This window comes from Syngnathus acus, chromosome 1, assembly GCF_901709675.1.
Source record: "Syngnathus acus chromosome 1, fSynAcu1.2, whole genome shotgun sequence".
Classification (NCBI taxonomy): domain Eukaryota; kingdom Metazoa; phylum Chordata; class Actinopteri; order Syngnathiformes; family Syngnathidae; genus Syngnathus; species Syngnathus acus.
In genome coordinates, this window is record NC_051087.1 from 16,653,971 (window position 1) to 16,726,059 (window position 72,089).

General features: G+C 45.2%; 5 long non-coding RNA genes across 5 annotated transcripts; 2 read left to right on the forward strand and 3 right to left on the reverse strand.

The window, feature by feature from the left end:
- Positions 1 to 3,016: 3,016 nt before the first annotated feature.
- LOC119125147 lies at positions 3,017 to 20,500 on the reverse strand. The gene is made up of 3 exons (XR_005098444.1): positions 19,816 to 20,500; positions 17,404 to 17,407; positions 3,017 to 3,027 (listed from the first exon to the last, which is right to left on the reverse strand). It is a non-coding gene; the product is annotated as an uncharacterized LOC119125147 (long non-coding RNA).
- LOC119125017 lies at positions 4,591 to 12,007 on the reverse strand. Its single transcript, XR_005098407.1, has 4 exons — positions 11,553 to 12,007; positions 7,631 to 7,637; positions 6,959 to 6,963; positions 4,591 to 4,603 (listed from the first exon to the last, which is right to left on the reverse strand). It is a non-coding gene; the product is annotated as an uncharacterized LOC119125017 (long non-coding RNA).
- A 5,000-nt stretch (positions 20,501 to 25,500) lies between the features above and the next one.
- Positions 25,501 to 42,325, reverse strand: LOC119124969. Its single transcript, XR_005098382.1, has 3 exons — positions 42,241 to 42,325; positions 41,931 to 41,932; positions 25,501 to 25,513 (listed from the first exon to the last, which is right to left on the reverse strand). It is a non-coding gene; the product is annotated as an uncharacterized LOC119124969 (long non-coding RNA).
- On the forward strand, positions 41,643 to 42,393 carry LOC119125213. The gene is made up of 2 exons (XR_005098450.1): positions 41,643 to 41,706; positions 42,165 to 42,393. It is a non-coding gene; the product is annotated as an uncharacterized LOC119125213 (long non-coding RNA).
- A 10,378-nt stretch (positions 42,394 to 52,771) lies between these two features.
- LOC119124902 lies at positions 52,772 to 54,651 on the forward strand. Its single transcript, XR_005098357.1, has 2 exons — positions 52,772 to 52,903; positions 54,543 to 54,651. It is a non-coding gene; the product is annotated as an uncharacterized LOC119124902 (long non-coding RNA).
- The last annotated feature ends 17,438 nt before the right edge of the window (positions 54,652 to 72,089 follow it).

Consider the following 72,089-nt stretch of genomic DNA (forward strand, 5'->3'; position numbering starts at 1 on the left):
ACGGCGTCTTTAGCCACGCGGCTTTTGGAAGTGAACACTTTGGTTTAGAAGACAGCGCTCGAACACAGGGGCAGAATCAAAGTTCAGTGGTGTTGATTGCGATGATACGTCTCTGAAGATATCACCTAAGTAAGTAACACTTGGGAGATGGGGGCTGCTACTGCCTTTTAATCTTGTGTGTCCGTATCATTTGCAGTGAAACACCTGCTGTAGGATACAAATGTGCAGGTCAATAGTCACATGTAAGGCACAAAATATTGATGCAGCATGCCACTGCATTTAAATTGGTTTTTTTGGCGGGATCGATATCGGGTATTTTTGGGCAGGAAATACTTGGTATCGGATCGAATCCAAAATCATTGGTATCGCCCATCCCTAGTTCACATCTGCCTGAGTGACTCATATTTGGTTATTTTGTCATTTGAAAAATAAAGACAATTGTGACAATGAAATTTGTTTTATAACAGTGTGTATTTGCATAACATTTTTGTAGTTAGAAAATGTCTGAAAAAACTATTGGCCCCCGGGCCCCTTCACTTTATCAAATCTGGCCCTCCTTGCAAAAAGTTTGGACACCCCTGCTCTAAAACTCCATTACCCAGCACACAATAGTGTTCAGTCTTCATGCTCTTTACTGTTGCTATGCCGGTGCTGTTAAGTAATCATGCAAACTGAGTAATCACGCCTCGTCTGATTATTATAGAATAAGGAAGACAACACACCAATCGTAATAAAAATTCACATGCAAAATAGTAAAAGGTTTCTCAACGGGCCTAGGAAGCTTATCGTAAGTCAGCCTCATTACTGGCCTGCACAATTTTGTCTGTCTAGTTTGTTTAGGTGTTTTATTACTACAATGCTTCTACAATCTTCATCACGAGATATAGGGCAATGCTCTGATTCTGCACCAGGCTGGGTTTCTCTTATAGCAGGGGGCTCTGTCTCCGGCGGACTGTCACTGGCTCCCAATTGGACTTCACTTTGCCCATGACTTATGGAAAGGGTCTTTTCTCTTCAGGTCCAAGCTTCTTCCAGGTAAGCATCCTATGGTTTGTAGTGGGTCCACTCACACTCCATCTCAGAAGACTCAGGGGATGATTTAAATTCTTGTTGGGGTGAGAGATCAGAATGTCTGGACTTTCTCTTAATCGGTGCTCGTGTTTTAGGTCTGGCTGGTTCTTCACCGTCATCATATAACATTGGATTCCGCACAAGCTCTCCTATGGGCAAGAGATGATCTTGGTGCAGTGTTTTCAATTTGCTCTTCCGGCTTTCAGGTCTCAGCTTGTAGACCGGGAGGTTTGGCATTTTCTCTGTGACCACGTAGGGGCTGTCATATCAGCAATTCTGAAGCTTATGTTTCCCAGTGAAAGCTAGGTTCTTTAGCAACACTCAGTCACCAGATTCTAGATTTTGGTCATAGGCTTTCTTATTGCGTATATGTGACTTGTTCAAGGCTTCTTCAGCCAATTGACAATTTTTCTGTTGATCTTGCTTTAGTTTCGTGACGTACAATGAGTGCACAACATGTTTGCTCCACTGTTTTTTCTTTTCTTGGGTCAATGTGCCAAGCATGGATAATAATGTCCAGTTAAACAGTTCTGGCTGTGGATCTACGTGCAGGTGATAGGGTCGTATGGGACTTCCTTATACCCATCATGTGAAGCAGTTCAGTCTCGTCCTTCGTCGGAATCGATTCTGGTGGGCATTCCATAATGTACAAAGTACTTCTCAATTAGGATCTTGGCGACTGTAAGAGCCTTTTGGTTCATGGTTGGAAATGCCTGTGCAGATCTTATGAAATCAGTCAGTTATTACCAACACATCAATAAATCATTTCGGAATCTGGTTCCATTGACAAAATGTCAATGCATACAGGGTCCATGGGCCGTTGATAACCAGTTGATGCAAGGGAGCAGCCTTGATTGCAGGGGCTTTCCTCAAGGCATCCACACCATTTTTGACATGCTGCTAAACAATGACAACCATTTTAGACCAGTAGAAGCGGCTTCTCAACAAGTCAGTCGTTCTTTCTGTTCCCAAGTGACCATGGTCATTGTGAAGAGACTTTAATACTACAGGTCTGAAGTCAGCTGGCAGCACCAGTTTCTGACTCTGTTTTCCTGACTGAGTCTGGCTAACGAGGTGTAGTAGGCCTCCTTTCATGACCAACTATCCCATAGTATGTCTTTTCATTGCTGAGCTCCCAGGATTACACTCCGTATCCTCAGGCAACTTTCCCTGTTTCGGTCCTAAAAGTGGATCTCGGGCCTGAGCCAAGATTAACTCCTGCGTGGTCATTTGGCCAAGTGTGTCCATTTTCACACTTGTAGAGAAGGCATATATGTCAGGCACACACTCGTGAGAAGCTTCAAGTTGTTCTGCATACCTTGGGGATGATTGTGCACCTCCCTTTCTGCAAATGGACTTGACACCAGCCTAAGCTATACTTTCCCAGACTTCAGCCTCTTTTCTTGGCTTCATTCTCGACAGCAAATCAGAATCAACGTTGTTCTTACCAGGTCGGTATGATATCAAAATAGTTTACAATTTTGAGTCCGACAGCTAACAATATCCATGAGCATTTAGGGTTGTTGTCAGTGCGAACTGTGAAACATGCTCCATGTAATCCAGATAATCATGGAACTTTTCCACGATAGCCCATTTCCGCAACAAGAATTCGAACTGATGGATGGGTTAATTCTTTTCTGAAGGGTTAAGTTTTCAGCTGGCAAAGGCTACTGGCCTTAGCCCTTCAGAGTCCACCTGGTACAGTACGGCGCCAAGTCCTGCAAGACTGGCATCCACATGCAGCGCGTAGGGTTTGCTGGTGTCAGTGAAAGCCAAAACTGGAGCGTTGGCGAGACAGTGTTTGTTTTCGAATGCATCCATGATCCCACCGTCATCCGAATGGACAAAACCATCACTGTTCCACTTTATATAGACCACAACTGAATGAATAAAACGGGGGAATTTATAAACGTGATATCTAGTAAGCATTTTTTGACTGAACCACAGCCCTGCTTTCTTGCTTCCCTGCACTTGGGTCGTCCTTTCCCACGACACCTGACAACAACGACTTGACGACAGCCTGATGATTCGTGGTTTTGTCAAGTCTCAGTGAACACAACACAGTTCTAAATTTTAAATTTAAATTCTAAAGTTTACTAATTTTTTAAATACAAACATAAAAGAAAAGTTGCAATTGTATTGCAGTCTAAAAGTTCAGAAATAAGGCACATGGTCATCAGTGTGCAAGATGTTAAGATTACAGCAGCGAGTTAAGGGAATCCAGTAGTGCATACCTCTCAGGGTGTAATTAAACAGTCGCATGGCATGGGGTATAAAGGATTACTGCAGCGTGTATTTTCTTTATTAGTTTTACACCGTTGGTTGGTCTCACCACACCTGGTTGGGTTTTCTCCAGGTACTTTGGTTTACTCCCACATTCCAAAAAGATTATAACAGGGGTGTCCATCGTACGGCTCGTGGGCCTGAACCGGCCCCTCAGGGCGTTCAGTCCAGCCCAGGGGATCTGCATCAATGAAAAAAAAAAAATTCAATTTCGAATCTGGAGTTCCTTTATTGTCTGCTGGGGCAGTGTGTTTTAGACAAGAAAATATGAAGCAATACTGCGCGTCGGAACTAACAGAAGATGTAGTAGTAACAGCATCAAGCTTCTGAGTCTGTAAGCGGCATTTGGTTTCACTTTAGCCGTCTTTTCTGTTTGCCTCGACACCATCATCAGTGAAATGTCCTTGTCAAAAAAGACTAAAATGGGCACATAATGTCCAGTTTTTCAAGAAAAATGGACCTCATCGTATATATGTTCCCAGATGTGAATGGGAAACCTGTGTGCCATATGTGCCATCAGCAAGTTTCGGTGCTTAAGGGATACAATATTCGGCGTCATTATGAAACTCAGTATGGTGGAAATACAACAGATTGCTCGGAAAAAAGGACATTTTAGTAGGTCTGAGGAAACAATGATCTATTTTCACCTGGAGCCAAAAGATGCTGCGGTGAAAGCCAGCTACCTACGTGCTAGCCAAATAGCATTCGCATCAACTTGCAGTAAGGGTGAGTGCGTCAAAACATGCATGCTGAAGGCTGCCAAAATTGTGTGTCCTGATAAGCGACAAACTTTTGCCAACATAAGCTTGACAAGAAATACCATGGCAGCCCAGGATTTCGGAACTATCGGCAGATTTTGACAATCAACTGAAACACAAAGTGGAGTAATTTCTGGCATTTTCAGTTAGAATTGATGAGAGTACCGATATTACGGACATGGCTCAACTGGTCATATTCATTTGTGGAGTAGACGAGACTGAATGTCACAGAGGAGTTTCTCGACTTGGTGCCTATGACCGACACCACAAGTGAGGACATTCTGTCGTTGGAGCACTGGACAGTCGGGATGGACTGGTCGCGTACTGTGAGTGAAACATTACTTCTTAATTTGTTTTGTGTTTGATGCTTTTTAACTTGGTGATGTTGTACATATAGTGTGATCAGTTTTTATGCATAATACACTTAAATAAATGTTAAACTTAGTGTAAGTGTTGTTTAAATTGCTCATACTTTTCCTAAAAATGCCGAGCTTCTTTATAACATATTTCGTCAAAGGGAAATTCATTTGAAGAAAAATGTGGATTTATTGTTAGTTCTATGTAATTTTGCAATGAGTGTTTTGGTCTGGCCCCTTGCAATCAAATTCTGCTGTCGTGGGCCCCGGACCGAAATTAGTTTGACACCCCTCAATTATACTGAAAGTATATAGCAGCTGTCATTAATTTATTTATTTAATCAACTTCCTATCCATTTCTTTGACCTTTCGTCATTCATGTTTAAAACTGCTGTTAAATGACACATATTCACAAATCACATATGCACTATGAACTATAGTAGTATTACCTGAGTTAGGGTGCTTGCTACCATGGCTACTGTTATTATTTTGCCTTGATGTTGCTATTATTTGTTTACTAAGGATTTATTACCTTTATTTGTTTATTAAGTTATTATTACCACCTTTGTAACTACACTGATTTTAATCCAACTTCAAATGGTAAGCTAATTGATTGATTATATATTTTTTTATAAAACTTTCTTTAATTTTAACTTGAAGTCTGAGGGAGACACTTTATAAGCTCGTCAGTTTCTCGTCTTCCTTGCGCATGACTATTTTCTTTGAATTGTTTTTTTCTTCATGTGACATTTGTGTTATTTTGTGTGTGTTAAATAAATAAATAAATAAATAAATAAATAAATAAATAAATAAATAGTATACGTATAGTTATGTTTCCATGTTTCAAGTTACGTTTGCAGTACAGTAACCATCGCTACTTCGCGCTTCACCTATCGCGGCCTCGCTCTATCGCGGATTTTTTTTTTTAAAGAAATAGATTCGGTGCATCGCGAATCGTTTATTATTTTTTTTAGTCTGCCACACACACGCGCACACACACGCACGCACACACACACACACACATGCATATGCACACATTCACAGAATCATATGCAATGAAGCACACAACCCAGGCAACAAGACAGGCAAGTGCACCCCTACACCATCAGCGACTCCCCGATGGTCGTGGCTTTTTGCGGCATCACTTGTCTGCCCGTATGACACTAATGGCCAATGGGAACATGTTGATCTGTGCCCTTGCAGTGGATTGGCTTAGCAGTTCTAACAAACATCTCGAAACACAGCGGGTCAGGCAAACGAGAATCAGGTGCCGTGCGTGCGTGACAAAACAGACAAAAACTGTGAGGAGTGACGTTTAGCAGCTCTGTATTGGCGACTCGCGCCTCAGAGGTCTAGCACGGGGGGCGCGTGATGCCATAGGAGACGTGACATAGCCATGCACAAAGGAAAAACGCACCATCGTGCAGTAACATTCGGGACAACGGCAGTGAGCTAGTGTTGGCTCGTGAGTCAACGATTCGTTCAAAAAGAACGAATATTTTCAGTGAACGAGAGTGAACGAATCACTTCCTAAAGTGAACACCTGCCGCTGACTATCTGTGCTGTGGTTGAGAGAGTGAGCAGCACCAGGTTCCTGGGGGTGCACATCAGTGAGGATCGCTCCTGGTCCACCAACACCGCATCACTGGCGAAGAAGGCCCAGCGCCGCCTGTACTTCCTGCGGAAACTCAGGCGAGCGAGTGCTCCTCCGGCCGTCATGACTACATTTTACCGTGGCACCATTGAGAGCGTCCTCTCCAGTTGTATTGCTGTTTGGGGTGGTAGCTGCACTGAATACAACATGAAGGCCCTGCAGCGCATAGTGAACACGGCTGGTAAGATTATTGGTGCTTCACTCCCCTCCTTGAAGGACATTTACACCTCCCATCTCACCCGCAAGGCGACCACGATTGTGAGTGATGTGAGTCACCCCGCTCACTCTTTGTTCGATCTTCTGCCCTCTGGGAAGAGGTACAGGAGCCTGCGCTCCCGCACCACCAGACTCACCAACAGCTTCATACTCCAGGCTGTTAGGATCCTGAACTCTCTCCCCCCTTCTGCGTAGCGTCCTGTACTTTTGCGCTATATTCTGACTGTCTGCTGTATGCACACTTGCTCCGTTTTGCTCCTCTTATTTATTGTGTTATTTGTTTATTTATTATTTATTCATCACTCTTATTATTCATTGTTTGTGCCTTCTTGTTTTTATTTTGTGTTGTTTACTTGTATGTATATCGTGTACTATGTCTTGTCACCGTGGGATAGTGGGAACGTAATTTCGATTTCTTTGTGTGTCTTGGCATGTGAAGAGATTGACGATAGATAGATAGATAGATAGATAGATAGATAGATAGATAGATAGATAGATAGATAGATAGATAGATAGATAGATAGATAGATAGATAGATAGATGCCATCTCCTCCGTTCTTCACCTGAGCCTGGCTCACCTGGAGGAGAGGAACACCCACGTGCGGTTGCTGTTCCTGGACTTCAGCTCAGCGTTTAACACCATCATTCCACAACATCTGGTGGAAAAACTGGAACACCTGGGCTTCAGCACCCCCCTTCGAAACTGGCTGCTAGACTTCCTCACCAACAGACCTCAGTCAGTCCGGGTCGGACAGAACACCTCAGATGTCATCACCCTCAGCACAGGCTCCCCTCAGGGCTGCGTCCTGAGCCCCCTGCTGTTCACCCTGATGACACACGACTGCTGTTGGGAAAAATATACTTTTTATCATTGGATTCTATGTATCTACTTATGTGTGCAAGATTTTCCACAGTATGTGACAGTTTGGCCTCGTGATAATGACTTGGGAGCATCTGGCTGTCTAAGGAACTCATGTCTGGAGTCATGAGTCGCACTATACAATAAGCCCCATAGTTAGCTATCCATGAACAGATCATGAGGTTGTCATGGGATGGCTGAAGCAGACAAACGTCTTATTTAAGTAGAAGTCATGAGAACGCCACAGAAGTATCCATCCCATGACCACTAAGACTCCGTTTTTGTTAAGCTAAAGTCATGAGATGACCATCTGCTTCTGTCCGTAATAGTATCGCTGTGGTCATGAGATGTAATTGTGGAATGTCCTTCCTGTCTAAAGAAGCTATGCATTTATGTACACTTGCCCCATTGTTTGTTCCTCAATAAAAGGCACGACCAAACTGAGGGAAGGCGCGGATCTCAGCCACACTCGCTGTGTGTCTGGGGTTGCGCCCTTCTGCAGAAGTCGCTTGCCATCGAAGACATATCCCGCCTCTGTGAGATTCTGTTCAGATAAATGTTGTGGACCCAACATTTTTGGGGGCTCGTCCGGGATTCCTGGAAATCTGCTCGCTGATCCGAGGAGTGTTGAGGACGCCGAATCCGTGCACGGCAGAGGTCCCAGGACCCTGAAGGAAAGCCCTGGGGAGCGATGTTCATCCACCAGGCCGGCGAAGTCCAGTTCAGCACCTCTCGGCGGCGACGATTGACGGAATCTTCAAGAGAAATCTTTCAGAGATTCGGTGAGACCTCTTCGTTGGCTGCGTGGTTGGGGTATTTTAGTCCCCGGAAAAAAGGGTACCCGGGTAAGGGCGGCGGAGTCCTTGTGAATTCCAAGAAATAGGAATTCGGTCTACAGATGGAACTTGTAGACATAAATACACCTCGTTGTGTTAAGAAAATTCCGCGGTGTGAATGTGTGTGTGAATGGTAGCACGTATGTGCTGCATGTAATATAGTGGGAAGAAATAACGAATTTCTGTGGAAGCACAGGCATGAATTCCTCACCAGGAAACTGGTCGGAGCAGGAATTACCACAGAAAGTCGTTATCCCACTAAAGAAACATTCCAGCTTTAGAAATCCCTAGGATTTGACAGTTGGACTAAATTCATTAAAATGGGGGGCCGTCAAAGTGTTACTGACAATGTATAAGGAGATGAGAAGTATATATGTTAAATAAGTTACCAAACTTGAGGCAAGTGTCATTAAGAGCGATGAGGTCGCAAGTATGTTTGTCAGACAATGAAGCCACACTGTTAAGCAGAGGAGCCTGAGGCAAAAAGCTCTTTCTGCTCCTATGCAAAACATGCATCTAAATTTAAAAGACCTGAAACCTTCCCCATATAATAGCAAAATATGTCATGGTCAGTCAATTAGAACTCCTGTACAAACAAGAAGCATGACGAAGGCTGTTAAATTTCCCCAAAGTATAAACGATGCTGATGTATGCGAATGATACAGGTGTCAAACCTTATTGAAAGATAAGGCCACTAATATGAAAAAATGAAAATAAAAATAGTAAAACCAAAACATCAAATAGACGAAGACGTTTGCGCAGCGCTGTTCGTTGATGCTGTTTGTGTACTGTGTCTTTATTGTGGGCCCTTGTCTTGTCCTTGTGTTGTCTGTGTGTTTATGTGTGTCTATGTGTTAAAATTATGAAATTGGCTAAAATAGTGTGCAAGGAAATTTACTAGACTGCGGTCTATTCGATTTGCACCACGACACAAAAAGGCAAAATGATTTTGAAACTAGAAAATGCAATTTCTGGAGAAATTGCGTGTGAAGGCGTAAAAGATTAATAAATACTTAGAGGATGCAACAGAATGATGTTGGAGCAGAATTGAATCAGTTGGAAAAATGTAGAAATTAGAGGTGAAAAAAAAAAAAATGAATTTTGTGAAATTTTGCAGAAAATTTAATCAATCTTTTATTGGCCAAGTTTGAGCATGCCATACAAAGGATTAATAAGTTAACGTGAAAACATAATTTTTTTTAATTTAGCGATTTCGGGAATGTTGAAAACTTTCCCCGGTGTGATTTGAATGGGCTGAATGATGTGAATTTCAAACTGGGACAATGTAAATGTGAATTTTTGGAATATGTCAAAATTGGAATGAGTGGGTTGTTTTATCAAGAACCTTGAGATGGGACAAATTCAAATGAGGAATGTGAATTGAAAATAATGTATGACTGTGTGAACAGCTTGAAGAGAGCTTGAGGAGAGTGAGACCAGTGTATAATGGAGGCTGTGTGTGTGTGTGTGTGTGTGTGTGTGTGTGTGTGTGTGTGTGTGTGTGTGTGTGTGTGTGTGTGTGTGTGTGTGCGTGTGTGTGTGTGTGAGAGAGAGAGATGCAAATGAGCAGGAATGAATAACTGACAAGATACAGGTTGAATGGTTGACGTTGTTGGAGACTGCTATGGGAAAATTAGCAGAACAACTTTGAAGAAAGAGTGATCTTGAGCAAATTTAATGCTAAGAAAAGAAAATAGGGCTTATTTCACAGTGGTTGACTGATTATCATGAATTGAATGGCTGGTTTTACGGTTTCATCTAAAAGTCAAGTTTTGGTCTACATTGATGATAATTGCTTTTGAAACAAAGGAAGCGTGGGGATGAGATTCCTTTCTCCTCATGCAGCATTTAGGCCAGAGAGGAAATGAAGTCAAGTGTTATTGACCACGTCAGTAACAAAACTGTTTTGCCAAAATGACTTCTTAAGGCAACCCCAATTGTGTCACTTATGTGACAACAGGGGGGGGATGAGTTATTAGTTACCTTCGGTTTAGATTCTTTCGTTACCTTCGGTTTAGATTCTTAAGTGAAATTAAAAAAAAAAAAAAAAAAGCATGTCCTGTTTGTGTGAAACATGATCCACACGGGAACCTAAAAGAAACTCTATATGAAAATCACCCCCACTTCAGAAGGGTTAACACCTGTTGAAAACAAAGTGGAAAATGTGTTAAGTTATATGTGCTGCTGCAATGGCAGTAGAATCGTCAGCAGATGTGAACTTGTTCCATCCCACAGACCTGTTTGTACCCACATGCTGTTGATGTGTTGTTACTTCAAAGTAAAATGAACATGCTGTCTCCAGCCAGACATTTGTCTTATACAGCTCTGTTATTGTCACAAATCATTGCACTGACCAGAGCGTGTACTCTAGCAGATGGACAAGACCTAATTGTATACACAGACAGCCAGTATGCATTTTCAACAGTTTTTTACTTTGCAAAACAATGGGAAAGGCGTGGAATGATAACTTCAACAGGAAAGCAAATAACACATGCACAACTTCTAATCCAGCTCCTCCAGGCAGTAATGTTGCCCACAAAGCTTGCAATTTGCAAATGGGAGGCACACACACGGAGGAAAGATTTTGTATCAATAGGCAATGCCTTAGCAGATAAAACAGCAAAGGAAGCTGCTATAGGCAAATACGGAACCTCAGACCTATTTCTGAGATTGCTGTCAGAAAAGGAAGAACTAATAAATATACAGATCTTGCATGATATGCAACATTTAGCCCCTAAACAAGAACAGAAAATGTGGATTGCTAAAGGTGCACATCTGACAGACAAAGACATATACGTTGTAAATAATAAGCTTGTTCTCCCTAAATCCCTTTTTAGAGCAGCTGCAATTTCGACACAAGGGAGTACTCATGTGTCGACAGGGGGGATGCAGGAGCTAATATCACAACACTTTACAACGTATGGTTTCAATTTGTACTCAAAACTTTTTTGTAGGACGTGTGAAGTCTGTATAAAAAATAATCCACAAGGGAATGTAAGACCAAAAAGAGGAAAATTCCCAGAACCAACATATCCGTTCCAAATGTTGCATATGGACTTCATAGAACTAAACAGGTGCGGACTGTACAAATACTGATTAGTCCTAATCGATGCCCTTTCAAGGTGGACAGAAATAATCCCAGCAAAGAATGCAGATGCTATAAATAGCAAAGGCTATCTGCAAGACCATCATTCCCAGTTATGGCATCCCAGAGACCATTTACAGTGACAACGGACCACATTTTGTCAATTCGGTCATTAACCAAATGCATGGCAGAAACGGGAAGACCATGGCCCGAATGTCTAGATTTGGTAAAACTCTATATGAGGATTATGCCCTGTGGCAAGGGTTTAACCCCTTCTGAGATCATTCATGGCAGAGCATACAGGCTCCCTCTGATCTCACATGATCAAGACAAAGACACAGAAGAGCTAACTCTAGCTGACTACATGATCAAAACCATGCAAACGAAAAATGTGTCAAATGCAAGTTTACTGCCCTCCACTCCTTTATCTCCACAGGATGGCTCAGCAAAACCAGGTGACTGGGTCTTCATCAAAGTAATCAAACGAAAGACGTGGTCTTCACCCCGGTGGGAGGGACCATTCCAAGTCCTACTCGCCACACCCACAGCTGTGCAGAAAGACCCAGCTGGATACATCTCAGCCACTGTAAGCTGCAGAGAGTGCTTGGCTCCTAGGCCCCGGTCAGGGCGAAGTATCCGGCTGCAAAGGGGGTGCCAATTATAGTTTGGCATCAGTCTCAAACCGGTGAAGAACTAAGAACCCTGACCATTTAGCTCCCTAGGGGTTCAGGTGGCTCTGTGGAACTGAACGGAAAATGGCACTCAGAGGAGTGCTTGTCTGTGCTGTGGCTGTAGCATGCTTGCCAATGACATGGAGTGTCCAGGGTCCCCAAGGGGAAAGTGGAACTTCCGCTCGAATCAAGAGAATGACGACCGAACTGTTGACAAAGTATATTCAAGATTCAAGATTCAAGAGTTTTTATTCGCCATGTTTGAGCGTGCCAAACAAGGAATTTGACTTCGGTAAAAACACACCCTCTGTTCAACATATAGGTGACTAACAACACTCAGGACATGTGCATAATGGCAAAAACAGTGTAGACAAATTCAAAAGGTGTGAAGAGCAGGATGTTATTGCACAGTAATGCCTCTGAGACTCTATGAGTGGTGTGAGTTCATCAGAGCAACAGCCCGGGGGAAGAAGCTGTCTCGGTGTCTGCTGGTTTTGGCGTACCGAGCTCTATAACGCCGTCCGGAGGGGAGTAGTTCAAACAGACTGCAACCTGGGTGAGAAGGGTCTGTAGAGATGTTCCTTGCACGTTTCCTGGTCCTGGACAGGTACAAGTCTTGGATAGATGGGAGGTTGATTCCAATGATCTTTTCTGCAGTCCTGATTGTCCGTTGCAGTCTGTGCTTGTCTTGTTTGGAGGCTGATCCAAACCAGACAGTGATGGAGGTGCAGAGGACAGACTGGATGATGGCAGTGTAGAAAGTCTTCAGAAGCTCTCGCGGCAGGTTGAACTTCTTGAGCTGTCTCAGGAAGTACAGCCTCTGCTGGGCCTTCTTCCGGACAGAGTCTATGTGGCCGGTCCATTTCAGGTCCCGAGAGATTGTGGTTCCCAGGAACTTGAAGGTGTCTGTGGAGAGAATAGTATTACTGCGGATAGTGAGGGGTAAAAGTGGTGAAGGGTCTCGCCTGAAATCCACTGTCATCTCCACGGTCTTGAGCGGGTTCAGCTCCAGATGGTTTTGGTTGCACCAGTGGACCAGCCGCTCCACCTCCTGTCTGTACGCAGTCTCATCACCGTCCTGGATCAGTCCGATGAGAGTGGTGTCGTCTGCATACTTCAGGAGCTTCACAGGGGAGTCATCTGAGGAGAAATCATTGGTGTAGAGAGAGAAGAACAGTGGGGAGAGGACGCACCCCTGAGGGGCTCCAGTATTGGTGGTCCGGGTGTCAGATGTGATGCCCCCCAGCCTCACACGCTGTCTCCTGTTGGTCAGGAAGCTGGTGATCCACTGACAGGTGGGGGCAGGCACCGCAAGCTGGATGAGCTTCTGTTGGAGGATGTCAGGAGCGATGGTGTTGAACGCCGAGCTGAAGTCCACGAACAGGATCCTGGCGTACGTTCCTGGGGTGTCCAGGTGGTGCAGGATGTAGTGCAGTCCCATGTTGACCGCATCATCCACTGACCTGTTTGCCCGGTAGGCAAACTGGAGGGGGTCAAGCAGGGGGCCCGTGACCTCCTTCAGGTGGTTCAGCACTAACCTCTCGAAAGATTTCATGACCACAGATGTCAGTGCGACGGGTCTATAGTCATTCAAACCTGTGATGGCGGGCTTCTTGGCCACTGGAACGATGGTGGAGCTCTTGAAGCACGAGGGCACCTCACACAGCTCCAGAGAACGGTTGAAGATCCGTGCAAAGGTGGGCGCCAGCTGTTCAGCGCAGACTTTCAAGCAGGAAGGTGACACGCCGTCTGGGCCCGGTGCCTTCCTGGTCTTTTGTCTCCGGAACATCCGGCGCACTTCCTCCTCGCGGACCTGGAGTGCGGGTGCGGCCTCTGCAAGAGAGAGAGTGGGTGACAACGATGATAGAGGTGTGGACAGAGCAGTTGTGGGGAGAGGTGAGTATGTAGATTGTGCTGCAGGAAGTCCCGTTGTGTGGGAGGACCGATCAAACCTGCAGTAGAACTTATTCAGCTGGTTAGCAAGCCTTGGGCTCTCCACAGGACGGGGGGTTCGTTTCTTGTAGCCCGTGATGCTCTGCAGACCTTTCCACACTGTTGAGGGATCAGGATTGGCAGAGAGGTGTCTCTTCAGGTTCTCCCCGTAACACCTCTTGGCTTTCCTGACCTCTCGGTTCAGTGTGTTTCTGGTCTGCCTGAACAGGTCGCGGTCGCCGCTCCTGTAGGCCTCCTCCTTGACTTTGCGCAGCCTCCTGAGGTTCGGTGTAAACCAAGGATTGTCGTTGTTGTACGTGCAGAAGGTCTTAGTCTGCACACACAGATCCTCACAAAAACTGATGTATGATGTGACAGTGTCAGTGAGTTCATGCAAGTCTGAAGTTGCAGCTTCGAAAGCTCCCCAATCGGTGCAGTCAAAGCAGGCTTGGAGGTCCTGCCTTGACTCCACTGTCCACTTCCTCACAGTCCTCACCACAGGCTTAGAAGTTTTTAGTTTCTGCCTGTAGGCCGGGATCAGATGAACTAGACAGTGGTCCGAGAGTCCTAAAGCTGCACGAGCCGCAGAGTGGTATGCATCCTTGATCACGGTGTAGCAGTGGTCCAGAGTCTGTGCCCCTCTGGTGGGACACGTTACGTGCTGTCTGTATCTGGGGAGTTCGTGTGCGAGGTTCGCCCTGTTAAGATCACCCAGAACAATGATTAGTGAGTTTGGTAGAAGTTTCTCCATGTCTGTTACCTGGTCAGCCAGCATCTGCGTGGCTTCACTCGCACGTGCGTGTGGTGGGATGTAAACAGCCGCCATGACGATCGAGGAGAACTCCCGTTGAAGATATATAATAACAGCATCAACTACAAGCCAACAAAAACAAAATTAAAACATCAATGTCGGCATAAAGTGTGTCGGCTGGCAATGGCTTGGCGGCAATGCTGTCTGTCACTCACTCGTGAATCTTCGCGAAAGACCAATCAGCAGCGCCAGCGAGCGATAGATGGAGGAGGGACTTTACGAGTCAGTGACGTATATCCCGTTCATGAACGAGTCAGTGACGCAATTTCCCGTTCACGACCGGGTGAGAGACTGTTGCCAACGGATCAGTGTGTAAGTGTTGTATTATAGAAAGAAATGTGTTAATTACCCGAGCCAATTAAGTCAAAGTCAAAGTCAAAGTCAGCTTTATTGTCAATCCCTTCATATGTCAAGACACACAAAGAAACCGAAATTCCGTTTCCTCCATCCCACGGTGACGAGACATACAAGTAGGCGACACAAAACAAAAACAAGAAGGCACAAACCATAAATAATAAATAAAATAAAATGAGCGATGAATAAAAACAGACCAATAACCCATTGAATATGAGGGGCAAAACCGAGCCAGTGAGCATACAGCAAGAACAGGACGCTACGCTGAAAGGGGGAGCGAGTTCAGGATCCTAACAGCCTGGAGTACGAAGCTGGAAAGTCTGGTGGTGCGGGAGCGCAGGCTCCTGTACCGCCTCCCAGAGGGCAGAAGTTCAAACAAAGAGTGAGCGGGGTGACTCACATCACTCACAATCTTGGTCGCCTTATTATTATATATAATAATTTGGTGGGGTTGTGTGGTTGTATTGTTTGATGTGTATGGGTTGTTTCCCCTGGATGTAAAAAAAAAAACCAAAAAAAACCGTATGAGTGTGTGTGTGAGTGGGGGGGGGGGGGGGGGGGGTAGGATTGGGGGGGATTCATTGAACGATTCGTTTGAACGAATCTTTTGGGTGAACTGATTCTAAAGATTCAGTTCACCTAAAAGAACTGGAATGCACATCAACAGCGGCCGGCAATGAGCACTAAGCGGAGGGCGTGCCTCTGAGCAATGTGTGGAAGCCCTCGCGCTGGGCTGCGTCAGCCGGTCAGCATCCCAAGAGCAAAGCGGAGCCGTGACACATTTACACTTGAAAATGTTTAAATGTTTAAAATTACAATAAAGAGTTTAAAAATTAAACTACAAAAAAAAGTCTTGTGCAGATGCTCCCCCCAGCGGGGGTGCGTCAGTCGGCCAGCACGCAAAAACAGACACTTTAAAATGTTTTTAAAGGTATTTAAAATACAAGAATGTATTTGAAAATACAATAGAGTGTATAAAAATAAAATTATAAAAGTCTTGCGCGGATGCACTCGCGTTGGGCCGTGGGGGCGCGTCAGTCGCAAGAGCAGAGAGGAGCCGTGATACTTTAAAATATTTTAAAAAGTGTTCAAAATACAATAACGTATTTAAAAGTACAATAGAGTGTATAAAAACGAAATCATAAAAGTATTTTGCGGATGCGCTCGCCCTGGGCCGCGGGGACACGTCAGTCGGCCAGCATGCAAGAGCAGAGAGGAGCCAGACACGTTTGCACTTCAAAAAAGTTTCATAAAAGTCTTGTGTGGATATTGTAACAAAATATTTACTCATATTTAGCTTCTTATTTATTTAAATAAATAATAATGTTTCTGCAAGTCAGTCTGACTTTTTCTTTTACAAAAGTGTTTAAAACTACAAAAAATATTTAAAAAACAAAGTGTATAAAACTAGTCAAGTCAAGTCAAGTTTATTTATATAGCCCTGAATCACAAATAAGTCTCAAAGGGCTTCACATATACAAAAAAAATTGACAATTATTCTCAAACATCTCCTGATCTTAAACTCCCAGGAGGGCAAGAAAAAACTCAAAAAAAACCTAACAGGGGAAAAATGAGAAACCTTGAGAAGGGACCACAGATGGGAGGATTCCCGTTCCAGGATGACCAGGCTGCAATGGATGCAGAGAGGGCACATAGAATACATAATATAAAAAATCAGAGAAAAAGTGGATGTCCAATTCAAAGTGAAGAGCTACAGGAGGTGCCCTCGATTGTCCTGGCAGTGTATTCGAGGGGGGTAATCCGCTGCAGTTCCCTCATCCTGATTGGTGGGGGGGGGAGCGAAAACACATACTCCAGCCGAATCGGCCACTACAGGTTAAATAAAGGCCATATCATAAAAATGTGTCTTTAAACGTGTCTTAAATGTTTCTACTGAGGTAGCAGTTCTAATATCCATTGGTAGGGCATTCCAAAGCTCTGGAGCCCGAATAGAAAATGCTCTAGACCAGTGGTCCCCAACCACCGGGCCGCGGACCGGTACCGGTCTGTGGGTCACTTGGTACCGAGCCGCCAAGCCACACAGAAAAAAAAAAAAAAAATGTTTTAATCGACGATCAATTAATTCAGGTCAAGACGTCCGTCCCGGTCACGTGACATGTTTCCCCAGTCGAGCCTGCAAAGCTAGCAAAAATGAGTAAGTATTTATTTTGAAAAATATAAAAAAATTGGCAATTCTCTCCCAATTACATCCGTCGGTTCAGGTCAAGACGCTCGTCTCGGTCACGTGACATGTCACCTCAGTTGAGCCCGCGAAGCAAGCAAAAATGAGCAAGAAACAGAGATGTTTGGAAAGCTTCTTCGGAAAGGAAAAAAAGCCCAATGAGGAGACGGAAGAAGAAGAGGCTACGACTTCTAAGAAAAGGAAAGCTGCATTTAAAAGACTATGACGCGCCAAGCCCACTCTGCATAATATGTGGCGACAGGCTAGCTAACGAGGCAATGAAGCCCTCAAAACTGCTTCGGCACATGGAGACCAAGCATCCTGCATTAAAAGACAAACCTTAACCACTTCGGGTGTCATTGTCTCCGATTACGCCTAGATGGGACCGGCTCGTTTCTGAGAAACAAGCTCAGTGCTCCCACTAATTCAATGTAATGGTGAGTTTTATTTTAATGTCGTTTATACTTGTTTTTATCAAAGTCAAAGTCAAAGTCAGCTTTATTGTCAATCCCTTCATATGTCAAGACACACAAAGAAACCGAAATTCCGTTTCCTCCATCCCACGGTGACGAGACATACAAGTAGGCGACACAAAACAAAAACAAGAAGGCACAAACCATAAATAATAAATAATAAATAAAATAAAATGAGCGATGAATAAAAACAGACCAATAACCCATTGAATATGAGGGGCAAAACCGAGCCAGTGAGCATACAGCAAGAACAGGACGCTACGCTGAAAGGGGGAGCGAGTTCAGGATCCTAACAGCCTGGAGTACGAAGCTGTTGGAAAGTCTGGTGGTGCGGGAGCGCAGGCTCCTGTACCGCCTCCCAGAGGGCAGAAGTTCAAACAAAGAGTGAGCGGGGTGACTCACATCACTCACAATCTTGGTCGCCTTGCGAGTGAGATGGGAGGTGTAAATGTCCTTCAAGGAGGGGAGAGAAGCACCAATAGTCTTACTAGCCGTTTTCACAATGCGCTGCAGGGCCTTCAAGTCTTGGTCAGTGCAGCTGCCACCCCAGACAGCAATACAGCTGGAGAGGACGCTCTCAATGGTGCCGCGGTAAAAAGTAGTCATGACGGCCGGAGGAGTCCCCGCTCGCCTGAGTTTCCGAAGGAAGTACAGGCGGCGCTGGGCCTTCTTCGCCAGCGACGCGGTGTTGGTGGACCAGGAGAGATCCTCACTGATGTGCACCCCCAGGAACCTGGCGCTGCTCACTCTCTCCACCACAGCACCGACGATGGTCAGCGGCAGGTGTCGGGCGTGACCCTTCCGGAAGTCAACGACAATCTCCTTGGTCTTGTCGACGTTCAGCAGGAGGTTGTTGTCCCTGCACCACGCGGTCAGAAGGTCAACCTCCAGCCTGTATTGAGTCTCGTCTCCCTTGGTGATGAGACCCACCAGAGTCGTGTCGTCAGCAAACTTCACTATGCGGTTGCCGCTGCAGGTGGCCAGTCGTATCATTTTATTTCATCGTATTCATATATTTATTATAAATGTATTATTTATTTATATAAATGTATTATTTAGTTATATAAATGTATTATTTATTTATATAAAGGCCGGTCCGCGAAAATATTTCTGACACGTAACCGGTCCGTGGCGCAAAAAAGGTTGGGGATCACTGCTCTAGACCCTGCAGACATTTTTCTGGCCCTCGAGGTCACTAAAAGACTAGCGTTTTGCGAGCGGAGGTTACGGGACGGAACGTAAGGAACAATGTGATAAAATTTTCTTGTCCGTGAGAGCAGCCTTGCAGCAGCATTTTGTCCTAACTGTAGACTTTTGATAATGGATTTAGGAAGACCAGAGAATAATGCGTTACAGTAGTCCAGGCGCGACGTAAAACGCATGTATAATAGTTTCTGCATACTATAAAACTACAATATAAAACTATAATAAAGGTTCATAAAAGTCTTGTATGGATGTTGTTTATATTTACTCTTATTTATTTTCTTTATTTCCCTATTTATTTAAATAGAGAATATTTATGAAAATAAGTCTGACTTTAAAACGTTTACTAAAGTGGTTAAGAATACAAAAACATTTTAAAAGTACAATTACAGTGTTTAAAAATACAATAAAGCAGTGTTTTTCAACCTTTTTTGAGGCAAGGCACACTTTTTTTATTGAATAAATCCCGCGGCACACCACCAGCTGAAAATGCGAAAAAAAAACCTAATATTTACAATATAAGTGTTATATTGTTAATATAAGCTTTTTTTTAACATTGAAGAATGACGTTGAATCGGACATCTTGAATAGTAATCAAATAAAAACAAAGACAAAAAGTATTTCACAATCGTTCATATTTATTCTCACTCAGTGTGAAACCTGGGCCTGTTTGGATAAACACAGAGCAGATATCCTGGCAGGAATCAATGAAAGACACACACGAAGCTCTTCCTCCACAGCTCTAAGTCTTTCTCTGTTTTTAGTTTTTACAGCAGTCAGGCTTGAAAAGCTCACCTCACACAGATATGTTGTGGAAAATGGGAGCAATGTCAAAATAGCTTTGTGGGTCAGCATGGGGAACTCCTTGGCAGCTGCCAACCAGAAACTGTCCAAAGGTAGATCAGCAAAGCTTAGCATAGAATAGAATAGATCTTTATTTGTCATTGTCACATGTACAACGAAATTTAAAAAGTGCCAACCGATCCGCGCATGCGATAAAAAATAAATAGAATAAAAAGATAAAAAACAAGCTAAAAACCCACAGAAGAACATACACAGATCGATTGAGACCACGATCTTGTTTCAGTTCAGTTAGTTCCTCCTGCTCCTGTAAAGTCATGTCCTTTCCAACAGCTGATGCTGAGCTGAATGGATCCCTAACCCAGTCAAGGTACTCTGTGGTGGCTAAAGAGAAATAAAATGACTTCTTCTGCTCAAGAATTTTCAAATGTTTAACTATTATCTCACACAGTGCAGCAGTATTAACATCTTGCCATTTCTTGGTGAGTTGGAACATTTCAAGATTGCCACTTTCCACATGTTGCTGCCAGAGTTGCACCTTGGAACGGAATCCATTTATTTTATCTGTGCTTGCAAGCAGGTTTTCATTTCGGCCTTGCATTCGTGTGTTCAGTTCATTCAGATGATAAAAAATATCTGCCAGGTATGCCAGCCTTGCACACCACTCATCACTTGCAAGCGGCTTTGCGGAATCGAACCCCTCGTTTGTCAGAAACACTTTAAGTTCCTCTCGCAGCTCATACACACGGGCCAGCACCTTGCCGCGCGACAACCATCGGACCTCCGTATGAAACAGCAAGGCTTTATGCTCCGCTCCCATTTCCTCACATAAAGCCGCAAATATGCGAGTTTTCACAGGTCGTGACTTTACAAAGTTTACCATGCACACAACGTCATCCAACACAGGAACGAGGTCTGCCGGTAAAGTCTTGGCTATGAGGGTTTCGCGGTGTAAAAAACAGTGCGTAATGATCACATCTGTTTACCACATACCAAGCACAATGGAGTAGGTGCCGTTGCATCTCCGGTAAAAGTAAATCCAAATGAAAGAGTTTTCGTTGTATTGCCTTGTCTTTGCTTTCTTTTTACCTCCACTTATACTAGGGCCCTCATCAGGGTCCGGATTTTGTCCAGGGTCCAGTACAGTGTCAGCATTTTTTCTCTTCAAAAACTTCTCCATCACTTTTACGATCGACTCGTCTCGCTATCCACAATGACAACGTCGCCATCAATGCTACCTGCCGCTGCATCCATGCGTCACCAATTTTCTCGTCTGCAAGCACAAGGCAAATCGCTACCTGCTGCTGCCACCTTCTGATATGGAAGAGTACTACATGATTACTCTGCCGGGCGCTACACCGCACAGGCACACAAATTGGAGAATTTCCCACGGCACCCCTGACAATATGTGCCGCGGCACCCCGGTTGAAAAAGTCTTTTATGGATATTGTAACAATATATTTTCTCTACCTCGTGGATTTTCCCCTATCGCGGGTGGTCCTGGAACCAATTATCCGCGATAAACAAGGGATTACTGTATATTGTTATGGATGAATGTATTTTCAAGCCGGCACGGTGGGGCACAGGTTAGCAGGTTTCCTTAGAGTTCAGAGGTGCAGTGTTCGATTCTGGCTCCGGCCTTCCTGTGTCGAGTTTGCATGGTCTCCCCGTGCTTGCGTAGGTCGGCTCCGGGAATTTCGGTTTCTTCCCACATTCCAAAGACATGTATGGTTGAGCACTCCAAATTTCCCACAGATGTGAGTGTGAATAATTGTTTGTCTGTGTGCCCTGCAAGTGGCTCGCAACGGGTTCAGGCTGTCCTCTGCCTACTGACCAAATTCAGCTGGGACAGGCTCCAGCTCACCCGCAACCCTCGTGAGGAAACGCGGTTCAGAAAATGGATGGTAGAAAATGGATAGTGACAGCACAAAGTAAAGACCCACATTCCACCAGACTCTTACCACTGTGCTTGCAGCACAGCTCAGAGATACTCTTGACAACTTTGTCTAGACCAGTGGTTCTTAACTTGGGTTCGATCGAACCCAAGGGGTTAAGTGAGTTGGTCTCAGGGGTTTGGCATAGCCTCCACTGCGAAGGTACGAACACACCTGATTTATTGTGTAAATTCGTGACGACGCATATCTGAACTGGTCTCGCAAAGGCAACAGCAGAAGTCACACAGATTTGCAGGTATGTAATTTGTTTTGAGTTCATGCATTGAGTTGGTTATGTTCTTTGAACAAGGTGATGTTCAAGCATGGCTCATTTTGTGCACCAGTATTAAACATTGATGTCTTGAATTTGAAAAAATGACACTAAAGAAAAAAATATGCGGTGAATGCGCATATGAAACTGGTGGGGTTCGGTACCTCCAATAAGGTTAAGAACCACTGGTCTAGACATAATAATGGTGGGCAATAGATGTCATGGCTTCATTGGGTCATCACTGGTCATTGTCATATTCTTATCAATATTACATTCTGTTCCTCTTGTTACAAACAAACCAATAGTTACACTCCTTTTGTCTGCTATGTTTAGTCTTAACTAATCCATCGTCCTACTGCTCACTGTCCAGGTCTTTGTCATCACAAAATCATGTTTCAGAGATTGCCATAACATCAAATCTTTGTGTTATTGGTCATCCTTGACTATAGCAAAGTTCTTATTGAGGGCACACGTGAAACGTCTCTTGTTGAGCCCCCCCACTTTGTACACACACCTCAGGAGAGCGGGTGGTGTGTGTGTGTGTGTGTGCATGTGTGTGTGCGTGCGAACACGTGTGTGCGCGCGCGTGTGTGTGTGTGCGTGTTGTGTGTGGGCGTGCGTGCGTGTGTGTGGGTGTGGGGGGTGAACGCATATGTGAGAGAAAGACAGAGAATAAAATACTTTGAGTTGATGCTAGAAACCTGTATAGTCCAGTGGTCACCAACACGGTGCCCGCGGGCACCAGGTCGCCCGTGAGGATCGCATGAGTCGCCCTCAGGACTGTTCTAAATTAGCTCAAATAGCGGCACTTGTCAGTGAGCTGCATCTATTTATTTTACAGTCAAACCTCGGTTTTCGAACGTCGTGGTTCTCGAACAAATTGGAATTCGAACAAAAAATTATAGATTGTTTTGCTTCGGTTGTCGAACAAAATTCGGAGGTCGAACCTCGCGAGATGAGCTGGGAGGACCCGAGAAAACCCGACCGCGCGTCCCGGATGCCGGCTGACTCCGTTGTTATTGTATTTTCGTTACTTTGAGGATTGTATTAACCCCTAATCATGCCTCCAAAGAAAGCAAGTGTGAGCAGTAAAGCACAAAGACGCTCTTAAAGCAATGTGACAGTGAGCGCTCGGCGATCTGCGGTTACGCGATCGGACCAAATTAAGCTCCCTGCGCACTGAGGTCCACTTAAATTTTGGAAAGTACATCAGGACTTTAAAAATATTTTCAAAATTTTAGCGACGGCTCTGTCACAATAATGCGACCAGCGCGGTGCAGTTGCGCGGTCGGCGACGCGCTACTGTTACGCATTTGGCGGTGCGCTGCAATTGTGCGATCGGACAAAATTAAGCTCCCTGCGCACTTAGGTCCACTTAAATTTTGGAAAGCACATCAGGACTTTAAAATTTTTTTCTAAATTTCAGCGACGGCTCTGTCACAATAATGCGACCAGCGCGGTGCAGTTGCGCGGTCGGCGACGCACTACGGTTGCGTTCGGCGGTGCGGTGCAGTTGCGCGATTGGACAAAAATGTGCAAATGAAAAAATGCTTAAAAAAGGCGGGGGGTTTTTGGCTTGGAACGGATTATTTTTTTTTCCATTATTTGTAATGGGAAAATATGATTCGTAATTCGAACGATTCACTTCTCGAGCAGCCTTCTCGAACGGATTGTGGTCGAAAACCTAGGTTTGACTGTATTTTTGCTATTCTTGTTAAAATCACACTTACATGTGAACTGGAAATGACAATAATAACACATAGTGAAAGCCAAATTGAGCAAATTGGCTATTTCAGAAGTGTGTGTCAAACTGGTAGCCCTTTGCCTTAATCAGTACCCAGGAAGTACGTAGCTCTCGGTTTAAGAAAGGTTGGTGACCCCTGCTTTATACCATATAGATCTACATCTATTTGCTATTTCTATAGGATGAATGAATATTATAATTTAACAGGTGTTATCAGGAGATATATAAGTTGCCAGAGCAGGCCACACATTAGTTTTCAAAGGATCTGCAGAATTACTAATCTACTTTAGTGACCTTTATTTATGCCAGTCGAACAATACAAATCGAACTACATGCAACACAATATGGAAATTCAATTTAACGATAACATACTGAGAGTGAGCATCAAACAAAGAAAACTGAATTTTGAGACCAAACAACCAGCCATGCTTATAAGCCGAAGGGAACAGAGACACACTGAGATGATGTGTGTGTGGGGGTGGGGGAACAAACTGGGTTTGGGGAGGGGTGGTTTGGAAAGAAACTTTTATAGGGACCGCAGACCAAACTGGGCCTCTGTGCTTTTTCACTCTTATTTGTTGTTGGGCATTGTCTGCCACCATTATAAGATGGTCTGCTACTTTTGTGATCACTAACTATGGCCCAGCCCAATTTCACTTCATTATATATATTTTATATATTTATAAAATATTTTTATTAAGTATAGTGTATACTACTACATTTTCGAACATATTGTAACAATTGGGCCAGTTTCTCCATTTTTTTTTTCATGGGAGTGGTCGATCATCCAATCATGCTTACATTAATCATCTTTCGAATCCATTTGCAACACTTCTCCCTGCAGTTATCTAAGAAGCCACACACGTTGCGTCTTCAGCATAACCACAGTCAGACATACTCTCCTATGACCAAGATTCCCTTTTGTTCATCTAGCATCGCACATTATACACTTGATAACAATAAAAAAAATTCCATCAGCAGTCAGCACACCTTCATTCTTAGCAATGAAGATCTCTAAATATCGACAAGCTTTTGATTGATTTTGAAACACAGAGACCCTTTTCAAAAGCTTTTCAACAACTAGTACGTGCACCCATGCTTCTTATCCAAGCTAAGTCAGCTTTAACTCTGCAATATGTCACTGTTGTGTTACAGGTTGTATTACGATTTAACTTACTAAACTGTGATACTGTAGACTCTACAGTATCACAGTTTAGTAAATTAAATCATTTTATTGTCATTAAATATTCCCCCTATTACAGTAAATATTCTCCTACCCCCTTGTGTACAATTTTGTTTCTCAAAGTTAAAAGTTAAAGTTAAAGTCCCAATGATCGTCACACACACATCTGGGTGTGGTGAACTTTGTCCTCTGCATTTAACCCATCCCCGTGTGATTTTAATCCATCCCCTGGGGGAGAGGGGAGCAGTGAGCAGCAGCGGTGCCGCGCTCGGGAATCATTTAGTGATCTAACCCCCCAATTCCAACCCTTAATGCTGAGTGCCAAGCAGGGAGGAATGGGTCCCATTTTTATAGTCTTTGGTATGACCCGGCCGGGGTTTGAACCCACAACCTTCCAGTCTCAGGGTGGACACTCTACCACTAGGCCACTGAGCTGTAAGGATGACAAAGAGGACCATGCTCTGCACCTCAATTGCTGAGGTGGCTGATCGGAGCTGTGGTCTTAAAGTGGTCACTGCCTGTCTTGACAGTAACCCCACCCACTGGTGAATAGCTTCGGTAAAGAATGCAATCAAGCTGGGAAAAAAAAAAAGAGTCATCACGCTTTTTTTGGTCGGTGGGATTCCAAAGGCAGCTGACAAAATCCTGTATAATATGCATACTCTACATGTGTAAAATTGTGTAAATTTCAAAGGTCTTGAGCAACCGGTAAATATTAATTTAATATTGATTAAAAAATTGCCCATTTTATTGTTTCAAATATATTGGTGAGATGAGAACATGAACTATTAAAATGTTTAAAATAAGAACCAATCCTATATGTATATAATGCAATACTTGTATATATTGGGAAGTGCATCCTAGTTACCTTGTATTAGCAGTTGTGTTTTTATTTCTCCATTTATGTATTGTGTGTTCTGACCACCAGGGAAACATGTCTTAACAGTTTTTTAGTGTTGTTCCCCAGGTAATGTGTTACTGTGAGAACTTAATTAAGGCGACAGTAAGGAAAGCTATTACAGGTAAGGTGTTAGAAATTAACCAGTCAATCTAAGGTTGTCTAAATTGAATTTTTTTTTCAGAAGCGTCCGGTGTTCAACTCATGAAATCTCTTCTCCTCTTGCTAACCCTGAACCCCTGGGTTCAATTTTGGTGTACACGTTTTATATTAGTGAGAATACAAAAGTCAATTAAGAAGGTGCTTTAGACATCCAATTAAGTCTTTGGACAATTCTTGTACTTCACTCCTACCTCCTCCACAACTAATAATGAAATAACGCACATATCCTCTTTCTCCCTTCCCATCTTCTCTAAATAATGAAGCAACTTAAAAACACTCGAGGGTTTTAGATGAAGGCTTTAAAAGGTTGCAGAATACGATCATCTTCTAGATGTCATTGTCTACCTATGTTTTGCTTTCTTGTCACACCTCAAAGGCTAAACTACAAACTGAGAGTGTTGATTTAAATAGTGGTTGTTTGAACAGGTGTCAGAGAATCCCTTTGCATTTGGCCATTCAGTTAAAGATTTAACCTGCACTCAGGAGGATAAGTGCAAATATATAATGTCTATTCCATCATTAATGTTCTCAATTGTCTTGTGTTTCTGTAACATCAGGGATTACGAACTGATGTTTATTTGAACATTCATCTCTTGTGGCAACTGCTGGTTGCAAGGAGTAGCACATGAAATAATACCATAATTTATTAGTCTGACTTTTTGTGTCTTCTCGGTAAGTGTAGAAAATTAGAACAGGTTTCCCCCTCCCCAAGCAGTTAGGAGGTCAAGAATAAAGTAACATTTATTTTTTGTTGCAAAGGTTTGAAAAAGCAAAAATAAAAGTGTTGTTTTGGTTTTCTGTGTGTTTTACACCGAGTAGTAGGGCAAAAGGTGTGATAGTCCGGCACGCATAATTTGCTTTTATGATTTATGATTCCTATGAGAAACGTTGCTTCTACTTACAAATGTTTCGACTTACAAATTCGATTGCGGAACCAATTAAGTTAGTAAGTAGAAGTACCACTGTATCTTAACTATTTACCAGCAGCACACCAGGGATAATCAAACATTATCAGCCCATTATTACAAAGTATTCATTAAAAGTGAATGGCCACACCCCAAACGGACCATAAAGGTGGTAGATCTAATTTTGGAGTAGGCATTGGTACTGAAGACGGTACTTTCTAAGTGTAATGACGTCACGCAGTCACACAGGCCTTCACAAACGATTAAGAATCAAGCAAGATTTGCCCGCTGCCAAGCCCAATAAATACACTTTATGAAGTAGATTGTAGCGATGGTGACCTTGCACTTCGAGCGGTTGACCACCCATTGCCGGTGCTGCACAGCAACTGTCGACTTCCCAATCGGTGTGAGCAAGGGAGGACGACAGTCGTGAGGACATCAGCTCAATAGTGCAACTATCACGAGGCAGCTTGTATTTTATAAAATAAGTGACTTTGGTGACCGTACGTGAGGGCTTCAATGGAAGCATAGTCAAACATACAAGTATTTAAATGTTTGTAAGACTTTAAGGGACATAAATCTAACTGTTTAACGTCAGCCAATGAGAAAAATAAAAACTCAAAATGACTATCAGTTCATCCATAGTTCCATCTACCGCTTATCCAGAGTCGGGTTGCAGGGGCAGCAGCTTCAGCAGGGAAGCCCAGACTTCCCTCTCCTTAGCCACTTCATCCAGCTCATCCCGGAGGATCAGCCGAGAGACATTTTCTGTCCAGCGTTGTAAGGAGGAGGAGGTCTTCAAAATCTCACCACAGTGTTAGGTGCCCTAGGTCGTGTCCGGGGCCTCTTTCTTGCGGTGGGAAATGCTTGGAACAGGAGACATTCAAATCAGGTGCCTCAGCCACCTCATCTGGCTCCTCTCACCAGAAACAAATCATACCATCCATCCATCCATCCATCCATCCATCCATCCATCCATCCATCCATCCATCCATCCATCCTCTTCCGCTTATCCGGGGTCGGGTCACGGGGGCAGCAGCTTTAGGAGGGACTCCCAGACTTCCCTCTCCCCAGCCACTTCGTCCAGCTCATCCCGGGGGTTCCCAAGGCGTTCCCAGGACAGCTGATAGACCGGTCTCCTGCCGGTGGGACATGCCCAGAACACATCCCCAGGGAGGCATCCAGGAGGCATCCTGATGAGATGCCCGAGCCACCTCATCTGGCTCCTCTCAACGTGGAAGGGCAGCGGCTCTACTCCGAGTCTCTCGCGGATGACCGAGCTTCTCACCCTATCTCCAAGGGAGAGCTCGGACACCCTGCGGAGGAAACTCATTTTCGGCCGCTTGTATCCGGGATCTTGTTCTTCCGTAGTTCGTGACCATAGGTGAGGGTAGGAGCGTAAATCAACCGGTAAATTGAGAGCTTTGCCTTTTGGCTCAACTCTCTCTTCACCACAATGGACCGATACAGAGTCTGCATAACAGCCGATGCTGGCTGCACTGATCCGCCTGTCGATCTCACTCTCCATCACTCATTTCGGCCGCTTGTATCCGGGATCTCGTTCTTTCGGTCACGACCCATAGCTCGTGACCATAGGTGAGGGTAGGAGCGTAAATCGACTGGTAAATTGAGAGCTTTGCCTTTTGGCTCAGCTCTCTCTTTACCACAACAGACCGGTACAGAGTCCGCATTACTGCCGACGCTGCACTGATCCGCCTGTCAATCTCACGCTCCATCCTGCCCTCGCTCGTGAACAAGACCCCAAGATACTTGAACTCCTTCACTTGGGGCAGGGGGGTCATGAAAGGAGCGTCCACGTCGCGGCCCCGGGAGTATTGACGAGATCAACTATATCGACTAGATACTGCTAATCCTTTCACCACTACAAGCAAAAGTTACAAGCTACAACACAGCTACAAGCTACGCTACAAGCTACGCCGAAAGCTGCAAGCTACAAGCCACAAAGCTACAGAACAGAAAACAACATCATGCCTGGAGATAGACACAAAGGTCGATCTTGGAAACGAGGAACCTCCTCACGACCAGCATTGACAATCCTGTCTGTGAACATCGAAGGGTTCTCCTCTGCAAAATGAACAATCTTAGCCGATCGATGCAGCAAACAACACTGTGACATGCTCTGCTAGCAAGAGACGCACAGAGGGAGAGAAAATAATCGCCCCACCATACCAGGAATGGTCCTGGCCATTGAACGACCTCACAGGCAGTACGGCAGTGCCATATTTGTATAAACAGGTTTAGCTATAGAAGACACAGACATGTCAGATGACCATGATATCGAAGTCCTATCTGTCGAGCTAAGCAGTGCTGTAGTAACATCTGTCTATAAACCACCACCTGGAGACTTCATATTTCCCCAGCTAATCCCCAAAGTACACAACAAACCACAGATCATTATTGGTGACTTCAACAGCCACAGTATCCAGTGGGGCTACCCTGAAATTAACAAGGATGGAAAAGCAGTTGAGGAATGGATAGATGCCAACCAACTAAGTCTTATCCATGACCCCAAGCTACCACACTCGTTCTTTAGTGCTCGCTGGAAACGGGGCTATAATCCAGAACTCACCATGGTCACAAATAACATCGCTGGACTGTGTAAAAGGACGGTGCTGGACCCTATTCCATCAAGCCAACACCGTCCCATTGGGATCCAAATCAATGCGGCTGTAGTCCCAACCATTGTGCCCTTCAAAAGGCGCTTCAACTACAAGAAAGCAGACTGGGAAGGATTCACCAACGAGCTGGAAGAGAAGACCAAGAATATAATACCAGTTACCACAAACTATGACCATTTTGCTAACCTGGTGCTGAAAACTGCTCGGAAACATATCCCCCGTGGCTGTAGAGTTGAATATATACCTGGTCTCTCAAAGGACTGTGCAGGATTCTATGACAATTATATCAGCATGTTTGAATCAGATCCCCTCTCAGAGGAGACAACTGCCCGAGGTGAGAAGGTGATGAAAAGCATTGCCCAAGAGCGAAGCAAGACCTGGAACCTTCTTATTGAGTCCACAGACATGTCAAAAAACAGCAAGAAAGCATGGACACTTATTCGGAAGCTACGGGGTGACCCTAAAGCAGCTCCTCAGCGCCCAAAAGTCACTGCCAACCAAGTTGCCAATCAATTGCTTGAAAATGGAAAGAGTGGAAAGAGCGCGAAAAAGATCAAGCTGAACCGCAAGAAATACATCGAGGACCCTGCATTTGCAAGACAGCTCACCATGGAAGAGCTGGAAGGGGGAATCGCTACCCTCAAATCAGGAAAAGCCATTGGACTGGATAACATCGCAACCGAACAGATCAAGCACTTCGGTTACAAGGCCAAGATATGGCTCCTACAGCTCTACAATGAGTGCCTGACAACACACAAGCTCCCCAACATCTGGAAGAAGGCCCACATTATAGCACTGCTGAAACCTGGGAAAGACCCATCCTCTCCCAAGAACTTTAGACCAATCTCACTTCTGAGTCACATCTACAAGCTCTTCGAACGTCTAATCCTCAACAGAATCACCTCCTTTGTTGACGAACACCTCATCCCTGAACAAGCAGGTTTCCACCCTAGCAAGTCGACAACTAGCCAAGTACTCAACCTCACCCAGTACATCGAAGATGGATATGAGGAAGGGATGGTAACTGATGAGGTGTTTGTCGACCTCTCAGCTGCCTACGATACAGTCAACCACAGACGTCTCCTCAGCAAGATCCTGGAGACCACAAGAGACATCCGTCTGACAGAGCTGATTGAAAGCATGCTTGAAAACAGGCGCTTTTCTTGTTGAACTTGGAGGAAAGAAAAGCAGGTGACGAAGACTCAAGAATGGCCTCCCACAAGTGTGCTTGCACCATTTCTCTTCAATATCTACACCAACGACCAACCAAAAAGTGCAGACACACATCGCTTCATCTATGCAGACGATCTTGGCATAGGTGCACAGGCCACTGATTTCAAAATCGTGGAAGACAGACTCTCCAATGCTCTGACAGAGCTAACACGCTACTATGAAGAAAACCACCTACGTGCAAACCCATCTAAGACACAGGTGTGTGCCTTCCACCTGCGAAATCGTGAAGCTAAGCGCCAACTGAAGGTCAGCTGGTCAGGAACCCCCGTTGAACACTGTGAGCACCCAGTCTACTTAGGGGTAACCCTGGATAGATGCCTCTCCTTTAAGACCCAGATTGAGAAGACGAAGTGCAAAGTAGCTGTGAGGAACAACATTGTCCGCAAGCTCACTGGCACAACATGGGGTGCTAATCCACAGACTCTCAAGACAACTGCACTTGCTCTCTGCTACTCAGCTGCGGAGTATGCCTCCCCAGTATGGGAGCGAGCTGCCCATGCCAAGAAGCTGGACCCTGTTGGACGTGCAAAAGTCACTCTTGCCAAATGGGGACATCTAAATGATCGGAACGCTGAGTGTGACTGTGGCACTGAACCACAGACCATGCAACACCTCCTCATATGCCCCCTGGTGGAACATCCCTGCACAGCGTCGGATTTAGCAGAGTTTAATGAGAAGGGACAGAAATGTGTTCAGCTGTGGCTGAACCACATCTAGCCAAGCCTTGTAACTAACTGCCTTGTAGACACGATAAGAAGAACTTGGGGCAGGATCTCATCTCCAACCCAAAGAGGGCATTCCACCCTTTTCCGACCGAGGACCATGGACTCAGATTTGGATGTGCTGACACTCATCGCGACCACTTCACACTCGGCTGCAAAAAGCAGCGATGCAATGCTGAGGTCCCCAAACCGGACACCCTCAACGCTTCGGCTGCGCCTAGAAATTCTGTTCATAAAGGTTATGAACAGAATCGGTGACAAAGGGCAGCCTTGGCGGAGTCCAACCCTCAGTGGGAACGAATCCGACTTACTGTCGGAAATGCGGACCAAACTCTGGCATCGATGGTACAAGGACCGAACCGCCCTTATCAGTTGGTTCGGCACCCCGTACTCCCGAAGCACCCTCCACAGAACTTCCTAAGGGACACGGTCGAACGTCTTCTCCAAGTCCACAAAACACATGTGGACTGGTTGAGCGAACTCTCATGCACCCTCGAGGATCCTGCCGAGGGTATAGAACTGGTCCACTGTTCCACGGCCGGGACGAAAACCAAACTGCTCCTCCTGAATCTGAGATTCAACCTCCCGACGGACCCTCCTCTCCAGCACCCCTGAATAGACCTTACCAGGGAGGCTGAGGAGTGTGATTCCTCTGAGTTTGGAACACACCCTCCAGTCCTCCTTAAAGAGGGGAACCACCACCCCAGTCTGCCAATCCAGAGGCACCGTCCCCAATGTCCACACAATGCTGTAGAGGCGTGTCAGCCAGGACAGCCCCACAACATCCAGAGCCTTTAAGAACTCCGGGTGTATCTCATCCACCCCCGGGGCCTTGCCTCCGAGGAGTTTTTTTTTTTTAACTACCTCGGTGACTTGGACCCCAGAGATTGGAGAGTCCACCTCAGAGTCTCCAGGACCTGCTTCCACAATGGAAGAAGGCGTGTCGGTGGAATTGAGGAGGTCTTCTTTATGACGTTTAATCAAAACACAAGATATAATCAAGTACTGAACGGTCAAGACGACTCTGGCCGTGTCCATGATTTAGAGAAAAAACATCAGGCATGCATTACACAGTTCCTTAAGGGTCATTAAGCTATTTAGGCAATATATCAAAAAACATTTGTTATTTCAAAGTGCTCAGAAATATATATCAGATCATAAAGTTATAAAAACCTTTGTCATTACCACCTATCAAAAATGTCTAGTTATGTCTTCTTTATTGATTTGGTGTGTAGGTATAATTACTATATGCTTAAAATGTTTCTTTTATTGATTTAATATGTGAAAATACTTTTCTGTTTATGTACTTTATTCAATGAGGTTTGAGCATATCTGTTTTTGTAGCTAGGCAGGACTTTTTGTATTTCGACCCCATTCCTTCAGGCATGTTTTTTTTTTTTTTTTTTTTTACACATTTTTAACACTGTTAGTGTTTTCTTCACGGCAGTTGTTAGCTGTGTATCCAGATCTCAACCTGGAGAAGTGGATTGCACTCTGTCAGACCTCTACACTAAGACCTGTCCAGCTTGGGTGTCCCACCTGAAGATTAAAGCTTCTGCTGGTATAGAGGCTTTGCAGTCACGTGGTTTTATCACGTGATTTTGTGTTATGCCGCCATCTTGGCGGTCAACTCGTCAGCTCGTTCCTACGTGTTTGTATAGATTGTTTGATTTCTGCGCTACATTTTCACCGATTTCATCCGAATTATGGCTGATTTGCTATCCAACGAAGTTGGGCATTTGGATGAAGAATCCAAGAAACGTTACAGAGAGAAGTTGAACCTTGTTGGCACAACGGATCCGTACCTTTTACCGAGAAGCATGCTAAAATCGCCCGAGCATTTTGCAACAGCCGACCTGCCTGAACTCTCATATCCAGATATTTATAATTACCTCGTCGATTCACCATCTCCGTACACTGAAAAGGACCTTAAGGCATACAAGTGTCTGGATGCCTACAAGTATTTTACAGCAGGTTTTGTGCATGATGGGCTGATATGGCAGATCCTAAACAAGAATCGATTTCTTCTCATGACCAAGGTAAGGAAAAAGCACGCACGTGGAAGTAACAGTGTGATTGTGAAAAAACTACTTTAGTGATTCTAATGAAAACTCACATTGTTAAGCTTTTTTTTATTACAAAAGGCCTCTTGTTCAAAAATGAATGATTCATGAGAAAACTTACCAAATGGCAGGTAAAATATGCATAAATGGACAGTAAGAGGTCTAGGCTTGTATATTATATCCAAATTAGGGACTGATAATAATATAAGGTATGTCATATTATCTGTTTCAGGTAAAACACTCAACGGATGAATGATCCTCCCCTCAGACCTTGGGTAGCAATAGCGAAAGATGGTCAGATCCTGCTGTGCTGCCACTGTACCTGCATGGCTGGATTGGGTGAAACATGTTCACATTCAGCACTCAGTAATTAATATATATATCATAAATAATTTATTGTTCTCCAACCTGTTACAAATCTAATCATAGTGAAAACAATTTTTATTAAAATGTTTTTCAGATATCTGCGGTTGAAGAAGAGTCCAGGGGCCAAGCAACATCAACAACTTGGTTTCAACAAAGAGCTGGGCGAATTACGGCCTCGAATTTTAAGGCAACGACCAGGACCAATGTCTCAAAGATTCTTCATTCCATGTACAGCGTTTCAAACTGTCCTTCAGTTCATCAAGTTCTGCACGCAGATTTTTACACTCTGCAGTGAGGGAATCCATTGCTTCCCCAGTGATAGCCGTCTGTGTGGCAGTAGTCACCATGCCTTCTTTTCGAATCTCAGCGTGCACCACATCTTCACCAGCGGGTAGTTGATCATTTTCACAAGGGACAGACTGGGAAATATTGACAAGTGCTGCTGCTGCTGCCAATGCCCTCTCGCGGTCTCTCTTGCGCTGCTTGAGATTTTGTCTTCTCTCAAAGATCTTCATTGAACATTTGAGTTTTCGTTTGTGAGGTGACTGGGTATGCTCAAATATATTTGGCACATAGTCTGGGGATAGTGGATCTTTGGTTTTTGCACCTGAAACAATTAAACAATCACATTATTCATCATGACTACCATAAATAATTAAGCACGTTGTTGAAGGGGATATACACAGTTCAATTTGTTTTGTAATGGCATTTCATAACTTGACATATTAAAAAAACTGAATAGAGTGAAATCATTCAGATACTGTACCTGTCTGTTCAAGTTGCTACCATTTTTATTTTTTGTTTATTTTTGCATGATGCCACATCTGATTGGCTTGAAAACTTAACCAATAAAAATTTTAACCTTGTGCCAATGGCTTGAAAACTTTACCAATGTAGATTTTACCTTGTGCCAAATGAAGTAACAAAAACCCTCTTGTTAAAAAATGCTACATTAAAAAAAAATTGTTTCACAAGGTTCATAATAATTTTTTGGGAAATTTCCTAATGCATTCACTCGAGAATTAATTGTTCAATTCCAATATGAAGTTCAATATTTACATTGATAACGTTTTCAAGCCAATCAGATGAAGCATCATGAAAAAATAAACACAAAATAAAAACGGGGGGGTGAACTGAAGAAATCATCCCATTCCCTGCCTTGCTGCTCTTGCTGCCTTTCTAAAAATGCACCCAGCATTTTCAACAATCATATTTGTATCATCCCATATTGTATTATTTCACATTTTGTGAAACAAATCAGGGGTGAATAGTTTGTTTACATACCTGATATGAAGTCCTCATTGCATATCCTTGTGTAAATCGTAGGTTTCCATCGTTCACGACGAATATCCGCGATCCATTTATCACGTTTTTTCATGTTCGCCGGAAATCTATAGAAGCTAAGATTTGGTTTATCGCCTCGTCTATTGCTACATCCAACAGCACAGCAGGTATCCGGCATTTTTAAGCTCAAATAGCAGCAGATATAACAAGAAAGCGTGTGTGAGTCGTAGACCGGCACTGAAAAGTTGACCGCCAAGATGGCCGCCAAGCTAATGTGGGTAGCTTGATGACGTCAGCTGCAAAGCCTCTATTGCTCTTAGGGTCACTGAGGCACGCAAACCCCCTGACCACAATAAGGTGGCAATCTCTCAGGGGGGGGAACATATAATATGAATGTTATATTAACTATTATTTGAGTTGTCGTTAATCATTAGTTATATCACGGGTCATTACGACGAGTTTGGTGGAGTTTTTACTGCTTCTTCCAACTCCTACCGCGCTGACTGTAACTTGACACTCTCTGGCTGCGTCTTGCCTCATTTGCATACTCACAGTGATTGGATGTTTACGGAGGGGCGCGGAGTCCTGACAGCAGGCTGTGTGAGGACACACACTGCACCGACATGAGAGAAGAGAGGGGGCTGATTAACGTGTGTTTCTATCAGCGGATTTTTCACTTCTAAAAGTTTGATTCGAGGGGGCAGGACATCTGTTTGAGGGGGCGTTGCCCCCTCTTGCCCCTGCGTAGAATTGCCACTGATTCAGAGGCATGACTGTGTATTAGAGACATGCCAGAAAACTAAATGGGTTCCATCTTAACTGCCTGAGAAAGCTAATGCTCATCACGGATTTTTTTTTTTCCTTATGTCCCAAAAGGTTAAATGTTAGGATGGAGGTGTGACAACTTCTAATTGTACCAGACATAATGCTTGATAAATTCTTTGTTCATGCATGAGCACTTTGTTATTTGTAACCAAAAACGTTTTGGCCTAGCTAGTCACAAGGCTGTGATAAGCTACTTAAGAAGCCATTTATATTTAATTTCAATCAAAGCAAATCCATGTCAATTAAAAAAAATCAGAGAATTACTCAGCCCTTACTGAAAACTTCCCGTTCCTAATAATCAGCTGCAGTCAGTAATGAACAGCAGCATACCTATTTGGCGTTCCATTTACTCCTTCACTGTATTTTCTTGGATAAGAGCAATAAAACGATAAGAAAAGTGGCAGGAGACCAAGCCTTTAACACTTGGAGTAATTACTTCTCTATGTGTGTGTATTTTATTTTATTTTGCATTCATTTTAATTAGAGGCATCCACACTGCCTGCAATTGTCCAGTTTCTGCTAATTTAAACTAATGAGACTGCTAATGGAAAGGGAATTCAAGGTGTTAAACCAAATGGCCTTTGGCTTTAAGATGCAGCATCTTCCCAATGACTCACAATAAAAGTACACACATGCACACACACACGCACACACACATACACACACAATGTTAATCTAAAATATATGTATCTGAGCACCAGGGAAACAACTATAATTCCTTAAGGCGATAAGAGTGTATTAAATATCTGTGAAGACCTGTCTATGCTAAAATTGGCTGGTGACCACTTCAGCTGTATACCACTAAAGTCAGCTAGGATAGGGTCCCCCACAACCCTAATAAAGATTAGTGGTATAGAAAATGGAGGAAAGAATGAAGCCGGTCATAATGGCATCTCAAACAATCCTAAACAAAATTTTGTTTTTGCTGAATTGTATTTCTATTATTTATAACTGAATTAAATACAAGGATGTGTTTGAATAACGAAATAACATTTAGGTATATCTGTGTAGATCTACATTGTGGTGTTTATGTTGCTGTCATCAACAAAAATAAGGACAAAATATCATCACCAAAGAGACTTTTTCTCGTCACGAGACAAGAAGCAATGAAAATGGTGGTCACATAACGATAATGGTAACGAAATCTGTAATGCCTAATTGTTGATGAATAAATGTGAGATTAAATGTGATTTACAAAATAAAAACTATGCTAAAATATAAAATGAGGAAAATGCCGGAATTATTCCGGCTGGTATCATGCAGACCGACAACTGAAGAGAATCCCCACTCAGTGAATGACCTCAAAACATTTTTCTTCAAATCTATTGAAGAACAGATTGAGTTCATCCGCCCAGTCCTTGTCCTCACAAGTTGGTTTCCTATCAACCCCTTTACCATGGCCTGAGATGGATTGCAGACCTTTCCAGATGTTTCTGGCGTTGTTAAGCTCCATTTGCTTCTCCAGCCTCCTCCTGTAGTTCGCCTTCCCCTTCCTGATCTTCAACCGGAGTTCCTTCTGGACTCTACGCAGCTCCTCTACGTCCCCCGAACTAAAGACTCTCTTCTTCTCATTAAGCAGAGCCTTTATCTCGGAGGACACCCAGGGTTTTCTGTTTTTGCGTGTTTTACTCGATGCGCTGTTTTCATGAACACAAAATATTGGTCCGATTCGGACTTGCGTGTTCATGCATCACAATTGCGATCGGGACAAATTACTTTGACATGGGGAGATTGACCAAATACACTGGAAATAGAAGACGGCGTGTATCGACATCCGTGTCAACAAACCATCACAACATTAGCGTTATTACGCATATGTTACATCGAGTTGACACTTTCTAATGAAGTTGCAATGTATCCTCCAGGCCGCACTTTTGTGTTTGCTAGTGTTGATTTGTAAGATACCGGCCAGCTGTACATTCTTCCGGATGCAGTGATGAACTGAGGGTGACGGCAGCTTTCGGGAATAACAGAATCAGAATCAGATTCAGCTTTATTGGCCAAGTTTGTGCATGCAAACAAGGAATTTGACTCCGGTTGATGTCAGCCTCTGTACAACATTTAAGTGACTAATAACATTCAGGTGACTAACAACATTTAAGTGGCAAGAGCAGGATGTTTTTGCCCAGTGATGTCTCTGAGACTCTATGAGTGGTGTGAGTTCATCAGAGCGACAGCCTGGGGGAAAAAGCTGTGTCTGTGTCTGCTGGTTTTGGCGTACAGCGCTCTGTAACGCCGTCCGGAGGGGAGTAGTTCGAACAGACTGTGACCTGGGTGAGAAGGGTCTGTAGAGATGTTACTTGCACGTTTCCTGGTCCTGGACAGGTACAAGTCTTGGATAGATGGGAGGTTGGACCCGATTATCTTTTATGCAGTCCTGATTGTCCATTGCAGTCTGTGCTTGTCCGTTGCAGTCTGTGCTTGTCCTGTTTGGTGGCCAATCTAAACCAGACAGTGATGGAGGTGCAGAGGATAGATTGGATGATGGCAGTGTAGAAGGTCTTCAGAAGCTCCTGTGGCAGGTTGAACTTCCTGAGCTGTCTCAGAAAGTACAACCTCTGCTGGGCCTTCTTCCGGGCACAGTCTATGTGGCCGGTCCATTTCAGGTCCCATGAGATTGTGGATCCCAGGAACTTGAAGGTGTCTGTGTTGGGAATAGCATTACTGAGGATGGTGAGGGGTGGAAGTGGCGAAGGGTCTCTCCTGAAGTCCATTGTCATCTCCACGGTCTGTACGCAGTCTCGTCACCGTTCTGGATCAGTCACTTCTCAATCTCAATAAATACGTTGAACGAAACATCTCGTTTAAATTTCCACCTGCCTGCAAGAAATAGCAAACACTAAAAAAAAAAATTGAACAGACATAAGCGGGATTTGAACCAGTGATGTAAAGTAATAAAGAATAGCTCACTGGCCATCGGCTTAACCCAGATATGGGCAAACTACGGCCCGCCGGCCACATCCGGCCCACGGGGCCGTTTAATCCTGCCCGCCAAACATGAATAAATTGTATTATTAAACATTGTTTTGGTCATTGTCCCTGCAATGACTATTTTTCCCCAGTAGATAGGCGAGCGCCCCTCCGTGCATTTACTCCCGGAAGCCGTGTCAGAAAGCTCGATGCACACTCACAAGTGCATGTACTCACTCAGTAGTACGGACCCGGCGCACTCCGCGATCTATTTATATCAGTGCCAAATTTCGAGTGTGGGCTGTGACGTTAGCGTTCTCGTAATTCACACGCTGAGCTTTCAGGTACAGTTTTACGCCAAAGCCACCCACAAATCTTCCCCTCGAATCCTTCCATTAAAATGAGTGGCCAAAGGTAAAGAAAGGTGGCACTCTTAAAGAGTGGACAATTTGGCTCAACCCATGTGTGTGAGCAGACGTTCAGCCACATGAACATCAACAAAGCCCGTCACAGATCTAGGTTAACGGACCAACACCTCGGCTCTAGCCTATGAATTGCCACAACAAATTTTACTCCAGACTATGATGCACGAGCAAAAAAGGGAGACCAACAACACTGTTCCCACTGAAAATGAAGAGGAGTTTCTCTAGTTTGTTGTAAAAAGAAAATGCAATTTGAAAATAATTTGTTCAAATAGCAGGGACTGAAACTAACGATCATTCTCATTTTCAAACAATGCAGGATACTCAAGGACATTGAGTAAACTGTTAACATTTAAAATTCTTAAGGCCGACTAAGGAAGTGTTTCCCATTTCCTCACCTCTGTCACCAGGTGTTTGTGAATTAAAGCTCTGCTCTGATTTTCAGATATCTGTCACCGTGTTGCCGTTTTGATTTCTTTATTACTTTATTTAGATGTATTCTTTCACTGATTCTTCAATATGATGTATTTGGTCAGAGTGTTTGCCGTTTGATGTGATTTCGCCTCATTAGATAAACATCTTTCATAAATCTGACCTGCAAGCGCTGAAGTGATGGAAACTGTTATTCATGATAACAGTGTCATATTTAATGAGAATCACTGATTTTTTGTGAAATCTTTTTTTAATGCTGTTAATAAATTCATTTGTTTTCAAAAAGCTTTTTTTGAATATCCATGCTTTACTACCTACTAAAGGCCATAACATTTTATGCAATGACCTTTACATGTCGTTTATAATACTTCACACAAACACTACATCCATCTGCTCCTGGTTCGGCCCCCCGGTCAAAATTTAGAACCCAATTCAGCCCGCAAGTCAAAAGGTTTGCCCACTCCTGGCTTAACCGCTATGCTATCGTACACCCACTGCAACCAGGGTCGCTTTCCCAAGCTTCACGCCAACTTCGCAGGAGGGCATTGTGCATTTATGACATGATCAACTTTCTAGACACATAAGGAATGGGTCCAAGCACTAAAGCAACAGTGTCACCAATGTTATATTGATTGGCTTTGCGTATTAATAAGAGTGTGGAGAGAATAGAATTTCACGAATGGTTGTGTCACGTGCCTGCATCACCTATCTTCCAGCCGTGCCCCCAATCAAGCTAATTACCAGCAGCTGCCATGGCTCGTTGGGTCTGATCTATTTAAACTCGGTGAATCAAGCCAGTGGTTGTCGTTCGTCTCCTTACCCTGCCCGTGATGCCACTGCTCACGGTGCTCTGCTCACTGTGCCCTGCCCGAACGATTCCCGTTGCCGAATTTGCTCGTGTTCTGACCCGACTCGCCTTGCTCGCTGCCTGTCCTGACAACGCTCTGATCGCTGCCTACCTTGACCACCTGCCTGCAGTGTTCCCTCTAAGCTGCACAGCTGCGCAATTGCGCACTGGTCGGGCAGTCTCTGCGCACAAGAAACTCCATGCTGCGCACAAAATAAAATTCATCATAAACGGATTGATTAATATCTAATGTTAGACGTAATCTAATCTAATTAAGTGGACAAATGAATTTCTTTCTGTGCCTTTTTGTAGTGTAAATCAGTAATTGACAGGTGTCCAGCCAATGATATATGGTTCATAGGATTGACAGTGCCTGAACATGTGTCCTGCCCATCCATGCCGCGCAGGTTAGCTAGCTAACGACAGCGATGCAAATGCTAAATTAGCTAATCATGGCGAAAAAAATGAGCAGCGACACATCCACTCGCCAAGCCAAAATAAATAAGAGATGCGGCAGTTCTTTTAAGATTGAATGGCTGTCGGAGTGTCTGCAACTACAAGAGGAAACGGTAATAACTGAGTGAGATTTTCTCTTTTTCAAATGAGAAAGGTCTCCTCTGCAAAACATGCAGTGTAGCCAAAGTGGTGGGCGAGTTTACGGAGGGGCAAATATGGAAGGAATGGAAGTTGGACTACCTCAAGCGTCACATTCAGCAGAAATGTTTCACTTGAAAGCTGATGGAATTCTACAAAGATTTAAGATGGGACAGGGGATCTGTACATCATTGTGTGAGAGCGCAAAAGACAGACAGAAAAGGAACGAGCTGTCACACAAAACAAGTTCTCATTGACAATATTTTATTCATTTATTTATTTGTTTGTTTGTTTATTTGTTTATTTATTTAATCTGGTGTTGCACACAGTGGTCCACAGTGTGCACAGGGAGCTTGTGTGTTTGCACAGACACTTGAAAAATTAGAGAGAACACTGCCTGCCTGCCTTCGACTAAGCGCTGCACTCTTCTGCTCAGCCACACCAGCCAGACCGGCAGTCCAGCGTTCCACTTCCCCTTTTCCCCATTTCAATAAAGGTTCGTGCTGCATTTGATCGCCCCGTCTCTGTTCCTGACAGGTTGTCTGTCATATGCGACACGCGAAGGGTGAGCGGTGGGATATACAAACGTTTACCGCTGAAAAGGTGGTACACTTGCACAGCCCCCCAGCCAAGGATGGTTTATTGTTCTGTTAAGTTTCAGAGCACTCTTTGCACAATGTTGACATTCAAAAGTCCTTATAGGCATTTGAATACACGCGCATGCAATGTTCAAGTTTGTTTGCACCACCATGTCAGGGATGATGTCAATGCATGGATTTTGTAATCCATCTATCCCAGCTATCCAAGACTTGTACCTGTCCAGGACCAGGAAACGTGCAAGTAACATCTCTACAGACCCTTCTCACCCTGGTCACAGTCTGTTCGAACTACTCGCTTCTGGACGGCATTACAGAGCGCTGTACGCCAAAAACAGCAGACACATACATACACAGCTTCTTTCCCCAGGCTGTTGCTCTGATGAACTCACACCACTCATAGAGTCTCAGAGACATCACTGGGCATTAATATCCTGTTCTTGCCACTTAAATGCTGTTAGTCACCTGAATGTTATTAGTCACTTAAATGTTGTACAGAGGCTGAGATCAACTGGAGTCAAATTCCTTGTTTTGGCATGCACAAACATGGCCAATAAAGCTGATTCTGATTCTGTAATAGTAGTGTAAGGACCGAATGTGATGAATAATTAGAGACAACTGCAAAGTCAATAAAGGTGAATTTTACTTGTGTAACAGAAACAAACATAATACAACATAAATTAAACTCACGCGAGGAAGCTGTCTCCCATGACCAATTGCTCATGATGGAGAACTCCAAATGGAATGCAACTTAACAGATCAGGTATACATCTTTATTTAAGTAGTTTGGTGAGGAAGGCAATACGTAACTTTCAATACCAAAAAAAGGGAAAAAAGGTCAAATACACAAAGGGCAACCGTAATCCTTCTCCACATTTGGTTCACCCACACATTTTGAATGGTACCATGTGCAGCAAAAGGAGCACTCTATCTATGGGGCAAAAAAGCAGAATATACATTCTAACCAAATGTAAAGCTCATCTGGATGTTGTCAGGTTTTACCTAATCGACTACGTCTTCCAAATCTTCCGCCCCACACACTACATATATTTGACAAATCATCTGCAAAATAAAATATTGCATCAAGTATGTACATACTTCCTAATATATAATTAAATATTTTACCGGTGTCTTTGATTAATCTCTTGGTTTTGTGCAGACAAATGGCTGCAATTCCCTCTTGGTCCACACAGAATTCCACTGTAGCTTTCGCGAGGAGGAGCTCTGCAAACTAGGATTTTAGGTACCAGCGTTACTGACAAAGGTTTAAGTTTGAATGTTTGAAGTGCATGTAAAAGTAAAAATTACTTTGCAAATAAGGACACCACATGATGTGGTGTTTTGTTGCACCGGATGGCTTATGGTGGTGCATGCCCATCTTGAAACGTTATGGCCTCTTTGCCACATAAAGCCTCTGAAAAAAAACAAAAAACTGTTGAAATAGTTGTGCCGGTGCCTGCCGACAAATTCAGGGTGTCCCGAAAGACTGCTAGGATGGGCTCCAACACTCCCCAACCCCTGTGATAAAGTGGTTTGGAAAATGGATAATTGTGTATACGGTATTTATTCTAATTATCGCCCAGGGCGATAATTAGAGAAGATTTATGTCCAACGTGGGCGATTAATAGAGAAAACCTTTTGTCCCATCGCCAAGGGGCACTGAAATGGGCGATAATATGCATATTTTCCTTATGTAGTCTGCAATACCTGCATCTCACTGGTGTTCTTAACACTAGAACAGCGGCTGTTTTGATCTACCTCTAACAGCGGGGTGCGTCAATTGACGCTCCATCGATGCGACACGTTACCGTCACACATCACATGTTGCGCACGTCATGCTATCGCGACCGTCTTGTTCGAGTGCACGCCCCGATAACGTAATTGCGTGAGGATATTGTAGCGGAGTGACGAGTGTAATTGTATCATAGTTTATGGAGAAAAACAATTTAAAAGGGACATTCGACGTGTTGTCAAATCAGTCATATTTAAACTTGCGCAATGACGTCGGCATGCGGTCGTGGAGGAAAACGTAAGTTTTGGGGGGGGAATTTTAGCAGCATGGGCGATAATTAGAGGTATCAATGTTTTTTATTTATGTCATCGCTAACACACACTGGGCGATTATTAGAATATGGGCGATAATTAGAATAAATACGCTATGTGTAAATCACAAATAAGAAGTATATTTACATGGAGATGTCTTGACCCTTTTTTAGAGCCTTTTGTCCTGCTCCAAGGGGGTCAGCCAAGACCGTTCTTTGCTCTTTTGGATATATAACCTCGACAGGACATACGTATATATTTTAAGCTAGTGCTTCAGTCATTCAAACTTCATTTTGTACTATGTACTATTTTTTACAACAAGCATCCAGTGGTTGTTTTCACACACCCCTCCGACCAAGACGTCATATAGTAATGGGTTGAGCTACAAGTATTTAACCAACTTTATTATTTGAACAATATACCGTATTGGCCCGAATATAAGACAACCCTGATTATGAGACGACCCCCTCTTTTTCAAGACTCAAATTTGAAAAAGACTTTTAGGAACACCAAATTTAATTATTATACAGAAAATGATTACATCTGAAACAAAAGATTATAACAATATATTCGAGATAAAAAGCATGTTATTTTGCCTCATTCAAATTGTGCAAAAACTGTCCATCACATCTTAATATCTGAACATTTAAATATGTAAACGAAAGTGCAATCACATTTGTAAATGAATGGCTTCTGGTTTTTGAAATGTAAATAAACCAATCTACTGTGATAAAACAACAAAATTGCAATAACTGCATTAACCATCAAAGTGAAGTCTAACTGTAACTGTAGTCTTGAAACAAATCTGAATAAGGAAAAACAATGCAATAAAATAATGCAAACCGCTACCGCTATTGTTGGGGAGCCTGAGGACTGTCTTGGGGGTTGGCTCGGATGGTTATGCTCTTTTCGCCCCCGGGTGTCGGTCAGAACACAGGAGGGAAGACGTGGTTCAGTTTTGATTGCTTTACTGAATTATTGGCAAAAAAGTAACAGGCACTGTGGCTCATAGGGGCATACGGGCAAACTGGCAAAGGGTATAGGCACACGTAAGGATGTGAGAGCAGGTGTGTGTAGTGTACATGGGTGAGTCTTTGGGTGTGTGAATGTGATTCTTGTGTGTGTGATTATTGTATGAAGAATAGAATAGAATAGATCTTTATTTGTCATTGTCACATGTACAACGAAATTTAAAAAGTGCCAACCGATCCGCGCATGCGATAAAAAATAAATAGAATAAATAGAATAAAAAGATGAAGAAAAAAAAAAAAGCTAAAAACCCACAGAAGAACATACACAGACATAATCATTTACGTTTAGCTGCATTCAATATGACTACCGCTGTAGGGTAAAAACTGTTGGCGAATCTGCTAGTCCTCGACCTAATTAATCTGTAGCGTCTGCCTGATGGCAACAGTTCGAAAAGGGAGTGGCCAGGGTGGGAAGTGTCCTTCAGAATGTTCTGTGTTTTTTTGAGACAGCGGGTTCTGTGTAGGTCTTCCAGTGTGGGGAGAGGGCAGCCAATGATCTTCTGTGCTGTGTTGATGACCCCTTGGAGCTTTTTCCTCTGAGCAGCAGTGCAGCTGGAGTACCAAACACATATACAGTACGTTAAAGTGCTTTCTATGGAGCAGCGATAGAAGGACACCAGCAGTCTCTGTGTAATGCTGTGCCTCCTCAGCACCCTTAAAAAGTAGAGTCTCTGCTGGGCCTTTTTAAGCAGCTCAGAGGTGTTCACGCCCCAGGTGAAGTCCTCCTCGATGTGGACTCCCAGGTAGCGGAAGGAGGACACCCTCTTCACACAGACCCCGTCGATGATAAGTGGTGGAATGTCCGTTTTATTTTTCCTCCTAAAATCAATGACCAGTTCTTGGGTTTTAGCCGTGTTTAGGAGCAGATTGTTCTCTCCACACCACTCCGATAGCTGGACCACTTCGTCCCTGTAGGCAGACTCATCCCCCTTTGAGATGAGCCCTACCACGGTTGTGTCATCCGCAAATTTCACGATGGTGTTGCTGCGGTGGGCGGGGGTGCATGCATGTGTGTAGAGCGTGTAAAGCAGTGGGCTCAGTACGCAGCCCTGTGGGGAGCCGGTACCAAGACTGAGAGGTGTGGATGTATGACTTTTCACCCTCTGGCTGCGACCCGTCAGGAAGCTCTTAATCCACCTGCAAGTATTATGTGGAAGTCCCAGGCCCTCCAGTATGTCCACCAGTCTGTGGGGGAGGATGGTGTTAAAAGCAGAGCTAAAGTCCACGAAGAGCATCCGCACATAGCTCCCCGGCTGCTCCAGGTGGGACAGTGCAGCGTGGAGGGCTGTAGCTACTGCGTCCTCTGTGGATCTATTTGCCCTGTAGGCAAACTGGTGGGGGTCAAAACCTCTGAACAGGAGTGCTGTGATGTGACCCCGTACCAGCTTTTCAAAGCACTTCATGACCACCGGGGTGAGTGCGACTGGCCGGTAGTCATTGAGGCTGGTGATGTGGCGTTTCTTGGGCAGGGGGACTATAGTGGAGGATTTTAAACAGGATGGGACGGTGGACTCGGTAAGGGACTGGTTGAAAATCTTTGTGAAGACTCCAGCCAGCTGATCTGCGCAGTCCTTCAGGACACGCCCAGTGACGCCGTCAGGACCCGCAGCCTTCCTCGAGTTGATGGTCCGCAGCGTGCGCCTCACCTCGTGCTCCTTCACTGTGAGGGTGAAGCTGCTGCGGTCTGTGGGATGTGATGTGGCCGCTTCAGGTGGCTCGGACTCGAACCGGGCAAAGAAGGTATTGAGGACCTCTGCCAGTGAGGCGTCCCCTTCAGCAGCTCCGATGGTGGTTCTGTAGTTGGTGAGATGCTGGACTCCCTGCCACACCTGCTTGCTGTTGTTGCTGTCCAGGTGATCCTCAATCCTCTTCTTGTAGGCAAGCTGGGCCTCTCTGATGCCTCTCCTCAGGTTGGCTCTGGCTGTGCTGTAGAGAGCCCCGTCCTCAGACCTGAGGGACAGGGCGGTGTCCCTCTCCTCCAGCAGCCGAAGGACCTCCCGGGTCATCCAGGGCTTCTGGTTGGGGTATATCCGTATAGGTTTGTCCACTGTGACAGTGTCTGTGCAGTGCTTGATATAACACAGAACACTGTCTGTGAACACGTTCAAGTCCCGGTGTTCGAAGATGTCCCAGTTAGTCCTGTCGAAGCAGTCCTGCAACTGCTGAGAGGCGTCATCAGGCCAGGTTTTAACAGTTTTAGTGATGATAGGAGCTGATTTCCTGATGGTGGTATATGCCGGGATTAATAGCAGTGACATATGGTCAGACTGGCCCAGGTGAGGTAGCTGTTTTGCCCTGTAGCCTAGCTTGATGTTGGAGTAGACCTTGTCCAGAGTATTAACTCCTCTAGTGGCACATTTAACATGTTGATGGAAACTAGGGAGTGCTGCTTTCAAATCTACATGATTAAAGTCCCCTGCCATGATGTGGACTGCGTCAGGATATCTGCTCAGCTGGCTGCTAATACTGCCATGTAATAGTCCAATAGCTAGCTTAGCATTAGCCTCCGGAGGTATGTAAACAACAGTCGTCATGACTACGGTAAATTCACGAGTGAGGTAAAAGGGCCTGCATTTAATAGTCACGTACTCCAGGTCCGGGCAGCAGTGACTGTCTACAGTCACCATATTAGTACACCAGTTGTTATTGACGTACATACAGAGCCCCCCCCCCTTGCTCTTACCGGAGTTCTCAGTCCTGTCATGACGCTGTGTGGTGTATCCTGCTAGCTCGATAGCAGAGTTCGGTATGAGTGGATGAAGCCAGGTTTCGGTGATCAGTACCATGCAGCAGTCCTTCACGGTCTGGTTCGCAGACATCTGTAGCCTTAGTTCATCCATTTTGTTAGCAAGAGACCTGGCGTTGGTAAGAAACAGGCTAGGGAGCGGTGGTTTGAACGGCTGCTTCCGTAGCCTGGTTAGCGCGCCGGCCCTGCAGCCTCGTTTTTGCCTCCTCTCTCTGCGCTGCCTTCGCTTCCTCCCAGCGGGGATGGTGATCCAAGGGGAGCCGGGGCGCCTGATGATATCCTCCGGTATGTTTTTCGAGCGGTGAAACTCCGCTGCGACACTCAACTCGCAGCAAACACCTATCCTGAGGAGCTCCTGCCGGTTGTAGGTGGTGTATGATTGACATACAGTGGGTACAAACACTAACAAAAAACAAACAATGCGTAGATCGGGAGAGCACTGAGCCGCTGCAACTGCGTGCGCCGCCATCTTTCCGTAGTCCACCATCTAGATTTGTGACCATGTGACTTCAGGCGTGTAAAGGGTGTGTGTGGTGTGTTGTGTGTGGTTCTGCAACAGACAGAAATACAGCACGTAAGTCAACGCTCAATGTCTGACATCACACAACACTAGTAGACGGCACACATTACATAACTAACTGCGCGTAACAGTACCGCTATACTAAATAACCATAAATTAAATACTCTCGGCAACACACCAAACATAAGTCATCGAGACAACAAAATACATTTGCTGGCAACCGTTAGTTGCCGTGCCGCTGCGTAACGGCTACTCGTACGATGCAAGGAAAACTTAAAGGAGCAGCACATCACGAAATGGAACTCCGCCGTGTCGCAGAAACCAAATGACAACTCCGTGAGGAAAGACAAAAACAGGCTCCAACAGGCTCCAGCACGACCACAACCCACCACCACTTTCCCCTGTCCACACTGCACAAAAATATGTGGATCCCGGATCGGCCTCTACGCCCATCTGCGGACCCACAAGTAGACGACCCCGCGAAGAAGATACTCGTCAATGACGGTATCAAGGGCTGTGGACTCGGACTCGGGGACTCGGACTCGGGCGGACTCGGTCATTTTTGCCGGACTCGGACTCGGTGCTGATTTTGACCGAGTCCACCGAGTCCGACAATAAAAAAAATACGTTCAATTTTATTTTCATCATGCTGCTGAGAATGCGCATAGGAATACTGTCCACAGCCCTGCTACGGTTATTTAATGTTTTGGTTGCCCTGGTTACAGAGGCGTTGCTACACTAAAGGGAGGGGAGATGATTAGCTAAAGAATGTAGTGTGGTGTAAATTAGCACTCAACCAGCTGTTCGTCTCCTATTGTTGGCTGACTCGTCCGCGAGTGAGATCAGATAACTTGAATTGCCGCTTTCCTGTGGAACAATGCAACTAAACCTTTGCTAGACTTTATCTACTTAGTAAATTAACACACAATAACAATAAGTAACTTGTCCTAAACACTTAAACAAACATTGAGTAAATATGGGATAACTTGTACGCAACTACTTCAAACTGTATATAACGCTTGACAAAGAAAAACAGTTCTGACCAACAACAATCTATGAACCAAACCAGAACACTTCGCCTATGCAAATATGCTCTGCTCATTGTTGGTGAAGGCCTCTTACAGGAACAAAAACACACACATAACAAAAGGACAGTAAGGACTCGGAGACAGATGGCTGACAGGGAACAAAAGACATCTCTGTCACTAAAGAGGTACGATACATGTAATGCTTGGTTATCGATGGGTTCTGCTGGTGCAAATCAGCAGGCCAACCTGAAGCGCCATCTCAAGAGGAAGCACCCAGAGGCATTTGCGAAGGTAAGCTTTGATTTGAATTGATTTCCGGTATAATACTGTGTTGAGATTACTATAGTCGAACATAACAAAAATTCATGAATTCAAACTCAAATCTGTCCAAAGGTGGAAGAGGAGAACAAAAAGCCGAAAACGACGGCGACGCCTGGTCCATCGCAGATGGCTCAGACATCGATGATGAAGTAAGTATAGTCTGAAATGTTGTTTTACATTTTTACAAATGATGAAAAATGTATCGATCAAAACTCAAAACGAAAATTGCAGATACATTATTACTTTGGCCATTTCACTAATGATTTTATTTTTTTCTCAGGTTTGTGACAGCGAAAGTGACGCGCAAGACAATCCAATACATGATGGACCGTGAGGAGTTTCAAAAGGCGGTCATTTCTCTGATTGTTCATGATGGCCTCTCGCTCGTCACATTCCAGCAGTCGGCTATGCGGACACTGCTAGGGCCTGCTGCTAATCAGCTCTCTGTCAGCCTAGACAGAGATCAGATCCGCCACATGGTGGTGGCTGAGGCCGACAGGTTGAAGGAGGAAATCAAGTCGGAGCTGAGCCAGGAATGCGTATTCATCAAGGCAGACGCCGCCACCAGGCTCATGCGGAACTACATGGGCATCAACGTCCATTACTTCCGCGGCGGGGAGATCAAAATCAAGACTCTTGCCATCAAGGACACCGACGGGGGGCATGACAGTGAGGCGGTCAAGAATGTCATCAACGCCGTCATCAAGGATTTTGACCTGCATGTCCTCTCCATCGTCGTCGATAACGCAGCGACCATGAGCAAAACCGTGCGGCTCATCAATGAGGACGACGAAGATGTTGATGATACTGAAAACGAAATGGATGAGGACGAGGGGGGCGTCAATCTGGACGACGAGGTCCAGCTTGAGAAGTTCGCTGGGATTCAGGATGCCGATTTTCGAATGATTCATCACATGCGCTGTGCTATTCACACGCTGCAACTGGCAATTCGTGACGGATTGAAGGCGGAGCATGTCATGAAACTACTGGATAAAGTCCGACGGGTGGTGAAGAGACTGCGGACACCCAATCTGCTTGCTGTCCTCCGTCGTCGAGGAGGTCTTCTCCCTGTCGTCGATGTGCCCACCCGTTGGGGAAGCACCTACCTCATGACAAAACGGATCCTTCATCTACGAGAGCATGTCCAGGACTTGGCGGCTGCTTCTCCGGAACTTCTCCTTTACGAGTCAGAATGGAAGAAGCTTGAGACCTTGGCCACGATCTTCAAGATGCCATACGATGTCACGGTCAAGCTCCAGTCGGCCTCAATCACCCCCGGCAGCTTTCTCAAGGAGTGGTCGGCCTTGAAGGCAGCGTTGTGCAAGCAGCCCCCTCTGGCTTCACCAATCGCCAATTCAATGGAGCAACGAGAGGACAAGCTCTTCGACAATGATTTTTTTCTGGCAGCCGTCTTCGTCGATGCGCGTTACCGCATTCTCCTCAGCGAAGAGCAGATGGAGCGCGCCAAGAATGGCCTCCGTGCCGTTGTGAGGCGAATCCGGTCTCGTACCCACCAGCACCTGGAGGGGCCGTCGATGGAGGCCGAGGTTGATGGCTCCACATCGACGGAGGAGGATGAGTTTGAAAAAGAACTTGACAGCATTGAGCGCCGCCAGCGTTTGTCGGCCGCCACCTCGCCAACCGACATAGATGAAGAAATTGGGGCAATGTTGGCACTTGGTCGAATGAAAGAGAGCCCATTTGTTACAGCTGATCGTTATCCGTCCGGCCTCAAGGCAGCGACTCGGACACTAACAGCAATGCCAATCAGCCAAGTCAGCGTAGAGCGCCTGTTTTCCGGTCTCAAGTTTATCATGTCTGATCAGCGCGGCGCGATGAAGGCTGACTTGGTTGAGGCGATTTTGTTCCTAAGAACAAACTCAAGTCGTTGAATTGAAACTTGAAAGTATCTGTTTATTGTATTTCGTTTATATGTTTAATAAAAAGAAAGCCATCACAAAACTGTTGTAATTATTTAGATTTTGATCTAAATTAGCCTTGAATAAAGACTAAGCAGTCACATGAATTAAAAAAAAAATGGACAGCCGGACTCGGACTCGGACTCGTGGTCAAGAGGCCGGACTCGGACTCGGACTCGGTGCAAAAATCCAACCGAGTCCACAGCCCTGCTCGTCATACTTGTCACGAGTGACCGCCGATGATGATGAGTGCGTGTGTGTGTGTGCGTGCGTGTGTGTTGTTCTGCAACAGACAGAAATACAGCACGTAAGTTAACGCTCAACTTCTGACGTCACACAACACTAGTAGACGGCACACATTACATAACTAACTGCGCGTAACGGTTCCGCTATACTAAATAACCATAAATGAAATACTCTCGGCAACACACCAAACATAAGTCATCGAGACAACAAAATACATTTGCTGGCGACCGTTAGTTGCCGTGCCGCTGCATAACGGCTACTCGTACGATGTGAGGCAAACATAAAGGAGCGCGCCAGAGCTGTCAATCAAACGGCGTGCACACGAAGCAAACCGCGATCAGACAAACGGCACAACAGTGGACAGTAGTAACAATGAAATGTATATACTCACTTTGTGTCAAAGACGCACACGATCACAGCAACATACTCAGTCGATACCAGCAACCTTTAACTTACCGCTGCGCACAAGCGAATGGGTATAATGTCTAGACCAGGGGTCACCAACCTTTCTTAAACCGAGAGCTACTTCCTGGGTACTGATTAAGGCAAAGGGCTACCAGTTTGACACACACTTCTAAAATAGCCAATTTGCTCAATTTGGCTTTCACTGTGTTATTATTGTCATTTCCAGTTCACATGTAAGTATGATTTTAACAAGAATAGCAAAAATACAGTCAAACCTTGGTTTTTGACCACAATCCGTTCCAGAAGGCGGTTCGAGAAGTGAATCGGTCGAATTCCAAATCTATTTTTCCCATTACAAATACTGGAAAAAAATGTAATCCGTTTCAAGACAAAAAAGCCCCGCCTTTTTTAAGCATTTTTTCATTTGCGCATATTTGTCCGATCGCAAAACTGCAGCGCACCGCCGAACGCGCAACAGGTAGCGCGTCGCCCACCGCGCAACTGCACCGCGCTGGTCGCATTATTGTGACAGAACCGTCGCTGAAATTTAGAAAATATTTTTAAAGTCCTGATGTACTTTCCAAAATTTAAGTGGACATCAGTGCGCAGGGAGCTTAATTTTGTCCGATCGCGCAACTGCAGCGCACCGCCGAACGCGCAACAGTCGCGCGTCGCCGACCGCGCAACTGCACCGTGCTGGTCGCATTATTGTTGTTAGAGTGGTGCATTCTAACTTATTTTGCAAGAACCACATGGGAGACAGTATGCCCTTTTAAACACTTGCCTTGCAAGTGGAGAGTCATTCGTCGCTGTGCATACAGCGATGATCGAATGAGGTCTGACTCAGGCCTCTTGCAAGAGCATTTTTATTGAGAGAAACAGGGTGGGGGTGAGCATGGGGGTGAAACCCCTGGCCTCTGATCAAATCATAGTAGGGGGTGTTTTACGATGTTGTGTAAACAGAACAACTTTGATTGTGTCCTCTGCAGCTGGTCAATCAGTTCAAAGGATCTTAGCACTTTATTCTACTACTTTGTTACGACAGGACATGTTTGATTAATTATTACAGGTGTCAAGTGGCATGGTGGTACGAGATGGTGTAAAATTAGGTATTGAATTTGGCCCAGGCACATTGGCTATCCCAAAACATGTCGTAGTTCAAATTTTCACCAGGAGATGGTGTTAAAGCTTGACATAGGGGTGACCTGATGGAAATTAACAAATCTAATAAATTAAATTGTTAGCAATTGGGAGGACACGACCTGTTCAAACACGTAGCAACGCACAATTTTGGAAAAAGAGTTTGCTATGCCATAATTTTAAGATGTAACAGCTTGAGCAATATCAATATATGTGTTTAAGTTGGAGGAACCCATTATTGTGTTAAGTACTATTATGTGTTGAGATTGATTTTTATTAGACAAGATATATGTGATTCATGTTGCAATGTTTTGTCCAACCTGTATTTAACATTGGTGTTCCATCCATACCTGAATGTATTAAGTTGAAGAGGAGACATTAAGGGCTAAATACTAAAAGAAAGAACGAGCAAAACAGGAAACATCTGTTTCCGGTGATTGCTGCTTGAAGCAAGGTTGCTAAGACAACCAGTGGTTTCCAGCTGGCCTGGTCAGGGATCAGCTAAGGAACATTCTCGAAGCTTCCAGAAACTTCGAGAAAGGCCACCTCACGTGCCGGTGAGGTAATTCCGATGAGGTAATGCCAGAAGCATATAAATATGTTGCCCGGACACAGAGCGGGCGCGCTTCTTCCTAGTCAGGGCGATGGCCGTGACGCTGCCCGGAGTAAAAGAATGAAGATGGATTTTGCATTCTTTTTGAGATTGAACCAAAATCTACTAAGATGAATTTCCAGAGTCTTCGAATTGGACTTTGTCAAATTTTAAGCTTCGAGGAAGGCAGAGGAGACAGCCGCCCCGGGCAGAAAGGAGAAGTCGCCAATTTTACTTTTTTGGCTAGGCTCCTCACGGCCAGACCTTTCCTCTTTTTTTTAAACAGAATTAGGATTTTGGAACAAAGGAGAGCCGATCACTCGACTTGTTCAACCAAATAGGATTTTAGACCTTAAGTCTCCTCTCTTGTTCTGTGTGGGTGAGTCTTGTTATTTTGTTTTTTCGACTTGTAATTCTTTTTCTTGCTCATTCGTTAAATCTCTTAAGCCTTAATTCGGTATCGATTATTTCGTATTAACTATGTCGCGCATGGGTGTATATGCGGTAATTACAACTTTAAAATGTCTTTATTTCCCTATCATAGTCATTCTTTAAATCCGTTCAATTCTTTTTAAAGTGAAGACAGCTTTAATCCTTAACATCAGGAATTGTCAGATCTGGTTTGAAGTAGTTATCTTGAGCTCAGCTAGAGCGGGGGCGCTCTAGTAAATTAACGAATCCTTGAGGTCTTAACAAAGGCATCTAAAAAATCTCCGTAACGAAATACCAGCATCAAACAACCGAAGGGAGCCATCATTACGGCGCGGACATATCGACGACTTGCCTCGAATTGAGTTACTCGGCTCGCGCGTCGGATGACTTTAGCGGGATTGGCGTCATATAGAAATTAGATTGATTCTAGTAGAATTAATTTAACTCGGGTGGTCAGCTACGGACGAGTCCCTTCGCCCCGGCTTATTGAACCCGTTACTGGGGAGCCGGAGGCACTTTGATAAAAAGTGCGCGTTTGACACAGGTTACATTGCAACATAATCATAGGATGAAACTAATCTATCAACCCTAACATATCCCTCCTGTTTATCATATGATTATGTCACCCCGATTAACAAACATAAATAAGAAAATATAATGAAAATAGAAAAAGAAAAACACAGAAACATCATTGTATTCATCACTTGTGAGGGATTGTCGACGGTCAAATCATCAGGTTTCTGTGAAAAACGTTCAGCCAATCAGCATTATCGCAATCTTCTGTCCGCAGCGCATTAAAATCATCACATTCGACAGGCCTGAGATGTTGTATTCGCACTTCAGCTACGGTAGAAGACACAGATCTTGATACAGCTGACTTCAAACATGAGATAACACATGTCGTAAACGAGCACAACAATAACAGCACAACAAGCATAAGAGTCATGTTGGATTTGGTCCACAATTTAGGGAGCGCTATCTGCGCCTCACGGCAAAAGCCATTGCCAATCACCTGTTATCCAATTCACTCACTGCGTGCTCGTTTAATTTCTTCAGATTTAGGAAAATGCAAAGACACTGAAGCAGAAATTAGACTTACACAGGTTGGTTGAGTTCAATCATAATTCTTGTTAAGAAAGCTCTGTTTTCAGGAAAGTACAATACAGCGCTGGGCCCTTCAAGAGCAGAAAGTCTCCATTCAGAAAAGGCCACGTTCAAGGTTCTTTGGTCAGCTTATATTCAGTTGGTGTGGGGCGCGTTTGATGGGTGATGAGTCGTTGGGGTGGGGCGAGTTCGCAGGAGAGTTTGATTCCATGGGAGTGGGTGCTGGTTATGGAAGATTCGGTGTGTGTGTGGGGGCTGTGGTCTTCCATCCCGTCTTTCGGCCTTGGTGATCATCTTTGGCCGAGTCCTTGGCTGTCTCCTTCTGGCACCAGCTGGTTTTTTATCTCCGAGTGACCTTCCTGTAAACATTCTCCTCCATTCTTGCACATATGCTGTCGTACCTCATTCTTTCACTTTTGTCATTTTGTACGAATTAATGTGAGCTTTTTGGCTGTAACATCATTAATCTATTACTGTTCCCTGACTATGCAAAGTTAGTTCATGTCTTTGCTCACATCATTATATTCTTAGTTTAATCATGCTTTCCACCATATCTTTTCTGTTAGGCAAAACATTTCCCTCTGTGCAGAGCGTTCAGTAGTAATCTAAAAGCTGGCGTCTCGCATTAGGCGACATATGACGTTTAATCAAAACACAAGATATAATCAAGTACTGTACGGTCAAGACGACTCTGGCCGTGTCCATGATTTAGAGAACAAACATCAGGCATGCATTACACAGTTCCTTAAGGGTCATTAAGCTATGTAAGCAACATATCAAAATACATTTATTTTGCAGTGCACAGAAATACATATTGAATCATAAAGTTGTAGCAACCTCTGTTATTATCTTGTATCAAAGAATGTCTAGTTATGTCTGCTTTATTGGTTGATTCCATGAATATACTTGTCTGCTTGTATACTTTATCCAAAGAGATGTGAGCGTATCTGGTATTGTGGCTAGGCGGGTTTTGTGTCTTTTGCCCCTATTCCTTCAGTCACAAGTTTCAACAGCAGCACCAAGCGCCAGATAATAGCCATGAAAAGAAACCCCATTGATGTGGGACTTTGTCTTATGACATGGCCTGCTGTATGTTCTTCAGTGAGTTCACGGCGTCGTTGATGTGTCATTAACTCCTGGAATGTATGTGCAACAGGAAGGCCCAATGATGTGGCACGCGCCACCTTACTCTGCAGTCATCAAGTCCAAAACCATCCTGTTTTGCAAGACCATTAGTCCAATAGCCTGAATCTCTCTGTTTTGTCCATCATTGACTTGCAGCGAGAGATTCACAAAGGATTGAAAACGATAGTTCAGTGTCTTGATGAAGAGTGATCCGATCCAAGGAAAAAGCGCATGAACGATTTTGTCTCCGACGGACCACACTCTGTGGCTATCAGGGACATTCGCACCCCAGACGGGGTAATGTGGTTCAAAGGCTGCAACAGCCCTGCGTCGACGTCCAGAAGAGTTGTGTGCTGTCGTCAGCTGATGGTGTTGTATCCTGTAGGTGTGGTCGGTCACCCACACTCGTGCACACACTCGTGTCCAGTTGGCGGTCAGCATCGGACAACTCTTGTGACCGCAAAGCCACGAGCCATTCTGAATAAAGCAGGTCCCGTCCGATGGTGCAGCCATGTTGGTAGGAGAGCCCTGACGCCTTGAAATGGCTCTCCTATCCTGGTACTCAGCGGTGATGTCCAAAGCTCCCATCCAGTTTCCTCCTGGAGAGCAGTCGTTAATGCATTCGTGGGTTTCATTTTCTTGGACGAAACACGTGTAGTCCATTCCAGGTAGCCTTTTTGTTTAGGCCACTTGTGGCATCTATCGTCCTTCAACAGTCACATTGGGACTAATCCAAAAGAGTTCGATCACAGGTTCTTTTCTGTGAGTCCAGGACGGTAGGGGTAGCATCACTGACTGTGACAGCACGGTGTTGAAATCCAACTCCACCCATAGAGGCCATGCATTTTGCTTCAGTGACAGTCATTGCTCTGGCCTCCAGGTGAACGGTACCAAGTGTTGGTTTCATGTGGGTTTCTGGGGTCCCATGACCAGTCCTCAAACTTCTTATCGTGTGACCATCTTTTTCCTCAGTCGACATTGTCACTTGGTCTATTCAGACGAGCCCATAGACCATAGCACGCTCCAACCACAACGCAGCAGAGGATCCACCTGGCATGTGGAGCCCCGTTGCTACTAAGATGTCAGAGACACCGATATTTCCCATTGCCTAGTCAGAGTGGGGATCTTATGGATTCCATTCTTCCCCAACATTGAGACCCCCCGCCCTAAACGACGAGGCCCCTTTGTAGTCAGACTTCCCCCCACTCCGAAAATGGGGTACAGCACTCTCTGTAATGTCCAGTGGTTGAGGTGAAACTTCGCTGGGCCTTCCAGCAATGTTCAGTGCAATGGGGGTAGTCAGCAAGACTTGGAATGGCCCCTCCCACCATGGCTGGCCCAGTTTTTCCTTTTTGACGACCTTTATGTTGTCTCAGTCTCCTGGCTTGGAGCGGTTGTTGACCTGTGGGGAAGAAAGATCAGGTGGCAATAAATTTGCATTTGACACATCTTTCAGTTTGAATGCTCTGATCATGCTATCTGCCAAGGAATGTTCTTCGTCTGCTTTTTGCAACTTTTGTAGTCAATTTTATTGCCCTTTTGAACTGGGCAGCTAGGAGTGTTTGCGGGAAGAGTTTGAGCACTTCCTAATGATTCCTCCTAACCAAAGACCATTTATGACAGGGGCTATCCCATTTATTGCCTCCAGTTTTAAAGGAGATTCTCTGATCTTGGTTGGATTTGTACTGGGGTAATGGACATTAAAAGTCCTACATCAGATGGGCCCTTTGTCCACAGTTTTTCAGGAAGCCCAGCCAATTCCCCCTCCTCCTTTTCATTCAAACAAGTGTTGATTAACCAGGGAAGCGCATAAGCGCGTGCCATTTTTCGAATTTCTCATGAGGACTCGACACTAATGTGCACTAGTGTAGATCAGTTTCTGCCCGCAAACAGATTTCTCTCTTTTCCTCTCGTTTTTATCTTTCAAAATCGTTTCTGTTCTGCGGTGCAAATTGGATAGACCACAGTCTAGCAAATTTCTTTACACTAAAAGTTTAGCCAATTTTCATCATTTTAACACATACGCACACACATGCACAGCTCTCACGCGCGAAAGGTAGGTCCCAGCACCAATGATTCGTCACAGACTGGCCATTTCCTGCAGTCGATCATGAGCTGGTCCCACCCACGCACACAAGGACAGCACATTCAATTTTTTTATTTATCTTTGAGAAGCAATTTGCATTTCTTTACCACTTGATTTGCAAATTTTAACTTTAGTGTGCACACAATTTGATCTCTGGTCATTTGTCATTGGGCATACAAACAGCATTGTCATACTTCTTGTATGGACAGGAGCTCTAATAATCTAAAACATGCTCCAATAATCTGACAATGACATGTTTTGCTGTAATATGGGGGAGGCTTCAGGTCTTTTAAATTTGGATACATGATTTGCATAGGAGCGGAAGCTCCTCTTCCCCCTTTGCTTGAGCCGCGGCTTGAGCTGCGGCCTTGCACCTGCGCATTAGAAAATCTACTCGCCAAGTACTTCTCATCTCCTTCAAGAGCTAGAGATTTACCGTTTTTATTTCCCATCCTAATTTTCGTAGTTTTAGTTTTTTCAATTTCTTTTCTTTGAGGATCCTCAATGCAGGTTTAAATTGACCTTTCAACAAACTACTAGCCTGTGTTATTGCTGTGGATCAATGCTAGAACTGCTTTTTAGTCAATTTATCCTACCACTCACACTCAACCACACAACTTTCATGCAAACAGCTTGGAAAAACTGACAAAAAAGAATCTACGCCCTTCTTCAATTAAGAAAAAGAAGCTCTGTTTTTTTCTAGCCCGTTTTTTCCACTAGGAGTCAAACCCAAGCTGTTCTTTGGCCGGAAAAACGGACAAAGAAAAATCTGCGCTCTTCTTTGATTAACAAAAAAGAAGCTCTGTTTTTCTTAGCACGTTCCTTCCACTGGGACACTAATCCAAGCCCGATCCCTTAGCTTGGAAAAACAGACAAAGAAGAATCTACGCACTTCTTCGATGAACGAAAAAGAAGCTCTGCTTTTCTTAGCTTGTTTCTTCCACTGGGACTTAAACCCAAGCTATATCTCGTGCACCTCTACTTTTTACGCGTTTCACATCTTTTACTTTCGGGGTTTTACTTACTTGTCCCCTGGTTCGTTGCACTTCCGGATCCCGTCAGTCCACCTCTGTCAGACGAAGGCAGACCTAAGATTCTGGCCCAGCGAAGAATTTTCTTCCTAGGTCTTTCTTTTCCAGGTCCTCCTAATGTACGCTGGCTTGTCGACAATGCAGCATGTCATCCTCCGTCGGCCAGATGGCGGGTATGAGAGATCCGGGTCACGGCACCAAAATGTTAGAGTGGTGCTCACTCTAACTTATTTTGCAAGAACCACAAGGGAGACAGTATGCCCTTTTAAACACTTGCAAGTGGAGAGTCATTCGTCGCTGTGCATACAGCGATGATCGAATGAGGTCTGACTCAGGCCTCTTGCAAGAGCATTTTTATTGAGAGAAACAGGGTGGGGGTGAGCGTGGGGGTGAAACCCCTGGCCTCTGATCAAATCATAGCAGGGGGTGTTTTACGATGTTGTGTAAACAGAACAACTTTGCGTCCTCTGCAGCTGGTCAATCAGTTCAAAGGATCTTAGCACTTTATTCTACTACTTTGTTACGACAGGACATGTTTGATTAATTATTACAGGTTACATTCCAACATAATCATAGGATGAAACTAATCTATCAACCCTAACAATTGTGACAGAGCCGTCGCTAAAATTTAGAAAATATTTTTCTAGGATGTGTTTTAGGATGGCTTTACTGCTCCCACTTGCTTTCTTTGGAGGCATGATTAGGGGTTGATACAATCCTCAAAGTAACAAAAATACAATAACAACGGAGTCAGTCGGCATCCGGGCCGCGCAGTCGGGTTTTCTCGGGTCCTCCCGGCTCATCTCGCGAGGTTCGACCTCCGAATTTTGTTCGACAACCGAAGCAAAAAAATCTCGAATTTTTTGTTCGAATTCCGATTTGTTTGAGAACCAGGACATTCGAAAACCGAGGTTTGACTGTAAAATAAATAGATGCAGCTCACTGACAAGTGCCGCTATTTGAGCTAATTTTAGAACAGTCTTGCGGGCGACTCATGCGGTCCTCACGGGCGACCTGGTGCCCGCGGGCACCGTGTTGGTGACCCCTGGGCTAGACCCCGAATGTAAGACGACCCCCACTTTTTCAGTCTTATTTCAATGCAAAAAACATTGTCTTATATTCGGGCCAATACGGTAGTTAATTTAGGAATAAATTGAACTCATTCTTACCTTCCTAAGACCCTTGGACCTCCCCTGCCAAATGGAAGTCATTTCATAAGAGTCAATTAAATGACCTTTAATACAAGATTCCTGGCCTTTGACCGTGGTGGCCAAGAATGCATTTACCACCTACAGTATTTGGTATAGGACACACAAAACACATAGGTTAATACAAACTATAATTCTGAATGGGACCAATGTAACATACTTGACTCTTGAGGAGCCTCCCAGGCTCAAGATAGTCCCGAAGGTCCTGAGTGAATAATTTATATGGGCCTATTTTGCTCCACAAAATATTATTCAGGAAGCTCCCTGTCCATATGTCATGTATGACTGAAAGTAAAGTAAATTATACTAACAGGAATTCATTATTCATTGTGATAAAATAAAGGTTTTACTTAGAGCTCTGGAGGGTAGGTGTGGGTTTAGGTATTGTAGGCCTCTGTACAGAGAAAACTAATGGGGATGTAGTTTGCTCTCTCAGAGAAGGTGGAGGATGAGAAGAGCCAAGAAGGGAAGGGGGGACCTGTCCAGGAACAGCAGAGGGAGATGGAGAGTGCCTGAGCCCTTTCCTAGGAATTCTGTGCCCTGGTTCATTGAAGGCGGATGAGGTGGTTAATATTTACAGTATATTGATCGAAGCCTTCCCCTTCTTTGACACCAGGGTCGCAGATTTTCCTTCCAATTTAATTATTGTGAAAAGGCCCAGCATTGCACTCTCCATCTTTCCACCCTTTTTCTGCTCCTCCCTGACATTCTGCCGCAGGACTTGGTCTCCTACGGCAAAAATGTCCTCCCTACCTGACTCCAACTTTCTCTTCCTCACCTCCTCCTGCACTCTGACCATATTTAATTTTGCCTTTTTAAAGTGGACAGGCAGTTCCTGATGGCCAGTGAATAGACTCGTGACCTGCAAGCTCTTCAACTGTTTCATGATCAACCTGAATGAAATGAGAAATTACAGACAATATTTTATCAATGGGTAAGATTACCGTAAATTTCGGACTATAAGCCGCAACATTTTCCTCAAATTTTGAACCCTGCGACTTATAGTCCGCAGCTTATATAGGATTTTTTCCGTGATTTTTGTGATGACTTGATCACGTTTATACACTTGTAAAAAGGCTGTGGACCGCTGTTGTGCGGCACCGCTTTGCTGGGTGGAGGGATATATGACATGGTCACTAAGGAGAAAAGTGGTGTGTTGATCGCATGTCCATCCGCTAGGCAAATAGTGCCGTATAATTCACACAAAGAAGAGACAGAACGAGATCAAGATGGACATTACTGAAAGAAAGCTTTTATACACAAACCGTCATTATTGGGGGCTTATATAGTATTTTTTCCGTGATTTTTGTGATGACTTGATCACTTTTATACACTCGTAAAAAGCCTGTGGACCGCTGTTGTGCGGCACCGCTTTGCGGGGCGGAGGGATATATGACACTGTCACTGGGGAGAAAAGTGGTGTGTTGATCGCATGTCCATCCGCCAGGCAAATACCGTATTTATTCTAATTATCGCCCTGGGCGATAGGTTTATGTCCAACAGGGCGGGTGGGCGATTAATAGAGCAGTGTTTCCCAACTGGTGTGCCGTGAGAGATGTTCAGCTGTGCCATGGGAAATTGTCCAACATTAATTACGGAGCGCATTGTAAACAGTATCGCCAAACCACTGGTCAGTTAGCACAAGGCCTGGTCAGCCACTTGCTAATTGTGCATGCGGGGCAAATCGGAGAATCTTGAGATTTCATGTTGTGGCATCGGCACATACTCAGTTTATGTGTGTGTTGCTGTGTGCTTTTACTAACAGTGACACTATGACGGCTGTGGTGCGTTTTCGGTCCGATGGAAATCAGAGCAGGTAGTTCATTGGGAGAACCTGGATTGTTCATTTTTCACCAACATAAAATACACAGTCAAGTCGAGACACCTCGACTGTGATAGCCACTCAGCCGCTGTCAGAACAGCAGAGCGTCTTTAAAAGTGACTTTGTTCTTAATGTCGCAATATTTATAGAGCTAGTCAAAAACAGTAAACAAAGTCATATTGATTCTTTTGGATTTTGATCACAATCACTTTCAATAGTTTATTCCTTATGCTGTCTAAAACTTTTTTTCAAAAACTGTCACTTTTATTTACAAAAGAAATACAATTTAAAGAATATTTAGTATTTATTTTTATTCAATTAGTCGACTCTCCATACATACATAGGAATAGAACTTTACGTCTTTTGTTGTAATATAACAGATTTTATTATAGAAGCTGGTGTAACACTTAACAGATTTTTGTTGGTGGTGTGCCTCGAGATTTTTTCCAATGAAAAGGTGTGCCGTGAATAAAAAAAGGTTGGGAAACACTGTAATAGAGAACACTTTTTGTCCGATCGCCAAGGGGCACTGAAATGGGTGATAATATGTATATTTTCCTTATGTAGTATTCAATACTTGCATCTCACTGGTGTTCTTAACACTAGAACAGCGGCTGTTTTGATCTACCTCTAACAGCGGGGTGCGTCAATTGACGCTCCATCGATGCGACACGTTGCATGTTGCGCACATCATGTTATTGCGATCGTCTTGTTCGAGCACACGCCCCGATAACGTAATTATGTGAGGATATTGTAGCGCAGTGACGAGTGTAATTGTATCATAGGAAAACAGTTTAAAAGGGACATTCGACGTGCTGTCAAATCAGTCATATTTAAACTTGCGCAATGACGTCGGCATGCGGTCGCGGAGGAAAACGTAAGTTTTGGGGGGAATTTTTAGCAGCATGGGCGATAATTAGAGGTATCAATGTTTTTTATTTATGTCATCGCTAACACACTGGGCGATTATTAGAATATGGGCGATAATTAGAATAAATACAGTAGTTTTCTTTATTTCCCGGTCACGTCTACTCTGGAGCTATACGTGTCGCTTGCTAGTTTAATGTAATTTAGCGCTTCGTGCATGACTAAAATTAGCATGAACAGACCCTCATCATGGAAAATGCTAGAAGAAATGCATAAAATCGACGACGAAAGAAAGACTGAGAAAGTATGTGGCGAAAGATATCTAACGCTATTCCAATCGGACACTGAGGAGGAAGACTTCGATGGTTTCAGTGCACAGGAGGAAGATGAAGACGAAGCTTCTTTTTTTTTTTTTTACTTTTACTGGTATGCTTTTCCCCTCCATGAGTCGTCACCTTACCGTGGTGGAGGGGTTTGCGTGTCCCAATGATCCTAGGAGCCATGTTGTCTGGGGCTTCATGCCCCTGGTAGGGTCACCCATGGCAAAAGGGTCCTAGGTGAGGGGCCAGACAAAGCACGGCTCAAAAAGCCCCTTATGAAGAAAAACATATATGGACTCAGATTTCCCTCGCCCGGACGCGGGTCACCGGGGCCTCCCTCTGGAGCCAGGCCTGGAGGTGGGGCTCGAAGGCGAGCGTCTGGTGGCCGGGCCTTCGCCCATGGGGCCCGGCCGGGCACAGCCCGAAAAGGAAACGTGGGTCCCCCTTTCCATTGGCTCACCACCTATGGGAGGGGCCAAAGGGGTCACGTGCATTGTGAGCTCGGCGGCGGCCAAAGGCAGGGACCTTGGCGGTCCGATCCCCGGCTGCAGAAGCTGGCTCTTGGGACATGGAATGTCACCTCTCTGGCTGGAAAGGAGCCCGAACTGGCGTGCGAGGCAGAAAAGTTCCGACTAGATATAGTCGGACTTGCCTCCACACAGTTTAGGTTCCGGTACTAGCCCTCTCGAGAGGGGCTGGACTCTCTTCCACTCTGGAGTTGCCCACGGTGAGAGGCGTCGAGCAGGTGTGGGTATACTTATTGCCCCCCAGCCGGGCGCCTGCACATTGGGGTTCACCCCGGTGAACGAGAAGGTAGCCTCCCTCCGCCTTCGGGTGGGGGGACAGGTCCTGACTGTTGCTTGTGTCTATGCACCAAACAGCAGCTCAGAGTACCCACCCTTCTTGGGGTCCCTGGAGGAAGTGCTGGAGAGCGCTCCGTCTGGGGACTCCATTGTTCTACTGGGTGACTTCAATGCTCACGTGGGCAATGACAGTGAGACCTGGAAGGGCGTGATTGGGAGGAACGGCCCCCCCGATCTGAACCCGAGCGGTGTTCTATTCTTGAACTTCTGTGCTCGACACGGATTTTCTATAATGAACACCATGTTCAAACATAAGGGTGTCCATGTGTGCACTTGGCACCAAGACACCCTAGGCCGCAGTTCGATACTCGACTTTGTAGTCGTGTCATCGGATTTGCGGCCGCATGTTTTGGACACTCGGGCGAAGAGAGGGGCGGAGCTGTATACTGATCACCACCTGGTGGTGGGTTGGCTCCGATGGTGGGGGAAGATGCCGGTCCGACCTCGCAGACCCAAACGCTCTGTGAGGGTCTGGTGGGAACGTCTGGCAGAATCCCCTGTCAGGAAGAGCTTCAACTCCCACCTCCGGCAGAGCTTTTCCCACGTCCCGGGGGAGGCGGGGGACATTGAGTCCGAGTGGACCATTTTCCGCGCCAACATTGTTGAGCGGCTGACCGGAGCTGTGGCCGTAAGGTCGTTGGTGCCTGTCGTGGCGGCAATCCCCGAACCCGCTGGTGGACACCGGCGGTAAGGGATGCCGTCAAGCTGAAAAAGGAGTCCTATCGGGCCGTTCTGGCTTGCGGGACTCCAGAGGCAGCTGACAGGTACCGGATGGCCAAGCGGAACGCGGCTTCGGCTGTTGCTGAGGCAAAAACCTGGGCGTGGGAGGAGTTTGGCGAGGCCATGGAGAATGACTTCCGGACGGCTTCGAGGAAATTCTGGTCCACCATCCGGCGTCTCAGGAGGGGGAAGCAGTGCAACGTCAACACTGTTTACAATGGGGATGGCGTGCTGCTGACCTCGACTCGGGACGTTGTGAGTCGGTGGGGAGACTACTTCGAAGACCTCCTCAATTCCACCTACACGCCTTCCATTGAGGAAGCAGGGCCTGGAGACTCTGAGGTGGACTCTCCAATCTCTGGGGTTGAAGTCACTGAGGCAGTTAAAAAACTCCTCGAGGGCAAGGCCCCAGGGGTGGATGAGATCCGCCCGGAGTTCTTAAAGGCTCTGTATGTTGTGGGGCTGTCATGACTGACACGCCTCTACAACATTGCGTGGACATCGGGGACAGTGCCTCTGGATTGGCAGACTGGGGTGGTGGTTCCCCTCTTTAAGAAGGGGGACCGGAGGGTGTGTTCCAATTACAGGGGAATCACACTCCTCAGCCTCCCTGGACTCTCCCTTAGAGATAGGATGAGAAGGTCGGTCATCCGGGAGAGACTCGGAGTAGAGTCGCTGCTCCTCCACGTTAAGAGGAGCCAGATGAGGTGGCTCGGGCATCTCATCAGGATGCTTCCTGGACGCCTCCCTGGGGAGGTGTTCCGGGCATGTCCCACCGGTAGGAGACCCCGGGGACGACCCAGGACGCGCTGGAGAGACTATGTCTCTCAGCTAGCCTGGGAACGCCTTGGGATCCCCCGGGATGAGCTGGATGAAGTGGCTGGGGAGAGGGAAGTCTGGGAGTCCCTCCTAAAGCTGCTGCCCCCGCGACCCGACCCCGGATAAGCGGAAGAAGATGGATGGATGGATGGTATGCTTTTTTAACCAGCCCTGTTGCTGCTGTGTTACCGCTGCGTCTCAGTGACTTTTACCGGTATGTTTTTTTTAATCCAGCCCTATTAGTGCTGTGTTACTTCCGTGTTGCTGCGGTATTACTGCCGCGTCACAGGCAGTGTTTGAAAAGAAATGTTAAGGTGTGTTCTTAAAACTTTAAAAAACTTTCTGTGTACCGTCTTTCTTTGTAAATGACTCATGTGCACACTTCCGTGTTGCTGCGGTACTACTGCTGCGTCACAGGCAGCGTTTGGAAAGACATGTTAAAGTATGTTATTAAAACTTTAAAAAGGCTTGCTGTGTACTGTCTTTCTTTGTAAATACCGTATTTTCGGACTATAAGTCGCGTTTTTTTCATAGTTTGGGTGGGGGGGCGACTTATACTCAGGAGCGACTTATATGTGCAATTATTCACAAATTTTTACTTGATCATTAACACATTACTTACTTACTAGTATAGTTGATCACTTCACATGTTATTTTCACTTTAAAACGCATGAGGGCACACTATGGCTGTGGAATAATTGGAGCCTCACTGACAATGAGTTCCATTCACTGACTTCCGGAGTCAGGAGATTTAATGATTTGGAGTGACACAGATAAACTTGTTATTTATGTTGCAGTTATTTGATATATAGTTTATTTAGAGTAGCAACGTCTATGTTGTTAGACTTCAGTAGTTTCCGATTGTCTAGCAAGGCCGTGAAGGCAGGGGGGGGGGGGGGGGGGGGAGAGCGATCATCATCGTTTGCTGTGTTGGCTAATATGTTGAGCTCTTGCTTTGTGAAATAAAGAGCCGGTTACCAAACCCACGTCTTGCCTGGTACTTTGGTAATGCTACAAAAGTCAAAGTCAAAGTCTGCTTTATTGTCAATTTCTTCACATGCCAAGACACACAAAGAAATCGGAGAGATCCTCACTGATGTGCACCCCCAGGAACCTGGTGCTGCTCACTCTCTCCACCACAGCACCGTCGATGGTCAGCGGCAGGTGTTGGGTGTGACCCTTCCGGAAGTCAACAACAATCTCCTTGGTCTTGTTGACGTTCAGCAGGAGGTTGTTGTCCCTGCAACACGTGGTCAGAAGGTCAACCTCCAACCTGTATTGAGTCTCGTCGCCCTCGGTGATGAGACCCACCAGAGTCGTGTCGTCAGCAAATTTCACTATGCGGTTGTTGCTGTAGGTTGCAGTGCAGTCATGCGTCAGCAGGGTGAAGAGCAGCGGACTGAGCACGCAGCCTTGGGGGGGCCCCGTGCTCAGCGTGATGCTGGCGGAGATTTTGTCGCCAACACGTACCACCTGAGGCCTCTGACAGAGGAAGTCCAGTAGCCAGTTGCAGAGGTAGGTACAGAGGCCCAGCTTGTCGAGTTTGCAGATGAGTCGTTGTGGCACAATGGTGTTGAAGGCAGAACTGAAGTCCACAAACAGCAATCTCACATACGAGTCCCTTCTCTCCAGGTAGGTGAGGGCCGAGTGGAGGGCAGAGCAGATGGCATCCTCAGAGGACCGTTTGGCTCGGTACGCAAACTGGAAGGGGTCTATGGTGGGGGGGAGAATGGATCTGATGTGCTCCATGACAAGCCGCTCAAAGCACTTCATGATGATGGGCGTCAGTGCCACGGGGCGGTAGTCATTGAAGCAGGACGGAGCAGGTTTCTTCGGCACAGGTACGATGGTGGCAGCCTTGAAACACGAAGGGACGATGGCCTGCTGCAGGGAAATGTTAAAGATGTCCGTGAAGACACCCGTCAGCTCCCCAGCGCAGTCCTTCAGCGCTCGACCTGGGATGTTGTCAGGGCCCGCCGCCTTACGGGTGTTGATAGCGGCAAGCGCCCTCCTCACGCTATCGGCAGAGAGGCACAGGGGCTGCTCGTGTGGAGGGGGAGGGGTCTTCAGCGGGCAAGTGCTGTTCTGAGCGTCGAAGCGAGCAAAGAAGCGGTTAAGATCGTCGAGCAGACGGACGTCGCCCTCACAGCTCTGCGGCGCGGGCTTGTAGTCCGTGATGGTCTGAATGCCCTGCCAAAGGCTCCGTGCGTCCCTGCTGTCCTTGAAGTGGGCGGTAATCTTGCAAGAGAACGCCCTTTTCGCTTCCTTGATGCCCCGGGAAAGGTCGGCCCTCGCTGTCCTCAAGCCAGCTTCATCCCCCGCTCTGAAGGCTTTGTCCCTGGCCCTCAGCAGCCTGAGGACAGCCCCTGTCAGCCATGGCTTCCAGTTAGCCCGAGTGACGATGAATTTCGAGTGGGTCAATGCACTTCGTGATGTAAGAGGAAACAGAGTCAGTATACTCCTCTATGTCTGTCCGATCGTTGCAAGTGGCCGCCTGCTTAAACATTTCCCAGTCAGTAGTGCCAAAGCAGTCTCGAAGCGCATCAGAGGCCCCCTCAGGCCACACCCTTACCCGCTTGCGAACCGGCCTGGATGCTTTCACCATTTGTCTGTATGCGGGCAAAAGCATAACAGTGAGATGGTCAGAAAGTACAAGATGGGGGAGGGGGGCGGCTTTGAAAGCTCCTTTATGTGTAGAGTAGACCAGGTCCAGGAAGCTGTCACCACGTGTTGGAAAATTAACATGATGGTGAAGCCTCGGAAAAACAGACTTCAGGTTAGCATGATTAAAATCCCCAGCGAAGATGGTGAAACCGTCAGGGTGCGCCGTCTGTTGTTCACTGACAGCCTGGTACAGTTACTAATAGCCGCGATCCTGTTGCCTTCGATGTTGGAAGGCGGGATGTATACCGCGACGAGCAGAATCGCAGTAAATTCCCTCGGCAGGTAAAAAGGACGGCACTTAATGATCACAAACTCCGCCAGTGGCGAGCAGTGCTTGCATACCACTACAGAGTCCCGGCACCATTCGTCACGGATGTAGACGCATATTCCACCTCCTCGCGATTTTCCCCCTTTTACAATGGCCCGGTCCGCCCGATAGCACAATAGCCGCTCCAGATGCACAGCAGAGTCCGGAATGTTGACAGTCAACCAAGTCTCAGTGAACACGAACACACAGCAGTTACGCACTGTCCGGTTCGTAGATCTCAGCAGGCGAATGTAATCCATTTTGTTGTCCAGCGATCGAACATTCGCCAGAAGAATGGAAGGCACGGCCGGGCGAGCTGGGTTGGCCGCCAGCCTGGCCCGGACGCCTCCGCGCTTGCCCCTCTTCTGCCTCCTCGCACACCGCTTCCGACGCTTTCCATCCGGGGGAGGAATAGCAGGCGAGTCCGGTGACGTTTCAGGACGGAGCAGTCCGAGCTCCTTTAATGTCTCCGCTTCAAAGTCCAGAACGCCACAAAACTCGCTACTCGCTTTTGCCGATGTCGAACAGAACCTGCCTGCTGTACTTGTAGCACGACTTAGTACGACGAGACGAACACATAAAACTGTCGGACAAACACTCATTAAACGAACAAAACACCGTTCGGGCGGGAGAGAGGGAGGTCGCTGCGTGTGCATGCGCCGCCATCTTGAATTTCTGTTATATAGTGTATAACTATATTGTACTCCCCGGGAGTCCCAGCCGCAATCGGCGGCATACGGGGGAGTCCGCGCCGCAATCGTCGGCATTCGGGGAGTCCGCGCCGCAATCGGCAGCATACGGGGATTCCCTGCCGCAATCGGCGGCATACGGGGAGTGACTATAATATATACGTAGATCTGTGGAATAATTGGAGCCACAACTGACAACGAGGCTGATGTCAGCGGCGCATTGAGTTCCAGAGACAAAAGCTGTTTTTTTTTTTTTTAAGTGACACAGAGGATGAAGATTCCAATGGATTTAATGATTTGGAGTGACACGGAAGGTTCGATCAAATTGTTGTTTATATCATAGTTTGATATATAGTTTATATATAGTTATGTGGGCCTGTGGAATATGTTGAATTGCAACTGACGTCAGCGGCGCACCACTCACACTTCTGGGGTTAGAAGCGCTGGTGTTTACACAAAGGACGAAGATTCCAATGGATTTAATGATTTTGAGTGACACGGATGGTTCGATAAAATTGTTGTTTATATTATTGTTATCTGATATATAGTTTATATCTAGTTATATGGGCCTGTGGAATAATTTGAACTGCAACTGACGACGAGTCCGACGGCAGCGGCGCGCTGCACACTCGGCGTTGTTTACACAAAGGACGAAGAATTCGATGGATTTAATGATTTGGAGTGACACAGATGGTTTGATAAACGTGTTCTTCATGTTATAGTTATTTGAATCACTGTTAATGTTACGTCAGGCCCATTCTCAGCTCCTCGTTTGTGTTTATGTCACGTTAGCATACCGTATCGTTTAGCCTGTTGTTGCTGGTTCATGTCTGTTCTTGGTGTTGGATTATGTCAAATAAATTTCACCAATTTTTAGTCCGAAAAATACGGTAACTCGTGTGCATGTGCGGCTTATAGTCCGGTGCGGCTTGTATAAGAAAAAAACTCAAATATACCCGAATTTTAGCTGGTGCGATTTATAGTCTGGTGCGGCTTATAGTCCGAAAATTACGGTAATAATAGTATTATCTACAGTTGAATGCGCGCACAAGAAAGTCATCAGGGATCTCGGAAAGGTAACGAGCCTCTCTACCAAAAAGTAAATAAAAAGGAGAATACTGGGTTGTCAGTTGTTTTTTGGTTCTGATGGCAAATACAGTGGCTGGAAGGTGAATATCCCATGTTTGGGGCTTGTTCGCCACAAGTTTGCTGAGACCCCTGAAGGAACATACTATAGTAATACCTCCTACCTCTTGTGAAACACATGCCAGACATGTGCATTAGTAAAATACTTTTGTATGGTGCCATTTGTCTGTGGGTGGGAGGGAGCGCAGAGGCTCCTCTCTATTCCAAGTTCTTTACAGAGGCTATAATTGACCTGCAGAATAAGGTGTCAGAGTAAATACATACTAAGCACACAAAGTTAAAGTTAAAGTCCCAATGATCGTCACACATCTGGGTGTGGTGAAATTTATCCTCTGCATTTAACCCATCCCCGTGTGATTTTAATACATCCCCTGGGGGAGAGGGGAGCAGTGAGCAGCAGCGGTGCCGCGCTCGGGAATCATTTGGTGATCTAACCCCCCAATTCCAACCCTTAATGCTGAGTGCCAAGCAGGGAGGCAATGGGTCCCATTTTTATAGTCTTTGGTATGACCCGGCCGGGGTTTGAACCCACAACCTTCCAGTCTCAGGGCAGACACTCTACCACTAGTCCACTGAGCTGAGACAACCGTAAGGACTAATTTGCATTTCTCATTAACAAATTCGCTGCCTTGATCTGTTAAAATTCTTTTGGGTGCGCTAAACTTATAAAAAAAACATCTAGCACTTCATCACCTCAATAGCCTTTTTTGTTCTGAGGGGATAGGCATCAGTCCAGTTGGTGAAATAGTCCACCATTACACATATGTAATGGTGGCCAGTTTTGGTGGGCTTCATCTTCCCAATGAGGTCCATCCCCACCAACTCAAATGGCTCTGTGACCTACAATGCAATAGTGTGTTGTTGGTGACACTAATATAATAGTCCGATAAAAGCAATATTTTTTTATACATTACAGCACACCTCTATGGGAATGTAGGACTTCTTATCCTTAAGGCGATTCTGCTTGGCCTGGCATTCAGGACGTTCCAAAATCTAGAGATGGATGACATTCTTTAGTTGACTGCCTAAACATTTTGAAAAATGCAATAACTTACCCATTTGCAAGTTGTACTGATCTCCCTGTGTGTTATGCACTTCGTCTACGTTATCACAGTTCATCAGCCAGCCACACTCATATACAGTAATCCCTCATTTATCGCGGATAATTGGTTCCAAAAACCACCCGCAATAAGTGAAATCCGCGAAGTACAGTCACCCTCTCATCGGTACTTTTTTTTTATTATCTGTACATTTTTTGTGTAAATGTATATGAAACCATTTAAGTGCATATTTTATTATTAGAACATTTAATAATTGTTT